The sequence below is a fragment of the Leptodactylus fuscus genome, chromosome 6 (genome assembly GCF_031893055.1).
Source record: "Leptodactylus fuscus isolate aLepFus1 chromosome 6, aLepFus1.hap2, whole genome shotgun sequence".
NCBI lineage: Eukaryota > Metazoa > Chordata > Amphibia > Anura > Leptodactylidae > Leptodactylus > Leptodactylus fuscus.
In genome coordinates, this window is record NC_134270.1 from 59,709,735 (window position 1) to 59,781,823 (window position 72,089).

The 72,089-nt window shown below is 42.6% G+C and overlaps 2 protein-coding genes across 2 annotated transcripts in view; one reads left to right on the forward strand and one right to left on the reverse strand.

Annotated features, from left to right (window-relative positions):
- Positions 1 to 1,000: 1,000 nt before the first annotated feature.
- Positions 1,001 to 30,209, reverse strand: CCDC15 (coiled-coil domain containing 15). The gene is made up of 10 exons (XM_075278057.1): positions 30,033 to 30,209; positions 21,207 to 21,356; positions 19,550 to 19,765; positions 13,637 to 13,747; positions 10,582 to 10,740; positions 10,252 to 10,371; positions 6,344 to 6,447; positions 4,216 to 4,374; positions 3,128 to 3,276; positions 1,001 to 1,125 (listed from the first exon to the last, which is right to left on the reverse strand). The coding sequence occupies exons 1-10, from the start codon at positions 30,207 to 30,209 to the stop codon at positions 1,010 to 1,012; spliced, it is 1,461 nt and encodes a 486-aa protein (XP_075134158.1). The 3' UTR covers positions 1,001 to 1,009.
- A 30,263-nt stretch (positions 30,210 to 60,472) lies between these two features.
- HEPACAM (hepatic and glial cell adhesion molecule) overlaps positions 60,473 to 72,089 on the forward strand; it is a 73,235-nt gene continuing 61,618 nt past the window's right edge. Inside the window, exons 1-3 of the mRNA XM_075280092.1 lie at positions 60,473 to 60,602; positions 69,568 to 69,909; positions 70,730 to 71,011. Coding sequence (XP_075136193.1) covers positions 60,518 to 60,602; positions 69,568 to 69,909; positions 70,730 to 71,011 — 709 coding nt within the window. The 5' untranslated portion in view covers positions 60,473 to 60,517. The remainder of the gene's footprint in view (positions 60,603 to 69,567; positions 69,910 to 70,729; positions 71,012 to 72,089) is intronic.

The window sequence follows — 72,089 nt, forward strand, 5'->3', positions numbered from 1 at the left end:
CACATAAATATATGCACAAATGCATATGCCACATGTGTAGAGCTGTTGATCATCTCTTCTAGAGATGAGTGAGTACTATTCGAAACTCCCGTTTTGAATAGCACACACCCATAGGAATGAATGGAAGCGGCCGGCATGAAGACTTGCGGCTGGCCGCTTAACCCCCTGCGTGCCGGCTGCGTCCATTCATTCCTATGGGTGCGTGCTATTTGAAATGGCCGTTTTGAATAGTACTCGCTCATCTCGAGTCTTTACCATCACTGCTGATATATAGTTTTTATTGTGAGGAAATACATGTAACTGGACCATAACTTCAGCAGCATTTATTGCACAAAAATCATTCAAAGTCAACATCGCAAACACGAAAATAACCATTACTATGTGATAACCCCTCCTGATCCAACCAGGGCTCTGGTTTTCATCATCAGTATATTGAGGGAAATCCCACTCAATATAACTGTCTGTATGCATTTTTGGTATACATTATTTTGTTCACTAACAGCTAGTAATAAAAAAAAAAAAACTAAAGCAAATCTTCAATCTGTTTAAACACACGTATGGTGGGATTAAGGCTAAGGCCCCATATTGCAGAAACGTAGAAGATATAAAAACAAAAAAAAAACAAAAAAACGAAGCTTATCAAATTTTACTTGTTGAAACACTTGAAAAACACAGAGAAAAACATCAAACAATTAAAAATACGTAAAAAAGAAACAAAAAACAAAAACACATGAGACATTTCCTCTGTGTTTTTAGCTGTGCACCGCAATGTGGGGACTTAACCTAAAAGGGGTTTTGCAGATTTACAAATACAAAGCTCAGTATTTGTGTAATGAAGTTCTATGCCTTTCTAAAAGACATTGAGGGAAATTTAGTGAAGTGTCTAAAAGACAGACTGTCTTTGATGCCCAGTATGTATGCCACTCAACATGAATGTTGAACAAGCTCTTGGTGCTGGAAGATGTGGATAGACTAGTAAACCTAAAACTTGCATCCAGTGATCAATGTGTTATCTTACAGCTCGTGGTTCTGCAAAGCTGATATTACAGGTGGAGAATCTGGAACCAGCAGATCCATCCCACATATCACGAGATAAAAGAACGGACTGCAGTGCTCGAGTGTAGGCTGCGAAAAACAAAAGAATATGGTTTAAACAAACAATAGAGGAGGACCAAGGTTATGACATAATATTTATTCAACCATTCATGTGTTTTAAGGGGGTTGGCCCAACATGGTACTCCGCTATCTCAAGGACTGCCACTCCATTTGGATAGTGAAATGACAGTTTTTGTCATCAGTGGGTTCCCAGAAGTCTGACCACCATTGATCCTGCACAGTGGGCGCAGTCAGCTATTTTCCTGAGGTGGAAGAGGTGGCAAACAAGAAGGCGGCAGGGCTGGAGAGTTTTCTGGGGACGTCCCTATTGCTGTTTGAGTGGTGGGGACCGCCCCCAGTGCTGCAAGAAAACTAATTAGCATATGGATGAAAACTGGGATATCTAAGGAAGGACAGCGCAGAGAAGACATCTAAAGGTAGGGGGAAGAATAGCCTTTCTTAAAGGGGTTGTCCCATCACAAGGATCCTATCTATACTGCTTGTTAATGTGGATGTAAGACTTTTCCTAAATACATTGCTTCAGCAAAACTGCTTTGTTTGTCCATTATCTTACTGTATTCAATTCATTGTTGACACAGCCCTTGACTTATCTGCTCAAAAGTCAAGTGATGTATCTGCCTGTTGCCAGAGGGGAAGGAGGAGGTGCTAAGTGCACAGGAGCGAGCCTGTGTCTGTAGCTATACCACGTGACCTAGCTCCCTGCTTTCAGATAGAGGAGCTGCTTTCATTTCTTCTTTTCTCCCAGTTATTGTGTTCATTATAGCAGAGACAGGCAGTCTCTGTATGTAACACAGAATGGAGTTGCTGCTCCTTGTACTTCATAGTCCAATATGGGTGGGCGGAGCTACATGCTAATTTGGGGGCGGAGCTAAACAGCAGGTTGCATGTGAAACCCCCCCCCCCCAAATGATGCAAGAAACCAGGAAGAAAGAAGATTTTACAGCAGTGAAGACTGGTGAGTATGCCACGTGGGAATACCCCTTTAAGGCTATTCCGACGTAGAATAACAAACAAAAAAAACTGCTAGAAACACCACAAAAAAGCTGGGTGTTATTCCAGCCTAAGGGAGCCTTCACACGGAGCTTACATTCCGCTGATTCTGAACGTAACCTCGTTCAGAATGAGCAGCGTTAAAACAGATCCCAATGATTTCTATGGGTGCCGGCATACGTGCGCTACCTATTGAAATCAATGGGAGGCTTTTTTACCTATTGCTTTCAATGTGACACGCGCCTCCCATTGATTTCAATGGGTAGCACGCGTATGCCGGAACCCATAGAAATCAATGGGATCTGTTTTAACGCCGCTCATTCTGAATGAGTTTATGTTCAGAATGAGCAGAGCGTAAGCTCCGTGTGAAGACTCCCTAATAGTGCATTGGAAAATAAGTCAAGGCCCATTTATTTTACAGGACTTCACACGTACATTCCGCTCAGATATAGTGCATTCCTTTGAGCAATGAGTTATGGATTTCCAGAAATCCTATTTCTGGAAATTTCCTATTCAATTTCAGAGCTAGCAAAAGAGAAGAAAGTTTACTCACTTCCCTACCCCCATAAAGTCCTATGTTTAATCAGCCTTTGTCCAAAATGTAGATCATAAGAAACCAATGCAGCAGAATGATACAGTCCCTGCTGACAAATGCACTGTACATTGACATTCTAGATTTGTTTCACCAGCTCCTCCTTCTCCCCATCTTCAGTGCCTGTTCTCCTAGCTTATGTAATGATAGGGCACTGCCTTGCTCCTTATCTGTTTCATGTGCATATCCACCAAGCTGCACAGAACTATTGGTGCCCACAGATAATGCATGACACGATACCGGTTGCATAGTCATAAACCATCCTTAAAAGCAAGGCCAAGACACGGGCTGAAAGAAAGGGTACTGGAGCTTTGCCAGATCCTCAAGCTGTAAAAATTAGTGAATAGTGCATATAACACAATCACATACATATACTAATTCTTGCCAATACTGTGGTCTTAAGTATCCACACCGTTGCCATTTACGTACCTTTAGGGTTCTTGTAAAAAATGCAGTTATTTGCACAAGTGTCAGGATGGGAGTCCCAGAAGTCTGAACCACAGCAGCACAGAGGGGGTAAGTCAATGTTATGTAGCAACATCTTGTCTTTCATCTGTGCCCGTAAAGCTTCTACATACCTGAAAAAAAATAAAAATAAATAAATTATACTGTAAGACCAAGGAGCCAATCCACATACTTTCAGAAACTGACACAGATGACAGAAGTTGGGAGGGCTGAACCTGCCACTTCAATTAAACCATTAATAGGTGCAATCCCGTCAGCACCTCTATAACGTGACCACACTGTGGCAAGATAACAGCTAGAAGGCGCTGAATGGTTACTATTTGGTCGAATAGTGGTACAGCACACCTCCTTATACAGTGGGTGCCAGTGAGAGGATTCTTCAGTCCGTGCACATTTATAAGTAAGGATCACAGTACTCCAAGTAGAAGTGTTTTGTATTTTTTTTTTTAATCATTACATCAGTCTTATCCAGCATCATGACTAAAGCATATTTTTCATTATCAGTACAGACATTTCGGCTACTGTATATGCCTTTGTCAGGTTATATCTGGTACAAGCACAGAGAGAAAAGTGAGATGCTCTGCAACATAGATAAAATTGGCTGATTGCTCTTGCAGCTGACATATTACTCCTAACACCCCTTTCTTCCCCATATCAGCTTAGGCTGACAGTTCAGATAGTGTCAGTTGCTAAAATCTTGTAATGGACAATAGCTACGGACACTGCTGACAGTCACCAATGGTAGTGTGAACGCAGCCTTAGCTATTGTCCGATACAAGATTTTTTTTTTATCAAATAGTTACATGTACACCAAAATGGGTACATTCAGGCAAGTTGGGTATTTGGAGAAAGGCATATCTTCGGTACTAAATGACTGGTTACTATTACTATACTTAGTTGTCTAAAAAAATCTTTTAACTACAAACCATATCTAAAATAGCAAACAGCACACAGTGACTAAAAGGTGTTTACCATTACCACAAACCAATTAACCATAGACCGACGTCTTGCCGGAATTGGAGCTTTAGATTAAGAATCCTCTCTGGATTTACCGGTTGGATTGTATGACCTTCTGAGCCCTCTGCTCTTCACTGGTCATCTCTTTCAGTGTCTCCACCACCTCACATGACTGTCTCTGGATACTGGGGCCCACAGGTGCACGCAGTCGTCGTTCTTCCAATAATCGTTCAGATTCTCGTTCCCTCTTAATTCTGTGAGCAGAAGATATAAAACTGACAATCTTGTACATCCATGTGTAATACCATTAAAAAAAAAATAAAAAAATCAGTTTAGTCCTGGGTTACAACATACTGGTAGTTATAAAGCAATATTTTCTTCGCTATGGCAGCAGCCACATCCCCCCTCACTATTGCTAGTGCAAGTGAGCAGGAAGTTTAGAAGGAAAGGTCAGAGACTGCACACTTTTCGGCTATACAGAGTGTATAAAGCTGTAAAGTAAGGCTGCTTTCGCTCGGCAGTGTTTGGTCAGTGATTTTCATCAGTAATTGTGAGCCAAAACTAGGAGTGGGTTAATAACACAGAACAGGTACAAATATTTCTATTATACCTGTTCTGTGTGTAGTCCAGTCGTAATTTTGGCTCACAATCACTGAACAAAATCACTGGCCAAACACTGCCGTGTGAAAGCAGCCTTACTGACAGTATGAAATAGACACAAACAGCAGTACTACCAGTAGCGTACACACAGTGACACCAGCCAGCTATACCTCACTGTAGCTCAGTCACAATACAGCCATGTACAAGTACTCAGAGAAAGTCACCCAGCTGTGTATCATACTAGGTAATAAGTTAAAGGGTTTGTCTTCTGGAGTTCCGCTGAGGTCAATCAGCAGCCTCAGGAAGAGGATCAGTCATGTCACAGGTAGTGACATTACATGCCATTTGCTGATGGGCCTCAGAGGAACTCCGGAAGAGACCCGGGAGAAGCTGAAGCAGAAGAACTGGGATGCGTTGGGAGGACATGGGAGTATCGGGCACAGGTGAGAATCAATTTTTTTTTTTTACAATTATTATTTTTCAATGCCCCGGCTGATTTAAATTTAAAAGGGTTGTCCATTTTTGCCTGGACCACCCCTTTAAGGACAACTGAATACTGAATATAGTAATATCATATAAGAGAGTGCTGGATAATTTATGAGGTACTGTACTAACAGGGACTGCTGAGTATTAAATATACCCAAGTAAACCCTCCTCTATGCTCCGTGATTGTTCCTTAACGTGAGAGAAGTATCTTTCAGTGTCATAAGAATGCTGGGTAACATACCAGTTAGGGCTATAAGACTGTGGCTGAAACAAAATCTACCTAAACACAGTTGGCTAGTTTTGCGTTTCAGGAATCTGGGAAAACCACACATGTAATCCTCCCCTCTCCCAGGTGTAATTCATGTTCTGGAGCTGCACTGCCTCTGTTAAGGTAAGCTCACACAGAGATTTTTGGTCTGGAACCTGAGGCGGAGGCCAACTGAGGTTCCAGACCAAATGCTGGTAGCCGCGACTGAAAGCCAGTGCACTGCACCTGCATCCAGCTGCACACTCCGCTCCAGATTAGGCCCAATGAATGGGCCTAGTCCGGAGGAGGGAATGTCTTCAGGCTGAATCGCTTCTTTTTTCCGGAAGCCTGAGCGGCATTGATTTCAATGGGAGCCGTCTTTTTGGTCAGGAATTTCAGAGCCAAAATCCTGACCAAAAATCTCTGTGTGAACTTACCCTTGCACTCAATTACAGCATTAGACAGCATAAGGTCCTGCCTGTGCCTATCGAACTTACTTTGACATCACTCTAGTGCTGGTAACCAGTCTCACCTATAGCTAGAGATAAAAAGCTTCATTATATAGCTTATTTATTTATTTTTTAGGAGTTAGTGGTCCCTAATGACAATTTTTTAATGTGACTGAAATGTGCTTAGAGCGTTTGCAACTTTCCTAATTATCAACTTAAACATATAACATTAAGCAGCAGAGACTGAGCAGTGGAGAAATCTACTGGCAGGGTAAAGCCCATATAAGTCTGTGCCCCATGCTTAATGCAAATGGGAGGGATACATGTTCAGAATGATTCAAATAAATAAATAAATAAATAAATAAATAAATCAAATAAGCAAAGCCTAGAAATCTGCAATGGTGTCATTTGGTAACAAGTTTCAATGATGTCCGTCCTTACAAAGATATTTTTCTCTCATGTTCCTTCTGCCTCCGAGTTTCTTTCACCTGTTCTCGCTCTATGTCCATAAAAAGTCTTCTGTACATGAGGTATTGGTTTTGTCTCTAGAAAATAAAATTTTGCACGGGTCAAAAATCACTTCACAGCAAACTCAGTTTTTCTTTTATGTACACACAGCTTTACTGTAATAAATATTTCTATAATTTTCATAAATATACATTGTACATTCCCTTAGCTTATTTACATTGGACCTTTCAATAGGAATCAATCATGTTTGATACATCAAGGGATAGAAATAGCTTTGGCTTTATTTATTGTACATGTATGGATTTTAGCTACGGTATAGAAGATTCTTTGAAAAAGGCAAGAACACACATGTGAACAGTTCATGGAAGTTCCCGTACTGGGGTAATACTTTCCAATCGCTGGCACATGCAGTCACTTCTGACAGTCTCCGAATGCCACAAACGTTATCACTCCAAGTAGTACAATCATAATAATTATATAGCACTCAGTATCTGAAGTGACACTGCCAGAGGCCATTATATAGCCGGCTGTACTTTCACACTAATCATTCCATCTAATTACAGGGGACACTTCTATTTACTGTATAAAGGTTATAAATACATGTGTGAAGCACACACATTACCAGGCCGGGAGAAGAACCAAACAAGTACTGTAATAATAATACTAAATGAAAATATCCACCATCTGCAAAACAAATTGCATTTTATACTTCACACTTGTGTCTACAAAGACTAGTAGATCTCGCCAAGCTGGGAAAAACTAACTTATATTATAAGTCTTTGCAGATCTGTAGTTTACTAGAGGATGCATTATTAAAAGTTTATTATTGTAGTGTTCTGGTAAGGTCAGGTTTCGGTCCAAAAACCGGGTAGCCGCGACTGAAAGCGGATGCACTGCAGCAGCATCCAGCCGCACACTCCACTCCGGATTAGGCCCAATGAATGAGCCTAGTCCGGAGGACGGAGTGTCTTCAGGCCAAATGGCGATGAGACTCGATCTGAAGATTGAGCATGTTGCTTCTTTTTTTCAGGAGCCGGAAGAAACGGCTCCCAGAAAAAACTTCTGAGCGGCTCCCATTGATTTCATTGGGAGCCATCTTTTTGGTCAGGATTTTGAGGCGGATATGGCCTCAAAAGCCTGACCAAAAAACTCTGTATGAACTTGCCCCCAGGGTCTGGACTACGACTTTTACATCTATGCCCTTGACATCCACTTAGCCCCTGGAGGAGGCAAGCATGTTTATCAGTTCAGTATCTTTGATTGTCTGCCATCTTGTTAGTCCTAAAGATGCTGGCTCATCATAATGTTATGGCATAGACAAGTAAATCTAGATTGGGTTCACACATTGTGTTAGAAGAGAGGAAGAAACCTCAGCACTATTGTGTCTAGAAAACACACAGTAGTGAACCCAATTTTGCAATTAACTTTACATTCAATTGGTGCAGATAAAACCACATCACATAAAAATCTAAATGGTCTTTTCCAGGTAACACACATCTATCTAACATGAACTTGCACTCTGTGTACCCTTAGAGACGCCGCTTGGAGATTAATGGGAGACTCAGCCCTATCAGCCTTACAACTGAAGGCTTGCTCTCTTGGCAGAGGAGCCTACAATCTACTAGCAGCTAAAGATAAAGGAGATGGGATTGTCTCTTCTCTGCTGAAGGACAATCTTCTGGCCACAATCACCGGATAACATCAGGAAGTCTCTTGTCAGATTTCTGATAAGGATATAACATTGTCAGGATAATTGCACACCTTTTTTTTTAACTTTATGGCCCTTATCACTGCAAGAACTCAGGGTGACTAACATTAGGGGCATAAATTACACTGCCAGCCATAGGGAATAATGAGAAAAGGGTCAAGCGAGCTGAAATCTTCTCATTCATCTGAATACATGAATCAATGCGTCATTTGGCAATGACATGTTCTGCTCCCGTTGGCCAAGGCTTGTGATATGCTAAAAACAAATAAAAAAAGGAATAACATTGCACCAAAAACAGAATAATCTCCTGTCCATCTATCCAGAAACTTCCATATATCTTGCTCAACAGAACATTTTATTATGTTAGCCGATCTGCCTACCAACATAACAAGAGACAGCTACATTGCTAAACTGTCAATTGGACCTAATGTAGCATTAGATATGGATAATGCTAACAAGTAAGCACATACATATGGATTCCACCTGTATGGGACCCTCCAAATGCAAGGGGAGAAGCAATGAGCCCAATTATACCACTGGGCCCCAAAACTCGAGATCTCCATCTATCTGTCCTTACTAAAATAAGAGGTGTACTGAGAGATTCCATATGCAACAGAAGGCAAACACGGACCTACAGAAACATATGTGAACAAACATCTCTATTGTCCAGTTTAATGTCCATTCACATGGAGGCTTTAGGAGGACTTTCAGTCCCCTGTTCTCCTGATAACCAGGGGACTCAGCAACTGAACACTTATTCCCTGCCCTATGGATGCTTGAAAATTTGATCATTTGGACATCTTAGACACGTCTCCTACATACTCAATTTGCATATCTTTACAGCTTGATCTTCTTGGTGAAAAGAAGCCACTAAAAAACCATACAATGTTTCAAGGATGCGAAAAAAAAAACAAACACGAACACCAGCCCTCCATGCTCCTGGTCACAGGGGAATCTGGTGATCAGGCCCCCAGCGATTGGACACTTATCCCTTTGTCCTGTGTACAAAAAACAACTTTAAGCTCTATTCACACAAACATTCCTCATGGCTATATGACAGCGTTTTTTTTTTGTTTGTTTGTTTTTTTTTTGTTTTTTTTTTTGTTTTTTTTTTTGGGGGGGGGTTCCACATAGGTCTAATGACTGCATTAAGAGGGAGTCTACCACCTCCCCCAAGCATTTTGAACTTCTGCCACCATTTTACAGAGCAGATTATAGTGATAAAGAACATACATTGGTCATGTATGTCACTTTTGTATATCTGGAGAAAAAAAAAAAAAAATTTTGATGTCTTATGCCAATTACGTAGTTGGTGCACGTGGGGGGGTGGGGGTGAGCAGACCTCTTGTTGCTCTAGTAGGAGGGTGATGTTTTCACAGATCTCTCAATAAACCCAAATCTATGAGGGATCCCTAAAATGCAGTGCCCCACGGTTGAAAAGCAGTTATTGGTTATCTGAACAGAACCTTAAAGGGATTGGCCACTTTTAGACCAATATTGAGAAACAAATGTTTTGGTTTGTATAATAAAAAGTTGTACAATTTTCCAATATACTTTCTGTATCAATTCCTCACAGTTTTCTAGATTTTGGCTTGCTGTCATTCATTCTGTTACTTGTAGAGGATAAAATTCTAACCATGGTCATGTGACATACAGTCCATGGTCATGTGATGAGTACACAGGTGCAGCTCGTTACAGTCACAGCCCAGTAATCAGACATCTGCCTGGTAACGAGCTGTACACCTGTGTGCTCATCACATGACCATGGACCGTAAATCACATGACCATGGTCAGAGTTTTATCTACCAGAAGTAACAAAATGAATGACAGCAAGCAGAGATCTAGAAAACCGTGAGGAATTGATACAGAAAGTATATTGGAAAATTGTATATCTTTCTATTGCACATTTGTTTCTCAATATTGGTCTGAAAGTGGCCAACCCCTTTAACAAAACAAGGCAAAAGAAGATGAAGAGTTAAATGGAACAGAACTTTTTGAACTACTTCTCTTATTCAAACAGCAGCACAAAATAAATGACAATGAGAAAATCCACAGACCTTAGATGACCGCTCTGACACCTGGCCAAAATTCAACCCTCGGTATAAAATCATGAGGTCATTGAAAATTATTGCAAAAAATAAATAATTAATTGCTCATTAGTTAATTCACCCACTCGTTTTCGATCCTCTTCTTCATCCACACCTGGGCGAAGTACAAGAGCCACGTGGTAATCTGTGTTATAGGCTGGCGCCGGCCCAGCGGGGTAAGTCTCTCTCATTATGCGATTACACACCTGAAACAATTAAATCATTAGTAAATGCAGATTACAGAACCGAGAAATGCAGGAAATGTATTGAAATATGGGGGAATGTGAAACAAAAACACCCCCACAGTATGACTAGGTTCACACATGGTGGTTTTTCAGGTGATTTTTCTTACCAAAATACATTGTAATATATAAAGATTCCCTAATCAGAAGGATGTGCCAAGACCCCGAACTCACATGTTTTCCAGATGGCATGGCTTTGTCCTTTTCCATAAGTTGTCCATGTGATTCATGAGCAAGCAGCTCCACAGGGAGGTCATGATGTCCACTCAGAGGTATATTATCCTCTTCAGCATCCATACCATGCAACACTGGTGATCTCCGAGACACTGGATTCTGATGAAACAGGAACAGTAGTTTAAGCTCCTAAAACTCACATTAAACTTGGGGAAAAAAAGAAAAACTTTTTTTTTTATTTTTTTTTTTTTTTACAGATTCTGAATTTATGGCTCGAACATCTATACCTGGAGCATAACTCTGCTGCTGCATGTTCATTTTAACCCTTAAGCAATCCAACACTTTTTAGTCAGTAATATTTTATCCCTCGCTGCATTCCTTTATTTCATAACTTTTTACACTTTATTTCCATGTAGCTTTATGGGACCTTGTATTACAGTCCTATGAAAAAGTTTGGGCACCCCTATTAATCTTAATCATTTTTAGTTCTAAATATTTTGGTATTAAAAGCTACAGGAAGCGACTAGAGGCTGTTATCTTTGCAAAAGGAGGATGTACTAAATATTAATGTCACTTTTCTGTTGAGGTGCCCATATTTTTGCACCGGTCAAATTTTGGTTTAATGCATATTGCGCATTTTCTGTTAGTACAATAAACCTCATTTCAATCCTGAAATATTACTGTGTCCATCAGTTATTAGATATATCAAACTGAAATGGCTGTTGCAAATACCAAAATATTTAGAACTAAAAATGATTAAGATTAATAGGGGTGCCCAAACTTTTTCATAGGACTGTATGTAAGTCTTCTTCCGGGGCTTGACTTCAAACTTCTAGGCCTCGGGCAAAGCCGACTGTGCATGCCCGCCGGCCACAAGAAAATGGCCGTTTACACAGTATTGTAAGCGGCCATTCTCATGTGGCCCGCAGGCATGCGCAGTCGGCTGCCCTAGGCCTAGAAGTTTGAAGCCAAGCCCCGGAAGAAGATGCGAAGAAGACCTGTTCCTGAAGAAGATGGAGGCGGTGATGGAGAGTTCTCTCGCAGCATTGGGGATGCCCACAGTGCTGTTTGAGCGCTGGGGACCGCCCCCAGTGCTGCAAGAGAACTCATTTGCATACCAACAAAAAACGGATTATATACCGAACGGCAGGGTGGAGAAGATATCTAAAGGTAGGAGAAGAATAGCCTTTCTTAAGGCTATTCCAACGTGGTAAGCAGAAAAAATGAGTTTTAATGATAGGATCCCTTTAACAGGCTCTGCTATCCTGATTTTGGCACATTTGGAATTTTTTCTTTAGACACAACTGTTCCCAAGCAATCATTTCTACAATTTTCAGAACTCAATATGCCAGTCTCTTTACTTAATGTCTACTGGTGGACAATCCTAGGCTGGAGTAGACCGTGACAATTCACCTGACAGTAGGAGCATATTTAACATATTGGGTGTTAAAACTAATTGCAATGATTACTCAAGAACAGGGGGCGCTACAGAAAAAAAAAAAATTCCATCCTCATCGGCATCAGGAGATCAACTACTTATAAGAACATGAAGAGTTGGAGATGGTGGAGGTGGTGAAAAGTCACCTATAGCATTGAATTCCCCCAGCATCTGAATACCCGACATGGAAGGAGTAAGATGGCTCCAATTTAATGTTATAAGTAAATTTTCAGAAAAATAAAAAATTCCAGCAACCAACAAAAAAATCCCCCCCAAAAAACCTAAAAATTAACTTTTACTCTTCATAGGTAAAAAGGTACAAACCAACTTAGGTCCACATACTAGCTGACGCGTTTCAGGGTGGAACAACCCTTAGTCATAGCCAACCCTATCACTAACGCGTCAGCTAGTATGTGGACCTAAGTTGGTTTGTACCTTTTTATCTATGAAGATTAAAAGTTAGTTTTTAGGTTTTTTTTATTGTTATTATTTTGTTGGTTGCTGGGACATTTTATTATTTTTCAGAAGATTCATGACATGCCCTATGGAGGTTATATTCCTCGTGCACCAGCATTAAGGAGTTAAAGTGGACAACATTTGGAACTTTGGTGAGCTGAAATTTTTCTTTTTCTGTTATAAGTAAATTGCCTAGATTGGATCTGCAGTTTTAGTGGAATTCTTATAGGGCACTCACATCTCACATTGTTTAGACATTTATGTGGCGTGGTGGGTTGAATAGGTGCCCTATATAGGATATCTAATAGGTTATCCCTGTATTGGGACTAATCCAATATATATTGAATCACATGTCTGTGTATGATAGTTATTTTTTTTATATAGTACCTATGGTGACAACCGTCGTCACATTTTTAGCGCATATTTGCTTATTACACATTTGTGGACCAATTATGATATCATTGATCTATACAATACAGATCATTTGCTGTATAGACAATGTCACCAATTTGCAACAAATGGTCACATGGAGAGAAGAAGGGGTGGGGAAATCCCTTCACACAGGCCAATTCATTAATCATTGATGTAAAGGCCACTTTTAGCGTCTGGTCACGGCAGGCACAATGTCATAAGTAAAACCCCTCAACCATTATATCTCTCTGCTTTCATGAAACAGCTAAAAAGTTCAATAGCCCTGCATTGTGCATACCTAAAAAAAGAGACATTGACTTCGATATCACACATAATAGCAGTGATGCATCTGACATTGCCAAACCAATATACATTATCACTATTTGTAAGGCCTACAAATCTTTTCCTGAATAAACCTTGCAGCTATGTGGCACTGAAATATCCAGAATAGTGACACTTGGCACACGTTGTGCAATGAAGCTTATCTTTTCATTTATCTTACCCATCAAACCTAAATCTCTCAATTCTTTTATTGTAGGCTGAATAGTGAATATTGGTTTTGCAACATATAATTACATGAATAAAGATTTACAATCCGGATGCCGAGGCATCAATCATAAATTTGGGGGATTAGGTTTGCCATCCTCATGGTAACACTGATATTTGGAGGTAGCAGTTCCTGGCTTGCAATTGTGCTGCCCTTTGGAATGGTATAAAATGAACGACCATAAATACATAATGTAGACTCACATCTCTGGTGGGAGAAACCTTCCAAATGCCACCAGGCAGATTTAACTCCTCAGCCTCCACCGTCTTCAGAGCTGCCAGCTTACCATGTACCTGCCGCATGGTATTCTTGAGCTGTCATAAAGCATAATGGAAGTTAATAGAACACTGGCCATAGGAGTTATTCCTTACATTGAGGAAACTGCATTCCAATTTGATTTTTAGAAAAATTAGATTAAAAGATTTTTCTAGTATATGGATAATTGGGATAGGCTGTCCATATCAGATTGCTGGAGGTCTGACTTGTTGCACCCCAACAATCAGCTATCTGAAGGGACCGCGACACTTACACGTGCTGCAGCCTCTACATTACCAGGCAGAGGTCCATACACTCTATAGGGGGTTATATCAGTACTAGGCACAGCCACTATGAGAGGACTGCCTGGCAAACAATCTTGAGGCAGAAGCCCTCGTCCAAGCTCTGAACACTTCAATCTGCTGATAGGAGAGGTTTCTGGAGTTCACACCACAAACAAACTGATATAGAGATCCTAACAATAAACGTCTGGGAAATACCCAATACCAAGATACTTGTTAAAGGAGTTGTTCAGGAACCTGGATTTTATAGTCTATCCTTAGAAAAGATCATAAATATCTGCACGGTGAAGTCAATGGGAGGCCCCCACCGATCAGATATTCACGGGCTATCCTAAGAATAGACCATCAAATACATATTCCTCGTTTCCTTTAAGTTTAAAGTGCATAACTGAATGACGTGTGACCGCTTATTCCAGATATACCAAAGATAAAAACTATCACTGAAAGTAGAAAAGAGCACTTAGAATGCCCTAAAGTGCCCACAAACCCCTCTGGCAGCAGCTTATCAACCGTGACAATAAAGTATCAGATATATTGCAATCAAACATGCTGCTCCTTTCCTCCTGGACATCTGCTATTGGGGAGGAAGAGTTGGGACACCCCCATACAAATTAGATAGCTGGTGATGCAGAGACTGTACACGCTGCATCACAGAAAGAACAAAGGACGATTTTACTTACTAATTTATAATTCAATGTCAGAGAATCTGCATCGCTAATATATTCATATAGGAAAATGGTGATTAAAAAGTTTTCAGAACATTTTTCATAAACACCATGTATAAGTTATCATAGGACCTCACCAGAAATTCAACTAGTCAGGTTGGAGTACATCATTCAGGACCTAGCCTGGGTATATCACCACACTGAGCAGTAATCCTATAACCATAGTAAACGGAGAAGTGCCCCGACCCTGGTGGAGATCCAAGGAACATGTATTCAGATAGTCAGGACTTATAAGTATCTGGGCGTGCTCCTCAACAATAAACTAGACTGGGCTGATCACCTGGAGGCGCTGCACAGAAAGGGCCACAGCAGACTCTACCTTCTCAGGAGGCTGAGGGCCTTCGGAGTCCAGGGGACACTTCTTAGGGCCTTCTTCAACTCTGTGGTTGCCTCAGCCATCCTTTTTAGTGTGGCCTGCTGGGGGAGCAGTATATCAACCAGGGACAGAAATAGACTTGACAGGCTGATCAGGAGGGCCAGCTCTGTCCTAGGGAGCCTTTTGGACCCAGTACAGGTGGTGGGTGACAGAAGGATACTGTCTGTGGTGACCTCCATGCGGGAGAACAAATCCCACCCCATGTATGGGACCCTGATGGGACTTGGCAGCACTGTAAGTGACCGTCTGCTTCACCCCAAGTGTGAGAAGGAGCGCTATCGCAGGTCCTTCCTTCCAACCGCGACCAGGCTGTATAATCTACATCAGACCAAGCGAAGATCACTCGGCACAGAAAACTAATGAATATGACTATGAAGTCTTCCTTCTTTCTCTTCCGTTCCTTAGCTGCTATGGACTCCTAATACATCTTCTCTTCTCAGCATATGTGTGTCTATGTCTGTAATATTTTACTGTGTATTATCTGTATTACCATGCTGCTGTAACATACTGAAATTTCCCCACTGTGAGACTATTAAAGGATTATCTTATCTTATATGGCACAATTGGCAAACCAAATGGTAGAGTCATCACTGTAGAACATTGGTGTCATGCATAACAACTGATCACTCATGTTAAGTTTACAGGACAAACACAATCCATTAAATAACCGTATACACAACAGATTAGTAATAACAGATCATATGGTCAGAAAGAGCATTTATCTCAAATACAGAGGTAAAATGATCAGGATAGTATTGTCCAGCCAGGCTTTTATAGACTTTGGATTCCCCTCTCAGTTGCTGCTAAGAATTAAAAATTTTGTTGATTTTAAATCTATAAATCTCTGTTTGCAGTCAGTGAGTGGAAACGCTATATCGCAGTTTCTAGAAAGAAACTATAATCACATGCAGGCTTTGTCCTGTATGCCCAGCTGAAGGAATGTGAAGATGTAAACTATTTCTAACAGGAAATCTATGCTGCTGCAACTCACTGACGGTTTCTTCTGAGGATCCACAACGTTAGGGGGCGTTCACACTACCATTGGTGACCATCAACAGTGTCTGAAGCTATTGTCAGTTACAAGATTTTAGACAAAAACGTCCTACATGCAGGACTTGTGTCCATTTTAAAAAAAACGAATGGAAATTGTCCGTTTTTTTTTTGTTTTTTTTTAAACATTGAAGTCTATGGAGAACGGACTTATAACGGACAGTAACTGACAGCCATCAGTTACTGCCCGTTATTTTGTGTCCATATTTTTCTATGCATGCTCACAAAGCAGAAACAAAAGCTGACACTAACAGTAACTGATGCTGACACTAGTGTGTCCGTTTTTTTTTTTAATTGATCCATTAAATCGATCAGTTAAAAAACAGTTACATTAAGATCAGTTAGGGTCCGTTAATGTCTGTTATGATAGGTGTGCGTTTATCTTATTTTTAATAGACACCTTCAAAACGGAATTCAATGGTAGTGTGAACCCTGCCTTAAACCTTTACAAAGACCTTAAACTGATTTGTCCATTCCCATACTATAGTTATTATCTGCTTCTTTTATTTGCAGAAAACAAGGGGGCAATGATCAGACTTGAATGCTCCTTGGAAATAAATTCCAGATTATTGCTCTCATAGTCAGCTGTGAAAAAGCACCTTTAGGCTAAGGCCTCATGCTGCAAAAATAGCTTTATTTTGTTGCAGATGTTGCTGCGTTTTTTTTAAGCCAAAGCCAAGAATGACAGAACGAATGGAAAATATCTAGGATTACTTCCACCTTCTGCTCAATCCACTTTTTGGCTTTTACCCATTGTCAGGGTCTGGGGTTGCTAGGTGGGGTGACAGACACAAAAGTCCAGTTTCTTTAGTCCAAAGCAAAGGTAGAGTTTATTTTCACTCAAAAAGGTAGTGCAGCAACAAAAGGAAACAATACAAAAATAAATCCCTGCCCGGCTAGGCTCTAACTAAACATAGAATAGGTTACCTCACCTAGAATGACAAATCAAAAGCCAGTAGAATCATTCAGGACACAGCTCCAAAAATATGACCTCTCTGTCAGCTCTCCAGCCAAGCTCTGCCAAAGGTCTGCTGCTGGAGCTGACTTCTTAAGCCTTTTTGACGAGGAGACTCTCAACAGCTGAGTCGCTGCCGGAATATCCCCAAAGTGTGGACTGGAGGGGGGTGTGACAGGTCCCACTACCAACCTACCTGCCATTCCTAAAAATCCAGCCCAGTAACCGGAACTTTGAAATAACTCTCAGCAGACAATAGTTATCTGTTGAGAAACATTCTTTCTGGAGTTTTCTCATCTCACCCACCTTAGTAGTCTGGGTGAGATGTACACCCCCCATCCTCTATTACCTGGCCAGCCATCGACTTACACTGAAAAAACAAACAAACAAACAAAAAAAAACCACGCAGCAAAATCTGCGTTTTCTGCAACGTGGGGCCTTAGCTTAAAGGGAGCCTGTCATCGAAACCCAGCCCTGCAGATTCTTTCTTCATGGTATATATCAGACCTGTAATGCATCCTTAATCTTAAAGGGAGTCTGTCATCAGAACAAAACTCCATAGACAGATGGGTTATGGTCACCTGAATCAAACAGTGTTTTCCCTTGTGTACTGCAGCCTCTGTTGCTGAGATATGGCCATTTCTATCAATCTGCAAATAAGCTCTTTGGAGTAACAAAAACTTAAGACGCAAAAAAGGTGTGTTTGCTATGCCACTGATGGCCACTGCAAGGGCATATTAATGGCTTAGTCAGTGGTGAGAAGCTTGGTATTGACCCCTTAAGGCTATATAACAAATACATTCATCATGAGCATGGGCCAGTCTGTTGAAGCTTCACAACAAATATATTAATCACGTGGGCACTGGCACGATTACTGACAGGAACCTGGCTAACACGTACACCCAGGTTCCTACCAGGAATCCATAGTTGGTAGTTTAACTCTTTACATGCTCTGGTCAAATAGTGGAATGTAAAGTGGCTAGACCAGGAGAAGAGGTTCCCTCTTTCAGACCCTCAGCCTCCCAAAATCACAGGGTTCCTGGTGGATTACCATGGCAACCCAGGCATATTCTAGACCATGACCTCTGCCATGTACGGAATCCTATTAGGTCCAGTCAGTGGCAAAGATTAGGTCCCAGGCTCGTTACTGGGCTATTAAAGGCTGCAGAGCCTGTACTTCAAGGAATATCCTGGGAGGAGAGGACGTGCTTGGGTCTGTCCTGACCCTGAGACTGCTGAGACATTATTGTGCCATTTTTGGTTGATTCGTATGGCTGGTAGTATGCCCCATGTACAGTTAGTATTTACTGTTAGTTAGTGCTCAGGCAAACAAGATTTTTGTCCATTTTTGTGCTTGACATGCTAAGGTGTTTTTTTTTTTTTTTTATAAACCTGTTTGGTACAGTTTTGTGTCTCTGACTGGTTAGGTCCGCACCACTGCTGCTACCGAACTACCTTCCCCACAATATTTACTAAATAATGCACAAAACATATATTACAATTTTGCCCTAACACATAGTTTTATTGTGTTAACACTAAAATAAATAAACCAGCACATAAACTGGTATTGCCACATCCAAATCAACTCGCCCTAAGAATCTAAAAAGGTGACAACCCACACAAAAGAACACCATAACAAAAAAAAAAAAAAAACTAATATTTTTGTTAACGTCCCAAAAATAGATTTATAAAAAAGTTAACAAAAAGCTCAAGGCAACCCAAAAAAAGTTAGAGATGAAAACGACAGCTCATCCAGCAGAAAGTATAATTCTCCTACACAGCTTGGTCAATTGAAAATTGTAAAAAGTTCTGACACTTAAAGGGATTCTATTAGAGATGAACGAGTACTATTTGAAATGGCAGTTTCGAATAGCACGCTCCCATAGGAATGAATGGGAGCGGCCGACGCGCAGAGGGTTAAGCGGCCGGACGCCAGCCCCCATGGCTGCATGCATTCATTCCTACAGGAGCAAGCTATTCGAAACTGCCGTTTTGAATAGTACTCGCTCATCTCTAGATTCTATCATTAAAAAAACGGTTTTAAACTAATAGCACACAGGAATAGCCTTTTTAAAGACTATTCATCTCCTACCCTTATTTTGAAGGTCTGCACCACCGCTTTAAAAAAAACAAACAAAAAAAACACTCACCTTGAAGGTCAAATTAGGCTGTGTCTTTAAGCAGTTTCCCAGCCAATGCAATGAAAAAAATAAATAAATTATAGATAAAAAAACGGCTTGGTATGTTAATAAGCCATATTCATGTGAGGGTTCACCATCACACCCTTCCTGGTTGAGGCTCAAGGCCACTAGTGGGTTACGGAAATCTGCAGGGGGGGGGGGGTGAACTTCACCTTGTATTCCTCCAGTAGTCCTACATGTTACGTCTGTAGTAACACTATCTGACCTCTTCACTCACCATGGACGTGCAAAGCATAGTCATAAAAGGCTTACCACTTTGGCATGTTGTGAGAATAATTTATTTCCATTTTCATCTCTTTTCTCCAAATCCTCCTCAGAGCTATCACTAATCTTCTGCGCTGATACCCAGTGCTTGCGAGGACTACAAATTGCAACTTGAGTATTGCGGTAACTGCAAGTGTTTCTTTTCGGCGTAAAGTGCATGGCGGCATCTGAAGACTGTTTGACTATGATACCCTCCCTTGTGAGCTAAAAGACAAAACATATTATACTAAGTTAATAAAACATCAAAAACTATGCATATTTCGTTCCGTTCAAAAATTGCTTTAATTTTCTGATCTGATAGAGTAACATGACGGGTGAACTTATTTATTAAGCAGGGCAAAACTAATACAGGTGTACCAATTGCTGTAAATATGTTCTACTGAGTCTCTAATTATGTAAAATCCCAACAGCATGTCATCTGGTCACTGTGCCTCAGCCCAGAAGGAGAGAACTGGAGGACGAGAGTAGTAATGGTGGTGGCTGTGCCACCTCCTAGGCAGAGTGCCCTCAATCAATTCCTCCAGCACACCTTCTAGGCCGAACACCAATGAGGGGGCCTGCTGTGCTACCTGATGATGGTGGTAGTTCCTTGGGACGCTTTCAGTTGGTGAAACAGATTAAACTTTACTTGGCAACTAAACTATAACCCGATGAGAGTAGCAGTGCCCACACTGTGCAGTATGCCCAAATTTGATCTTGATGGATGCCTAGATGTGAAACTTAGCCACAGCGAGCAGGTAGTACTGGAAGCTGTAATACATGATAGTCCTTTCTGGGCCCAATTGTCTTTTTTAGGTGGGTCCCGGATAATAGCTCCTGGCAGGCCAGACTCCCCCTTTCCTCCTGGCACTGTGTCAGAAAACGTGACAGCAATTATCCCCATCTCAGAGCTGTTTTGATGAAGTCTTGGCCTGAATCTTTTCCCTCAGGGGCTGTATGCAAGGCACTAGGTCTCACTGGAATAGAGCCAACTTACTCTGTCCACAAACTACACAACTACTAGACTGAGTCCCCATTGGATTCCTGAAGATTTTCATCTCTCATACCACACCCAGTGGCCTGTGATAGGCCAGGGCTGTATCAAATATGAAGGGGGGAAACTAGACAGTGGGAAAACCAATCAGGAAATACACAGGGGAACGCTGCAAGACAAGTACATGTAACATGAAACATATACACAAGATGTATAAGACAACATACTCAGAGGCAAATAAAGCAGGAGCCCTATGGGATGCTTTAATATTTTATCTTTAGCATAGCATTTGTTACTATTGATGTAATGTCACCGTGGGCCTTGTTAACCAACAAAATAAAATCCTATTGCACTCGCTACAGACAAAAAAACCCTAAAAAACCTGCAGAAAGTTCACAAGGTGGAAAAGGTTTCCGCCACCTTTTCCTCCATGTGAACATACCCTAAAAGTGCTGTGTAATATGTTGGCACAATATAAATAAAGTTATTGTTATGAATAATAAGTGTTTTCTTAATGGTTACTCATTACTTGGGTAACAATTATTCATTCAGCCGATTGCTCTTGCACTACCTGTATTCACATAAACGCACAAGAAATATTCAAACAATGAAAAGAAGTCTAGATAAAGATAACGCAAACTTCAGGATGCACAAGTAGCGCAGGATTATTACCGCATCGTAGGATTTCTGAAGCTGATGCCTCTTGCACTGTTCGGCATGCTGATTAACCCTTCGCTTCACCTCCCCTTGAAAGCGAATCAATCTCTGCGCCTTTTCCTTCTGATACTGAAATAGTTGTTCCTCAATTTGCTCAGCATGTACCTAAAGGGTGACAAACGTGACAATAGGTGGCCCGAAGAGACGCATAACGGTTCAGACTTCAAGTTGTTAGATTTTTTTTTTTTTTTTATAAAGCAGCACTAAAAAGATAGAACTAGGGTAGCATCACTATTTCTTCTTTATACCAGGTTCCAGACAATACCTAGAACAAAGGGATACATTATCTGTTCCATAACAGGATACCATAGTGGTTCAGCAATTCATCAGGGAGGCTTAAAAGAACAAATACTTACCTGCCCATTTGGTCAGGGATCCAGCAGAAAGTCTCCACTGGTCCCCGGTCTTCCTGACCTTTGACCCCGCATAGCATTTGCTGCTTAGAGCATCTCCACTCAACCACTGATTTGGTGAAACAATTGTGCACAGTCAGAATATGTCAGAATATCAAGGCAACTGGAGACCCAAATGGTGACTCCCCACTAGATCTTTGGCTGAGGGGACAGGCAAGTATTTAGCATTTGCTATTTTAAGGCTCGGTTCACTCCTGAGCCCGAGCTCTGCTTGAGGATTCTGTGCTCTATCCCACTGTAAAGGTCCATTCACACGGAAGAAAATGGCGCTTTATTTGCCGCTGAATGAAAAAGCCTCCCATTGATTTAACGGCTAGTTCACACGGGGCCAATGGAGCGGATTTTGACAGCGGATTTCACCTCTAAATCCGCCTCCATACAATGGAGCCCTATGTGAACGGCTAGCGTTCGATTTTCTGCTAGCAGTTTTTTGCTGCTAGCAGAAAAAAGAAGAGACAGCCTAAGGAAAGCAATAGAAGTGAACGGGAGGCGAAAACCGCATCATTTTTATTTTTTTTGCAAAAAAGGTGACCAAAACCACAATGCGTTATTTTTTACAGTCCATTCACTTTAGGGGTGGGGAAAACCGCTCCAGAAAACACTCCAAAAAACGCCTCAAGGTCAAGAAAATTAGGAAGCATTTTTTTTCGGGACCAAAATAAGCCAGGCGGTTTTAACGTGAGAACTAGCCCTAAATGGGTTCCGCTAGTTTTTTTCTTTTTTTTCCACTAGCCGGAAAATCCTGCTAGTGGGAAAAAAAAGCTAGCAGAACCCATTGCAATCAATGGGAGGCTTTTTTCAGTGCTGAAAATTCTGCGCCATTTTCCTTTGTGTGAATGGACCCTAAAGACACAGAAGTAAGAGTCCTGAAAGCATTTTTCAGGCGGAGACACGGCAGACCCCATTATGATTTACAGAAACTTTTGATCTTCACAGGTCAGCATAATAAATTAAATAGAATAAGATAAATCAGTAAAATATCTCCTGCCATCTAGTGGCTGCATTTAATAATACAGTCATAGACATTTGGACACCCCTTATTAAATAGCACTATTAAATAGGTCATACTTGTGAACTCTCCAAAAATGTATGGGAAGCTTTTGCAAATAGGGCTGACCTTTTGGCATCCCAAAAGAGTTGGCAAATCTTCCTTGCCAAGTGGAATACTCCTGGATGCACTGGGGTCTTGGTCATAATATATGTGACTTGGGCTCTCCATAGGATAGTCATGGCTTAAAAAAACAAAACCGCTCACTGTCACGTGTCATATTCCTTTCTGCTCCTGAACTGTGAGGCCATCCCCCTCTGAAAGTGCAGTCATATCTGGAACAAAACTAATGACATTGATATCTTTGCAACAGGAGCACATACCAGCAAAACTGACAGCACACTGAATTCAGCACACTGTCAGCTTTCCAGCTGCATATAAAACCGCCAATGTTAATGGATGTGAATGGGGTTTTTTTTTTAACCGCCTTCCCAACATCTGCCATAATAGTACAGCAGATGCTGGTTGTTTAACTATGGCAGCTGCCTAGGAGCCGGGCGGCCACCATAGCCACCTGGTGTCTGCTGTATCATACAGCAGACACCATGCGCTGATGCCCACACCGAACGTGGGCACTAACCCTTCTGGCGCTTTGGTAAAGCTGACCAAGGTGCCATTTTGCTGGCATGGGCGCCACCATTTTGCCAGTGATCGACAGCGCCTGGAGCAAGCTCCGGGGCAGACATCATGTTGGCACGACAGCCGGGAGCCTTGTAAAGGTTCCCCGGCCAGTCTGCAGTGACTTTCTTTTGTAGGCTGATTATTTCTTTTGCAAAATAAGCCTTGTATCTAGCCCTCTGTGGCGTGATACCATGTGCTGAGCTGTGTATCTAATCCTCTGGCATGTGTGATACTGTGCGCTGAGACTTGTACCTAATCCTCTGGTATGTGTGATACTGCGCACTGAGATTTGTACCTAATCCTCTGGTGTGTGATACTGTGTGCTGAGCTGTGTATCTAATCCCCTGATCTGGGATGGTGTATGCTGAGCTGTGTATCTAATCCTCTGCTGTGTGTGAAACTGTGTGAATTTGAAGCTTCCCAACATGTTTAGCCTGTTAAGCACTCATTCAATTAGTTTTTCAGTCCATTGTCCTGATCTTGTGACAGAATGGAACAATGGACTAAACAATAACCAATGAGAATGTTCCTCACACTTACGTATCCTTCGTGAATTTTGCAAACACTAGTCAGAGACAGTGGGCATATGGGAACTGTACTGTTCGTGAAGGCCCACCCATTGGATCATATACTCATTTTGGTACAACCCTGTGGAGTACGGGAGCCTTCACACAGAGTAAACGCTCCACTCATTCTGAACATACACTCGTTCAGAGTGAGCGGCATTAAAACAGAGCCCATTGATTTCTATGGGTGCCAGCCTACGCGCGTATCATATTGAAAGCAATAGGTAAAAAAAAAAGCCTCCCATTGATTTCAATGGATGTTTTGTGTAAGCCGGCGCCCCTAGAAATCAATGGTATCGGTTTTAACACTGCTCACTCTGAACGAGTTTACGTTCAGAATGAGCGGAGCGTTTATTCCGTGTGAAGGCTCCCTTACAATTAAGAAAGTGGCAGATAACAACTAATGAAATAGAGGAATACTAGCAGAATATTTAATATGTTCATATACAAGACTGGAGGCTCTTGCTAACAGTTCGGTCATTAATTTATTTTTTAATGCATTAGTAGGAAAGCTCATATACACTCAATTATTAGTGCCCTTCCAATTACAATAGTCCTGAGCTGACATAACGAGTGAAGAAATGCTTCTATATACTGGGTAGTATAGTTACCATGGTGACCATACAACACAGATTGTATTGTACACAAGTACTATTAGGGTGCATTCACACTACATTTACGGCAGCTTATTCTGAACGTAAAACACGTCCAGAATAGGCAGCGTATAAAGCAGCTCCATTCATCTCTATGGGAGCCGGCATACGAGCGCTCCCCATAGAAATGAATGGGCTGCTTCTTTCACTGCGAGCAGTCCCATTGAAGTGAATGGGAAGTGCCGGCGTGTACGGCAAGCTCTGCTCATGCCGAGCCGTACACGCAGCGCTTCCCATTCACTTCAAAGGGACTGCTCGTACTGAAAGAAGCAGCCCATTCATTTCTATGGGGAGCGCTCGTATGCCGGCTCCCATAGAAATGAATGGAGCTGCTTTATACGCCGCTTATTCTGAACGTGTTTTACGTTCAGAATAAGCTTCAGGAAACGTAGTGTGAATGCACCCTTAGAATAATACCTGTGCATGCAGTTCAAAATGGGTGATATAATACACGGTCTACCAATAAGTATTTGGACACCCATACAAATGTAGATATCTGCTGTGTCACGCCTTCCGCTGTTAAATATCGTGTAGGAAACAGCATTGGCATTAGTCATGAAGTCATTGCAAGATGCCATGAAATGCAGAGTTGTTTGATACCACAGAAATGGTTGATCCTTAAGGGACATAGCAAGCGAACTGAATTACCCAAAATCGACAGTGGCCTATGTGATTACGAAGTGGAAGGTGAAAGGGGATTGTCGGAATGTGCCCGAGTCGGCAAACCCCTGAAACTGGGAGATACTAGAGACTGACGGGTGCTGGCCAGATAAATTCGGAAGAACCGCACCCAACTGATGGCTCACATACACCAGGAGTTTCAACAGGCATCCGGGAGCATATTGTCGATAAATATCATCCGTAAGGAAACATCTGCTGGAATCTACCAACTATTGAATATAAATAAATGTTGTTTTTCTATTCTAACATAGGGGTCCAAATACTTATTGGTAGACAGTGTAGGTTAGGAAGTTGTGGCTGCTTGGGTGACACACTAATTGGAAAGACACATTTAGACACAACCACCGAACAAAAGCCACCAAGTAGTGTGCCACACAGGGTTATGGTAGGACATGGGACCCATGCACCCACTCATGAACAGACAGGACTGCTATCACAGGAGGAATCAGCCACCAAGTAGTGTGCCACACAGGGTTATCCTCTCCATCACTGGTAGGACATGGGACCCAGGCACCCACTCATGAAATGACAGGACTGCTGTCAGAGGAGGAATCAGCCACCAAGTATGATGGTTAGTACCAGGAGTTTTACATTTCAGGTCCCAGCACCATTTAAAAGGTCCGAACCACTACAGAGAGCCTGTGCTGTAACCTCATTCCCATAACCACTGACACTAAATAATAAAGGTCCCAGAAGGACTTGCTATACTGCAGAACTCCCTCCCTCCCTATACTTCAGCACTCACTCCCTATACTGCAGCACTCCCTCCCTATACTGCAACACTCACTCCCTCCCTATACTGCAACACTCACTCACTCCCTATACTGCAGCACTCCCTATACTGCAGCACTCCCTCCCTCCCTATACTGCAGCACTCCCTCCCTCCCTATACTGCAACATTCACTCCCTCCCTATACTGCAGCATTCACTCCCTCCCTATACTGCAGCACACAATCACTCCCTCCCTCCCTATACTGCAGCACTCACTCACTCCCTCCCTCCCTATACTGCAGCACTCACTCACTCCCTCCCTCCCTATACTGCAGCACTCACTCCCTCCCTCCCTCCCTATACTGCAGCACTCCCTCCCTCCCTCCCTATACTGCAGCACTCCCTCCCTCCCTATACTGCAGCACTCCCTCCCTCCCTCCCTATACTGCAGCACTCCCTCCCTCCCTCCCTATACTGCAGCACTCCCTCCCTCCCTCCCTATACTGCAGCACTCACTCCCTCCCTCCCTATACTGCAGCACTCACTCCCTCCCTCCCTATACTGCAGCACTCACTCCCTCCCTCCCTATACTGCAGCACTCACTCCCTCCCTCCCTATACTGCAGCACTCACTCCCTCCCTCCCTATACTGCAGCACTCACTCACTCCCTCCCTATACTGCAGCACTCCCTCACTCCCTATACTGCAGCACGCTCTCACTCCCTATACTGCAGCACGCACTCACTATACTGCAGCACGCACTCACTATACTGCAGCACGCACTCACTCATTATACTGCAGCACGCACTCACTATACTGCAGCACGCACTCACTCATTATACTGCAGCACGCACTCACTATACTGCAGCACGCACTCACTCATTATACTGCAGCACGCACTCACTCATTATACTGCAGCACGCACTCACTCATTATACTGCAGCACGCACTCACTCATTATACTGCAGCACGCACTCACTATACTGCAGCACTCACTCCCTCCCTCCCTATACTGCAGCACTCCCCCCCTCCCTCCCTATACTGCAGCACTCACTCACTCCCTCCCTATACTGCAGCACGCTCTCCCTATACTGCAGCACGCTCTCCCTATACTGCAGCACGCACTCCCTATACTGCAGCACGCACTCCCTATACTGCAGCACGCACTCCCTATACTGCAGCACGCACTCCCTATACTGCAGCACGCACTCCCTATACTGCAGCACGCACTCCCTATACTGCAGCACGCACTCCCTATACTGCAGCACGCTCTCACTCATTATACTGCAGCACGCACTCACTCATTATACTGCAGCACGCACTCACTCATTATACTGCAGCACGCACTCACTCATTATACTGCAGCACGCACTCACTCATTACACTGCAGCACGCTCTCACTCCCTATACTGCAGCACGCTCTCACTCCCTATACTGCAGCACGCTCTCACTCCCTATACTGCAGCACGCTCTCACTCATTATACTGCAGCACGCACTCCCTATACTGCAGCACGCACTCCCTATACTGCAGCACGCACTCACTCATTATACTGCAGCACGCACTCACTATACTGCAGCACGCTCTCACTATACTGCAGCACGCTCTCACTCATTATACTGCAGCACGCTCTCACTCCCTATACTGCAGCACGCTCTCACTCCCTATACTGCAGCACGCTCTCACTCCCTATACTGCAGCACGCTCTCACTCCCTATACTGCAGCACGCTCTCACTCCCTATACTGCAGCACGCTCTCACTCCCTATACTGCAGCACGCACTCACTATACTGCAGCACGCACTCACTATACTGCAGCACGCTCTCACTCACTATACTGCAGCACGCTCTCACTCCCTATACTGCAGCACGCTCTCACTCCCTATACTGCAGCACGCTCTCACTCCCTATACTGCAGCACGCTCTCACTCATTATACTGCAGCACGCACTCCCTATACTGCAGCACGCACTCACTCATTATACTGCAGCACGCACTCACTATACTGCAGCACGCTCTCACTCATTATACTGCAGCACGCTCTCACTCATTATACTGCAGCACGCTCTCACTCCCTATACTGCAGCACGCTCTCACTCCCTATACTGCAGCACGCTCTCACTCCCTATACTGCAGCACGCTCTCACTCCCTATACTGCAGCACGCTCTCACTCCCTATACTGCAGCACGCTCTCACTCCCTATACTGCAGCACGCTCTCACTCCCTATACTGCAGCACGCTCTCACTCCCTATACTGCAGCACGCTCTCACTCATTATACTGCAGCACGCTCTCACTCCCTATACTGCAGCACGCTCTCACTCCCTATACTGCAGCACGCTCTCACTCCCTATACTGCAGCACGCTCTCACTCCCTATACTGCAGCACGCTCTCACTCACTATACTGCAGCACGCTCTCACTCCCTATACTGCAGCACGCTCTCACTCCCTATACTGCAGCACGCTCTCACTCCCTATACTGCAGCACGCTCTCACTCCCTATACTGCAGCACGCTCTCACTCCCTATACTGCAGCACGCTCTCACTCCCTATACTGCAGCACGCTCTCACTCCCTATACTGCAGCACGCTCTCACTCCCTATACTGCAGCACGCTCTCACTCCCTATACTGCAGCACGCTCTCACTCCCTATACTGCAGCACGCTCTCACTCCCTATACTGCAGCACGCTCTCACTCCCTATACTGCAGCACGCTCTCACTCCCTATACTGCAGCACGCTCTCACTCCCTATACTGCAGCACGCTCTCACTCCCTATACTGCAGCACGCTCTCACTCCCTATACTGCAGCACGCTCTCACTCCCTATACTGCAGCACGCTCTCACTCCCTATACTGCAGCACGCTCTCACTCCCTATACTGCAGCACGCTCTCACTCCCTATACTGCAGCACGCTCTCACTCCCTATACTGCAGCACGCTCTCACTCCCTATACTGCAGCACGCTCTCACTCCCTATACTGCAGCACGCTCTCACTCCCTATACTGCAGCACGCTCTCACTCCCTATACTGCAGCACGCTCTCACTCCCTATACTGCAGCACGCTCTCACTCCCTATACTGCAGCACGCTCTCACTCCCTATACTGCAGCACGCTCTCACTCCCTATACTGCAGCACGCTCTCACTCCCTATACTGCAGCACGCTCTCACTCCCTATACTGCAGCACGCTCTCACTCCCTATACTGCAGCACGCTCTCACTCCCTATACTGCAGCACGCTCTCACTCCCTATACTGCAGCACGCTCTCACTCCCTATACTGCAGCACGCTCTCACTCCCTATACTGCAGCACGCTCTCACTCCCTATACTGCAGCACGCTCTCACTCCCTATACTGCAGCACGCTCTCACTCCCTATACTGCAGCACGCTCTCACTCCCTATACTGCAGCACGCTCTCACTCCCTATACTGCAGCACGCACTCACTCATTATACTGCAGCACGCACTCACTCATTATACTGCAGCACGCTCTCACTCCCTATACTGCAGCACGCTCTCACTCACTATACTGCAGCACGCACTCACTATACTGCAGCACGCTCTCACTCACTATACTGCAGCACGCTCTCACTCACTATACTGCAGCACGCTCTCACTCACTATACTGCAGCACGCTCTCACTCACTATACTGCAGCACGCTCTCACTCACTATACTGCAGCACGCTCTCACTCACTATACTGCAGCACGCACTCCCTATACTGCAGCACGCTCTCACTCCCTATACTGCAGCACGCTCTCACTCCCTATACTGCAGCACGCTCTCACTCCCTATACTGCAGCACGCTCTCACTCCCTATACTGCAGCACGCTCTCACTCCCTATACTGCAGCACGCTCTCACTCCCTATACTGCAGCACTCACTCCCTATACTGCAGCACTCACTCCCTATACTGCAGCACGCACTCCCTATACTGCAGCACGCACTCCCTATACTGCAGCACGCTCTCACTCCCTATACTGCAGCACTCACTCCCTATACTGCAGCACTCACTCCCTATACTGCATCACGCACTCACTATACTACAGCACGCACTCCCTATACTGCAGCACTCGGGTACTATCACTTACCCATGAAGGGCCTTCAGCTCCCCGTTCCCCCGACTCTATCCAGGCCCCAACAGCTGCGACCCTTCCGGGGTTCCTCTCCGCAAGCACCGCCTGGTTCACCACCAGTCTGCTGGATTTGAGCTTGACGGGCTGAGGGTCTTCCTTCCTCCTCACAGGACGCTGACCGGGCAGCGCCATCTTCCCTCTGTTACAGAAAAGCTTTTCAAACTGCCGCGTCTAGAATCGCCATGACAACACCATCTGGCTTCCGTTTGCAGAGGAAACGGTGATTGGCTATTAGTAAAAACCAAATCAGATTATCCCTCTCGTAGTTTATGTGGAGTGGGAATTGTTCCGCGCATGCTGATTGGTCAGCATAGCCCCATAGAGTAACTAGTCTCTGTAATATCGTTCGTCTTCTTTATCATTCGTAGCTAAGCCTATGATAAGTGATACATGTGATACCGATTTATGCAAGTAGATCGTGTGTGATACTTCCTGCTCGGCTACCTAATCCTATTCTGTACATACGGGTCTGCAAGACTGGTGTATTTAAACCTACAGACTTGTGTGGTGCTGGCTGCACAGCAGCTGTATATCAGGCATACTTCCCAACTTTTGAAGAACCGAAAGGCTGGGTTCACACGATGTATTTTGGCACGTAGACGCCGCGGGAGCTTTTGCGGGCCGTATACACTCCCATTGTTTTCAATGGGAGCCGGGACCGTATACGCGGCGCTATTTTGCGGCCGCCGCAGAATAGCGCCACGTATATGGCACCGGCTCCCATTGAAAACAATGGGAGCGTATACAGCCCGCAAAAGCTCCCACGGCGTCTACGTGCCACATTACGTTTGTGTTGACTCCGCCCATTCTCATTAATTTTTCATGTGCCCGCACACAGTATAATCCTCCTACAGTCACCCGTAAATTATATGTCCCCCCTCTATCTCTCCCCCAGTTTCATGTTCCCCCTCCATCTCTGCCCCAGTTTCATGTCCCCTCCATCTCTGCCCCCGGATTCATGTCCCCCCTCCATCTCTGTCCCCAGATTCATGTCCCCCATCTCTGCCCCCAGATTCATGTCCCCTCCATCTCTGCCCCAGATTCATATCCCCTCCATTTCTGCCCCCAGATTCATGTCCCCTCCATCTCTGCCCCCAGATTCATGTCCCCTCCATCTCTGCCCCCAGATTCATATCCCCTCCATTTCTGCCCCCAGATTCATGTCCCCACATCTCTGCCCCCAGATTCATGTCCTCTCCATCTCTGCCCCCAGATTCATGTCTACACATCTCTGCCCCCAGATTCATGTCTCCACATCTCTTCCCCCAGATTCATGTCCCCCCATCTTTGCCCCCAGATTCATGTCCCTCCATCTCTGCCCCCAAATTCATGTCCCCTCCATCTCTGCCCCCAGATTCATGTCCCCCTCCATCTCTGCCCCCAGATTCATGTCTTCACATCTCTGCCCCCAGATTCATGTCCACACATCTCTGCTCCCAGTGTCATGCCCTCCTCTCCTTCATCTGCCCCCAGTTTCACGTTCCACCTCAGTGTACACATTACACTTACCTTCTCCTCGTTCCCCCGCCGCTCTCTTCGCGCCTCTCTCTCTCACTCGCACACAATTGTAGACGCGATGTGACGTCATCACATCGCGTCTACACAGCCAGTAGGCGGTGTGCAGCGGCGAAGCAAGGAGCTGAACTGTGACAGCTCCTTGCTTTAGCCGCGTATGTGTTCAACTCAGATCTGCGTCCTCTGGATGCAGATCTGAGTTGAAATCGGGACATACCTCCCTCCAACTGGGACCGCAGGACACGTCACTGAAATCGTGAATGTCCCGCGGAAATCGGGACAGTTGGGAGGTATGTATCAGGCCATGTACACATTGTGAATTCTTTCAGGATTTATGCTCTATTCTGGTGCAGATTTTGGGGACATTGTCGTATGTCCGTCTCACAGCGGGGCGAGGTAGGACATAGTGTATATGAGTTCTTGGATATTAGAGAGTTCAGACGAAGGGACAATCCCAGACAGCAGTTGTTGTTAAGGTTTTACTTCTCTTCTCTTCACACAGTCTCCACAGCTATCACATACAGTACATGAGTCTCTCATAACAGATATCACTGTATACTGGCAGTTGTACTTATCACTGGGAAAGATGGATGTCTCAATCAGTTCTGGCCTTCAGCTGCTCAGCTAAACTCCCTTCTGTTATCACTGTTCTGTTCTACAGTCCAGAGTTTCTAGCTTTGCTTCAGGACCAACATGGTGTCTCTTCCCTTTTCCTATTTACTCCCCTGGATCACTGTCTCCCTCCCAGCACACCCTGCTGTGTCAGTGACCACTTCCTGTGTCTCTTGTTAGAGCTTTAACTCCACAGGTGCTGGATGATTTTACATCATGGCTGCAGTCTGTCTCTACCTGTCACACTCTCCCCCGCTAATTTCATGTCGTCCCTGACATTGGCCCAAAAATATGGCCTACGTATGGTTAATTTGGACCCAATTGGAACTGTCCTTACTCAAAGGTCAACACCCCTTTTTCCTGATTGTAGGACGTCTCCCACATCCAGGATCCCAGTATCTAACTGGTGGATGTCTCCATTGTCCCTTCTACTGTCCTTAGTGAAGAGATGTGAGACAGTGTCCATAGTACTTCCCTCAACATTAACACATCAATGATAACCATAACCTGACTAAACATAACATTAACAATAACCTTTTTTTCATTCTTCAGCTGGAGCTCTTCCTCCGTCTTCAACCAGCTCTGAATAACTATCCTCAAAGTAGGTTGATTCTAATCACAATAACCAAACCAGTCTATTCATCACAGTTAAAGTCCTCAGTAAAGTAGATTGTTGGTAGATACCACTCTGGTTGGTTTACCTGATCCTTAGGTGTCCACACCTGTCTGAACTGGACAGTTCTTGGTACTTCTCTTGGTTCTCCTAGAGTGTCATACGTCAGGATCACCGGTTTTCTTACTTCTCTACTTGATACTTTCCTGCTGGGTAGTTCTCTTGATGGTTCAGTTCCAGCAGCTCCAATGGTCTCTGCTTCCATGTCGCTTGTTAGTTCATTCTCTGATGTGTTTGGAACTGCATCTGTAGGTCCTCGCTCTTCCATTGGACAACCTATTTCTGCATCCTCTAGGGGTTCCTCTGCTCTTACCTCTTCAACCATTTCTTCAGTAACTGGTGACGGATCATCTGAGACCATACAGTTATTGGGTGCATTTTGAGGTACAAACTCAGGAGCCTCAGGACATAACTCACTTTGTTGAGGAATGTTGGTTCCGCGTCTGTTCGGTATACGGAATACAAGGGTTTGATTTTCCTCATCTGAACTCTCACTGTCATCACTTCCATCAATAACTTCCTTCCTAGGTCGTTGTCTGAGAGGTTTTGATCGACGTTTATCAACTTCCTGAATAGCTTGCTGTGGTGGTAGGTAATCACATGGTAGGAGTAGATTTCGGTGCAATATTCTTGTTTTATTATCTCCTATTTCTGTTCTTACTTCATAAACAGGGCTGTCATCAGATTTTCTCCTCACAACCACATAAACCTTCTCTTCCCAATATGATCGAAGTTTTCCTGGACCCCCTTTCTCTCGTAGGTTTCTGACTAACACACGACTTCCCGGTGTCAATTCCGCTCCATGACATCTTCTGTCATAGTATTCTTTGCTCTTTTTCTGTTCTTCCGCATTCACTTTTGATGCTATGTTGTATGCTTCATTCATACGTTCCTTCCATACCCGGACATACTCAGGATATGTCTTGTATGTTTCTGAAACTGGGGTATCGAACATAATATCAATGGGTAGCCTTGGGGATCGACCAAACAAAAGGAAGAATGGCGAGTAACCTGTTGCTTCACTCTTGGTGCAGTTATAGGCATGTACCATTTTTGTTAAGGAATTCTTCCAATCTCTTTTCTCAGCAGTTGTCAGAGTCCTCAACATTGACAGTAATGTCCTATTGAAGCGTTCTACTTGTCCGTTTCCTTCTGGGTGATAGGGCGTAGTGTGCGATCTTTGGATTCTACAGTATTTCCCTAACTTGGCAAAGAGTTGGTTCTCAAACTCTCTTCCTTGGTCATGATGTAACTTGGTAGGAAATCCAAACTTCAGAGCAAAATCATTGAAGATCTTTTCTGCTGCTGTCCTGCCTGATTTATTAGTAGTGGCATACGCTTGAGCAAATCGAGTAAAATGGTCCATTACCACTAGGATGTATTCATATCCACCCTTGCACTGCTCCAGGTGTAGGAAGTCTATTGAAACCATTTCAAACGGGTAAGTAGTTTGGATGTGGCCCATGGGCGCTCTGGTCGCCTTGTTAGGATGTTTGTCTTTCAAACACCCACATTCTCTGGTCACATATCTTTCGATATCTCTTTGCATATAGGGCCAGAAGAACCGTTCACGAATTAGGTTCACTGTTCTTTCTACCCCCAGGTGTCCCATCTCTTCATGGAGTTCTTTGAAAACCAATCTGTGGTATACCCTGGGTAACACTAACTGTTGGTTCGGTCCTCTCTGACGGTATAAGATATCGTCTGAGCTGAAGTATAACTTTGACCATTCTCTCAGTAAAGTAGTTACTTCTGGTGATTCCGACTCCCTCTCTCGTCTTCCTGGAACCCTGTTCTGGTCCATATACTGGAGGACCCTTCCAATTGTTTCATCTTCTTGTTGCGCTTTCCTGATAGATTCTTTTGACAGTTGTTGGAGGGACATGGAGGTATAATCTTGTTCCCTCACTTCCGTAGCACTTGCTACTGTCAATGGACACCACAGTGGTGTATATTCCTGCTTCTGAATTTCTATCGCCTGAATGGTGCTCATAATGGTTCCCAGGCAGATTTCCTCTGAGCAAGCTTGCATAAACTCTTCAGGCTCTAACGGCATCCTAGACAATCCATCTGCATCAGTATTGCATCTTCCTGGCCTGTACTTAATACTGAAGTTGAAGTCAGCCAGTTCTGCTACCCACCTCTGACCAGTCGCATTCAGTTTTGCTGTCGTGAGGACATAGGTCAAAGGATTATTATCAGTGTAGACCTCAAACTCTTGACTGTAATACAGATAATCCCTAAATCGTTCGCAGATAGCCCACTTCATTGCAAGAAACTCGAGTTTCCCAGAATGTAGATGATAGTTTTTCTCAGCGGCTGTCAATGTTCTGGAACCATAGCCGATGACTCTTAGCTTGCCATTCTGTCGTTGATACAGGGCAGCTCCCAGCCCCACCTGAGAAGCATCACAGTGAAGGACGAAAGGGAGGTTAAAATCTGGATATCCCATGATGGGCGGTTTCACAAGATAATTCACTAGTTCTTCTAGTACTTCCTGGTGTCCTGCAGTCCAATTGATTGGTTGCTGCGCAGAAACAGTGTTTCTTTCCTTTGACTGTGATCCGCCTCTGGTCTTTTTCCTATTTACTGATGTGGGTGAGCTGATTGGCGCGCCCAAGAGGGTATATAGCGGAGCTGCAATCCGGGAAAAGTTCTTGATATATGTTCTGTAGTAGGAGAGGAATCCCAAGATCTTCCTCAACTCCCCCACTGTAGATGGAGGCTTGTCTTTCAATGACATTACTGGAGCGATCTCTGCTGGGTCCATGGTATAACCATCTCCAGACACGATTTTTCCCAGAAATCGAACCTGTCTCTTGAAGAGTTCACACTTCTTTGGTGTCAACTTTACTCCATGTTGCTGGTAACGTTGGAGTACTGATCTCACATGTTCGACATGTTCAGCAAAGGTCTTGCTGTGTACCACCGTATCGTCTAAGTAAGGCTGGCAAATGTCATCTCTTAATCCTTCTAAACATGTTTCCATACTTCTCTGGAATTCTGCAGGAGCAGAACTAAGTCCAAATGGTATACGGATCCACTCATACAGTCCCCATGGTGTGATGAAGGCTGTTAAATGTCGGCTGGACTCTTCCACAAAACCTTGGTGATAGGCCTTCCCTTGGTCAAGAACAGAGAACCAGGTACTTCCTGACAAGTTATCCAGCATGTCTTGAATTTTAGGGATTGGGTGCCGATCAGGGATTGACTTTCTATTCAGTTCCCTGTAGTCACAACAGAGTCTCAATGTACCATCTTTCTTCCTGACACATACGATCGGGGAGGAATAGGATGATTTAGACTTTTGGATCCATCCCCTGTTGATTAGATCCTGCAGATATTCTTTCACTTCTTGGTGTAATGGTTTAGGTATAGACATATAACTTTTAGTTACTGGGGTAGTGTCTCTCAAATTGATCTTCAGGTTCAATGAGGGTATACAGCCTATGTCAGAGTCATCTTTAGAGAATGCATGGCATTCTTCCCTCAGCATCTGTTTCACTACCGGCAGTTCTTCAGCACTCAGCTGTTCCAGAGGTACTGGGGGATCCCACAGTTCTGGTGTAGTTTGTACAGGTCTTTCGACTAGACAACCATTGTTACTGGGTTGTACCACCGAATTCATGGAAGAGAACTGCACTGGTCTCACATTGGCAGGATACACAGTCTTAATGGTTTCTAGATGGCCTAACACAGTCTTAGGGTTCAGCCTCACTTCATGCTTTGTCGTATTTCTCACTAACACAGCCACCCGAGCAAAACCACCAGTAGGTATAGTCAATACGGTCTCACCTTGGATAATGCCCTCAGGAAGATCTGAAGAGTCTTTCGGTACGAACAGTCTCTCTTGTGGTTTTCTTCCTGGTTCCATTCGTACACCACACTTCACTCTCACCGTTCTATTCGCAGGAATGATGGTTGGACGCGAGCCGAGCTTGACTTCCTTCAACCTCACTGTGTTCTGTGCTTCCTTTATCCTGCTGACCACCTTCTCCGCTTCCCTGCTAGATATGGTAAACGAGGTGGCTATAGCATCTATTAACGGTGTCAAGGAATTAGTTCGCTGAATGACCTCATTGATCACATTGTACCCAAGGATCGGTTCTTCAGCCACCTTTGGATCACTTGTGACTAGAAAGGGTACGAGTAACTCAATAGCATTGTTCCTCTTAGCTTTCAGCTGAAACATCACTTCCACCCAACCTAGAAAAGGAATTTCAGTTTGGTTCACCGCTCGACCACAGAGTTCTACCGGACCCATGAGTTCTGCAACTGGATGAAGACAAGTTTGCGGCAAATGACTTCTTCTCCAATCTTCATTTATAATGCTGGCTTGAGCTCCTGTGTCCCACAAAGCTTTCACTAGGAGTCCATTTAGCTTACATTGAATCAAGCACCTCTCACCAATTAGGCTAATGAGTCTGTCTTCACTACCTGAGAACTGTCCTTGGTCCTGGGGATGCCTGATCAGACCATCACACTGATCGCAGAGTGGTTGATTCCCCTGTCCGCCTTGCTGTAACTGTTGAAGACGATCACACACCTGGGGATAAGACTGATACAACTTCTGTATATCTGAAGCTGTTCTGGGGAGGGGTGGTGTTTGTGTTTGGGACTGTGAAGCATGGGATTTTTCAAAAAAACAATCAGGTCTTGAATGATGAAAAGAATCCAAGGAGTTTATTTCAGGAAGTCCAGTTTTAACAAAAAATAATAATTCTTCAGAAAATCTCCATAATGTATACAACAAACACCTTGTACCTCAGGCTGCTGTAGTCTCACAAACTATCCATCATGTGAACTTCACCAACACATACCCAGCTTTCTGGGAATTGGAATCATTTTATACCTTAGACATTTCCCATAATACTCTGCAGTTTTCCCTATAAAACCCTGGAGTTGCTGCAGACTTGCCTCTTATAAGATCAGGGGAGACACACCCAGTGCAACTCCACTCATGCAGGTAAATATGCAAAAACACTTTATAAATCCATGTTAATGTGAACAGTTCCTTAGTGTTAGTATATGGTTCCCAGATGGTAAGACAAGAAATAGTAGGAAAATAGAGCATTAGGTGGCCAGCCTAATGAGGAAAGAAAGAAATAAGAAGCAGTAATAGAACATTCACACAGAGATATTACCAGATCTGGGGACTTATGTACCACCACTAAGGTTATAAAGAAGAAATTACATGTAAACATAACACAAAACAGTTTACCTCTTCACATTCCTCCCCCCTTAAGAAGAAGCTTGTCCTTCTTCAGACCGCTTTCACTTCAGCACCATACCTAGACAAATGATCGGCATTTTGGTGCTTGGACCCTGACCGATGTTGTATCTCAAATTTAAATGGCTGTAATGCTAAATACCATCTAGTTATTCTGGCATTTTTGTCCTTCATGGTATGAATCCAAGTGAGGGGATGATGATCCGTCACTAAAGTAAACTCTCTTCCTAATAAATAATAGCGTAATGCCTCCAATGCCCACTTAATCGCCAGCCCTTCCTTCTCGATTGTAGAATACTTTTGTTCACGGGGAAAAAGTTTCCTACTTAAATAAAGAATAGGGTGTTCCTCACCATTAATCTCTTGACTCAGGACTGCCCCAAGTCCCACCTCAGATGCATCCGTCTGTACAATAAATGGTTTGTCAAAGTTTGGGCTTTGTAAGACTGGTTCTTTACACAAAATTTCTTTTATTTGTTCAAAAGCTAAATCACATTCTGTTGTCCATATCACGTCCTCTCTACTGTTCTTTTTAGTTAGGTCGGTTAAGGGAGCAACGATAGTAGCAAAGTTTGGAATAAAACGTCTATAATAGCCAACAAGACCTAAAAAGGATCTGACCTCTTTCTTTGTGGCTGGAATAGTCGCGGATTGAATGGCTTGTACTTTGGATATCTCTGGCCTTACTTTACCACTACCCACAATAAACCCAAGGTACTTCGTTTCTTGGAATCCCAAAGCACATTTACGTGGATTAATTGTAAATCCTGCTTTCCCAATTTCAGTTATCACCTTTTCCAAGTGATACAAGTGCTCTTCCCATGATTTGCTAAAGATTACCACATCATCTAAATAAGCAGCACTGTACTCCGTATGATCCTTCAAGAGTAAGTCCATGGCTCTTTGAAACGTGGCGGGAGCACCATGAAGACCAAATGGCATGTTTCTGAACTGATACAAACCATTAGGCATCACAAAGGCAGTTTTTTCTTTTGATTTCTCATCAAGTGGAATTTGCCAGTACCCCTTACATAAATCTAGGGTAGAAATATATTCTGCACACCCCAATCTATCTATGAGCTCATCAATACGCGGCATTGGGTAATTGTCAAAACTAGATATAGCATTAATTTTACGAAAATCTATGCAAAATCTTATTGTCCCATCTTTTTTCCCAACCATCACTACAGGTGATGACCAAGGACTTTTAGAGGGTTCAATAACGCCCAATTTAAGCATTTCCTGAACCTCATTTTCAGCCTTACCCTTTAATTTTTCAGGTATACGATAAGGTCTATGTCTGATAGGCGGATGATCTCCAGTATTTATTGTATGAGAAACTAAAGACACACGGCCAGGCTTACTTCCAAAAATATGTGAACTGGACCCTATAATCTTCCTCAGGTCACAATGTTGCTCTTTAGATAACTTTGGATTCAATGTTACCTCTGACCAGTGAGCACAATTTTTCAACAAATCATAGATTTCTTCAGACATATCCTGTGAAGACTCTGCGACAATAGTACAGGTAGTGTTATCTTTAGGACTAACCTCTGGTTCAATCCAACGTTTTAATAAATTTACATGGTAAACCTTATTTTTTTGTTTTTTATCTGGGGTTTCAATTTCAAAGTCAACAGGACCTGTTTGTCTAACCACTTTATATGGCCCTTGCCATCTGGCCAACAACTTATTCTCACTGCTGGGAAGCAAGAGAAGAACCTTATCCCCAACTTTAATTGATTTATTTTTGGAATGTTGATCATACCATTTCTTTTGGTAAACTTTTGCCTTGTGGACATTATCATGAGCTACCTTAATCAATTTCATTAATCTCTCTCTCATTTTCAATACATGTTCTACCACATTTTTCTGATGACCATCTTTACCTTCCCATACCTCTTTAATAACATCCAAGAGTCCCCTGGGTCGTCTCCCATATAACAATTCAAAAGGACTAAACCCTGTAGACTCTTGTGGAACCTCACGATAGGCAAATAATAGAAAGGGCAACCATTTGTCCCATAGTTTTGGATCATTATGTGCAAATTTCCTAAGCATGTTTTTCAAGGTTTGGTTATACTGTTCAGTCAACCCATCAGTTTGTGGATGATAAGGGGTAGTCCTGAGAGGCTGTATACCAAGAAGCTTATAAACTTCTAACAGAAAGGAAGATGTAAAGTTACTCCCCTGATCAGTAAGGATATGCTTAGGTAATCCAACCCTGCTAAACACATTCAAAATTTCCTCTGCAACTCTTTTAGCAGTAACTGTGCGCATAGGTATGGCTTCAGGATACTTGGTACAGTAATCAACAATTGTAAGAATAAAACGGTTACCTTTGGAACTTCTTTCTAGTGGACCGATAATATCCATACCCACAGTATTAAATGGTTCATCAATTATTGGTAAGGGTATAAGCTCTGCTTTGGGAGGAGCTGAAGCAGTGTACTGACATATTGGGCAACTACGACAGTAAGTAGTGATCTCATCATAAACTCCAGGCCAATAGAACCGATAGAGTACTCTGGCCAAAGTCCTTTTATAACCCAAATGTCCAGCAACAGGAACATCATGCGCTAATTTCAAAATTTCTGGTCTAAACTTTTTTGGCACAACTAACTGTTGCACTTGCTCTCCTGTTTTTGGGTGACTACACACTCTATATAAAATATTGTTTTCCACCAGATAATAGGGTGTAACAAGCTGCTTACCACTTTCTGCAACCACTTTACTGTTAGTTAAACCGTGTTCATACAATGCATATAAGTCAATGTCCTGTTTTTGTTCAAATGCAATATCAGTGTCCCACAAGTCAGCATTTTTATACTTGCCATCCAGGGAAACTCTTCTCCTAGAGACATCCTGCTGTCCTGGAACTCTCAGAGACTTTGATGATGGCGGCTCCATGATGTCCTCATGGAATGGGAAAATGTCCTCCAAAGTCTCACCTCTCTTGTGTGCCTTTGCTTTAGCTCTGGTAGTCACAGCAGACAGCTGGCTTTTCCCCACTAGCAAATCTTTGAATCCGGGTGTGGTTCTTCCAAGGATCACTGGTACTTGTAGTTCTGGAACAACAACTACTGGCATGGTAAAACATTTTTCATCCAACTGCAGGTCAATATTTGATGTGGAGTATTTTTTTGTATCTCCATGAACACAAGTAATTGGCACTTTGGGAGAGTCCATCTTCTGAGTTATTAGGTCCTCCTTTACCAAGCTTAATTTACTGCCAGAATCAAGCAAAGCATCCACGTTCTGTCCATTAACTTGGATTGGCAGCATGAAGTCACTGCTAGCAAAAAACGATCCAGACTTTGTGCCTTTAGTGCTTTTCCTGGGGCAAAATTTAGCTATGTGTCCCTTTTCTTGGCAAATATAGCACATTTTTTCACTGGTGACAGTTTTTAATGGACTTCTGGCTTCTTGACCTCTCCCTCCAGAGAAAGTTCTGAATGGTTTGGCTGGGCCAGTTGCAGACCTGCTTAGGTCTCTTTTTGCTAGGATAAAGTCCTCTGCCAAAGAAATAGCTTTGTCAGCATTTTTGGGCCGATGTTTTTTAACCCAAGCAAGAACATCAGCTGGAAGAATTTGTAGAAACTGTTCAAGTATGATCGCTTCACTGATCTGCTCAGTCATCTTGTTGTCTGGTTTCATCCATTTCATATATAAGTCTTGCAGGCGAGTAAAGACTTCTCTTGGACCATCAGTGTAGCTGTACTTGAGTTCTCTGAACCTCTGTCTGTAGGTTTCCTCACTGATGTCATATCGCCTTAGAATAGTCTCTTTAACCAAGTCATAGTTATTTGCATCATTCATGTTCATGTGGCTATATGCCAGTTGGGCTTGTCCAGTAAGATATGGCGCCAGTCTTACCACCCACTGTTCCTTAGGCCACTGACAGGTATGTGCAATTCTTTCAAATGTGGTTAAATATGCCTCAATATCATCTTCTGGAGAAAGTTTTGTCATGCGAGGGTCTTTCCAAGCAACAGGGGGTCTCAGGGTTTGAAACAGCTCCCTCCAGCGTTCATCCTGACGTCGCAATTCCTCGCAATTTCTCCTGGCTTCCTCCATTTGCCTTTTTTCTGCATTGATCTGCTGCACAGTTAACCATTTCATAAGGTCAGCAATGCTCTCTGGTAAAGTCTTTTCAGAAGGCTCAGCAACACTTGGAGTTAATGGAGCAGCTGTGGCTCCTTGCACTTCTGCATCCTCCTCTAGCAGTGCTCTCTGTCTGACACCTTGACTTTCCATATTCACTAGTTTCCTTGCAACAGTTCGCTTTGCAGACTTAGTTGGCGGCTTTGCATTAATACGCCAGGAACGTGTCTTGTACATAACTCCCTTGTTTCTTTAGGCTTGAGTACTTACAGCAATACTCCAAAAATCATCCCACTTCTGACACCATATGTGAAGCATGGGATTTTTCAAAAAAACAATCAGGTCTTGAATGATGAAAAGAATCCAAGGAGTTTATTTCAGGAAGTCCAGTTTTAACAAAAAATAATAATTCTTCAGAAAATCTCCATAATGTATACAACAAACACCTTGTACCTCAGGCTGCTGTAGTCTCACAAACTATCCATCATGTGAACTTCACCAACACATACCCAGCTTTCTGGGAATTGGAATCATTTTATACCTTAGACATTTCCCATAATACTCTGCAGTTTTCCCTATAAAACCCTGGAGTTGCTGCAGACTTGCCTCTTATAAGATCAGGGGAGACACACCCAGTGCAACTCCACTCATGCAGGTAAATATGCAAAAACACTTTATAAATCCATGTTAATGTGAACAGTTCCTTAGTGTTAGTATATGGTTCCCAGATGGTAAGACAAGAAATAGTAGGAAAATAGAGCATTAGGTGGCCAGCCTAATGAGGAAAGAAAGAAATAAGAAGCAGTAATAGAACATTCACACAGAGATATTACCAGATCTGGGGACTTATGTACCACCACTAAGGTTATAAAGAAGAAATTACATGTAAACATAACACAAAACAGTTTACCTCTTCACAGGGACTTCATCTGCTTAGAGGTTACCAGCCGCCCCGCACCAGCAACCTTTTGTCTTTTAAACTCTGGGATCGTGACTTTGGACATCCACTGGCATAATGCCCTTCTTCACCACACCCCCAACAATGGACACAGGCGGCACTTCTATTTGACACTCGACATGCTTCACAAGTAGGTCGTCTTCTGTTCTGAAAACCCCCTCCAGGTCTAACTGGTCTTGGCTCTGGTTTAGCGCGAATCAACTTTTTCACTTCCGCTAATTCAGCTCGGAGTTCCCCAAATGCTTTCTCCCAATTAGTGTCGGCTGTTCTCTCTGTCAAAGATGATTTGGTGTGCACCGCATGTGTAGGAGAATCTTCTCGCCTACCTTCCGGCTGATCACTAGACATATTCATTTTCAGCTGGCCCAGCTTGGTCATTTTAGTTATAGAGCCCTTCTTTAATTTTTGTTCACTCTCAGACTCCAAGCTAGCTGCCTCGTTCATCTTCTCAATTAGGGTTTCATCTGGAATGTTAGGATCTTCCAGGTACTGCTTCATTTGCAACTTTATGTCTTTACTTATTAACCCGGTTCCTAAAGATCTCAAAAACTTCTTCTGTACTAGTCCTGCAACAAACCTTTCCTCTGCATCTACTTCGCTGGATGCAAACAACAGCTTGTCTTTGAGTTCTATGGCTCTGAACAAGAAGCTTTGAGGAGATTCCTTGGTATCTTGAGAGATGTTGATGAGTCTATGGAACAGCTCTGAGGTGTTTTCTTCTTTGTAGTGCCCTTTTAAGATAATTTTCAGTTGTGGTAAGGTCAAGTGACTTTTCATTTCTAGCATGTTCCGCAAATTCAGTCCTGGGCTGATAGCTTTTACCACTGCCTCGATAATTTCTTCTGGCTGATAGCCTTTATGCAACCCTGCCTCTATCTGGTGCATCAGGTTTGTGTAAGACAGTTTCTCTTTTTGTTCACGTTCTCCAATCTGTCCCAGGATCTTGAAATCTTTCCTGATGGTGATTTGTGATGCTAGAGAGGTCTGTTGTCTTGACTTCCCTAACCTGGGTGGGCTACAAGTTCTACTGGGTTCTGCTGCTCGTTCAGGGGTTTTGGTTGATTCTTGCACAGCTCTCTTCAATGCTACCAATTGCTCTTTTAATTCCTGCAGCTCAGTCTGTGGGAGGGATTTCTCCCTCTCAGTGTCTTGTACAGCCTCTTTACTCCCCGGTCTCAAGCTGGTGATGAACTTCATTAAATCATTAAGGAATGTGCACAAGACATCCTCCTCCTCACTATCCCCTAGCTCATCCATCTGCTTGTTGATGGCTGTTAAGAGCTGTCTGTGGTTGCATGTCTTAGAGACCTGTTCTTCTGACACTTTCACATGTGCAGCTACAGCACCCAGTTCCTCATAAGTCAATTGAAGGAGCAACTTACTGATGCTGTTAAGCCGTGTCTCAACATCCATAGCTGTCTGTTTGATACTGAGTCTTTAATTGTTGTGGCAGTCTTTACCCAGAATCCCACTGCTGGCAGTCTGATCTTGTCTCTAAATATCCCCGTACGGGCCACCAATGTCGTATGTCCGTCTCACAGCGGGGCGAGGTAGGACATAGTGTATATGAGTTCTTGGATATTAGAGAGCTCAGACGAAGGGACAATCCCAGACAGCAGTTGTTGTTAAGGTTTTACTTCTCTTCTCTTCACACAGTCTCCACAGCTATCACATACAGTACATGAGTCTCTCATAACAGATATCACTGTATACATGAGTCCCCCTGCGAACTTCCGGTTGGCACATGCGCAATGGAAGGGCGGCAAGAAGACTTCCTGTTCCTTAGTGAATTAACCAGGGCTGGGTATGTACTTCAGGGTATGGTCCTCGGGTTACGACGAGCCTGCTGCAGAACCTCATTTTCTGAATGCTATACAGTGTATAGCATTCGGCAAATGAAGGCTGATTGTGTAGCAGGCTCGTCCTTGCTACGAGCAGGTAAGTATGCTGTTACCAGTTGACTTTTTCTCATTGAAATGAATAGACCAGCGTTGATTGGCCAGTTGCCAGTGATTTGGCCAATCAACGCTGGTTCTGCCAGAGGCTCGTCTGAGGAGGCGGAGTCTAACATCGGACTATTCATTCCAATGAGAAAAACTCTTGCCTGCCCGTGGCAAGGACGTGCCTGCTGCAGAATCAGTGTTCATTTGCCGAATGCTATACATATATATAGCATTCGGCAAATAAATATATATACTGTATAGCATTTAGCAAATGAGGTTCTGCAGCAGGCTCGTCGTAACCACGAAACAGTATGCCTATACCCCTGCTAGACATGGCAAACTCTCAAAACCGGAAAGAGATCTTCGACCGGAAATAGGAAGGGCGGGACTTAATCCTTTGTTATTGTTGTCAAAGGGGGACTCATGTATACTGGCAGTTGTACTTATCACTGGGAAAGATGGATGTCTCAATCAGTTCTGGCCTTCAGCTGCTCAGCTAAACTCCCTTCTGTTATCACTGTTCTGTTCTACAGTCCAGAGTTTCTAGCTTTGCTTCAGGACCAACATGGTGTCTCTTCCCTTTTCCTATTTACTCCCCTGGATCACTGTCTCCCTCCCAGCACACCCTGCTGTGTCAGTGACCACTTCCTGTGTCTCTTGTTAGAGCTTTAACTCCACAGGTGCTGGATGATTTTACATCATGGCTGCAGTCTGTCTCTACCTGTCACAACATACTAAAAAGAATGAACAGTGGGACGGTAAACTAAATGATATGTAAGGCTATCCAGTGGAGGTCCAGGGCGACAGGCATTGGGATAGTCAGGACCTATAAGTACCTGGGTGTGCTCCTCAATAATAAGCTGGACTGGGCTGATCACCTGGGTGCACTGCACAAAAAGGCCGGGTTCACACAGAGTATTGTGGCTCGTCATTTGGTACGTACACGCCGCGGGATCTTTTGCGGGCCGTATACTCTTCCATTGTTTTCAATGGGAGCCGGTACCGTACACGTGGCACTATTTTGCGGCCGTGATTTTGCGGCAGCCGCAAAATAGCACCGCATATACGGTACCGGCTCCCATTGAAAACAATGGGAACGTATACGGCCCGCAAAAGATCCCGCGGCGTGTACGTACCAAATGACGAGCCACAATACTCTGTGTGAACCCGGCCAAAGGGTCACAGCAGGCTCTACCTGCTCAGGAGGCTGAGGGCCTTTGGAGTCTGTGGGCCACCCCCCTCTACCTCATAGATTGTAAGCTCTTGTGAGCAGGGCCCTCAGTCCCTTTGTGTGAAATGACTTTCTTTGTAATGTATCTTTCTGTCTGTATTTGAACCCTACAAATTGTACAGAGCCTCGGAATATGTTGGCACTATATAAATAAAATGTATTATTATTATTACTTCTTAGGGCCTTTTTCAACTCTGTGGTTGCTTCAGCCATCTTCTTTGGAGAGGCCTGCTGGGGGAGTAGCATACCAGCCAGGGACAGAAATAGCCTGACAGGCTGGTTAAAAGGGTCAGCTCTGTCCTGGGGAGACCCCTGGACCCAGTAAAGGTGGTGGGTGACAGAAGGATACTGTCCGTGGTGAGCTCCATGCTGGAGAATAACTCCCATCTCATGTATGATATACTAGCCTCTGCCCACGACTTCATCTGCAGGTTGTTGGCATCGATGATCCGCCTATATTCAGCAAATTGCTGCCTTCAATGGTTTTCCTGCTCCGGCATTTCGGCAGCTCTCAAACTGTCCTGCTGCTGAATTTGTTCCTCGCACCGTGCCTTATGTTAGATGCCTGATTGTTCCGGCATTTCAGCAGCTTGCTGGGACGCCATATAATGAGCATGTTTTTGGCGTTGATGATCCGCCTGCTCCGGCGTTTTGGCAGCTCACAAGTTGGCCTGTCACTGAAGTTGTTCTTCGCATCGTGCCTGTAATTGTTCCGGCATCTCAGCAGCTTGCTGTGACGCCATATAATGCATGTGTTGTTGACGTCGATGATCCTCCTCAGCTCCGCTTAAGGACAATTCTGTTGAGTTCTGGCTCTCTTCATAGCTCTCGTTGTTTGCGAAAAATCAGATTTTGTTTTTCCAGGCATGCTTAAAATTGACAAATTGCCAATTTGGATTAAAGGTGTTTGCCTATGTCAGTTTGTCTGCAGTGCCTGGAGCAGATCAGATAATATGCAAATGTATGTACACAAACCACTAAGGGTTAGAGAGTGTTTACACAGAGGGATAACAGCCCTGGCTTTCTCAGAAGCTGAGATAAGAGCAGTGTAATGTAGTATGTGAACAAAACTTCATAAGTTGCGAAGCCATGTGTTTTACCGGGATAAAAAGTAGCATATATTTTAATTGAATTTACAAACTATCTGTGTGCCGAATTTCATTCAAATCCATTCAGCCGTTTTTGCGTGACTCGTTTTTGCGAGTAACAAACATCCAAACACACAAACTTTCACATTTATAATATTAATAGGATGTCAGTCAGGGCCGGTTTTAGACAAAATGGGGCCATGGGCAAAATTAAAAGTGGGGCCCCACTTGTACATACAACATAGTCACGTTCTGTTAACTCAATGTGCTGCAGGCCTATCACTGGTACTTACAGGGGTGTTCTTAATGTCTTTTAAGTGGTTGTTTGTAAATTTATTAGATTTTTTTTGCCTAGGCAAACTAATTGCTTCTGTGCCTTATCTTTAAAGATCAGGTGCAAAAGCAACAAGGCACATGCCCTTCCCCACACTAAAAATTATTTATATACATACAGAGTTATCAAATAGGACCGCTATACCAGGACTAAATACTGTCACATCAGCCACTGACCACTATACCAGGACTAAATACTGTCACGTCACCTGCTGACCACTATACCAGGACTAAATACTGTCACATCACACAATGATGGCTATACCAGGACTAAATATTGTCATGTCACATACTGACCACTATACCAGGACTAAATACTGTCACGTCACCCGCTGACCACTATACCAGGACTAAATACTGTCACATCACACAGTGATGGCTATACCAGGACTAAATACTGTCACATCACATACTGACCACTATACCAGGACTAAATACTGTCACGTCACCCGCTGACCACTATACCAGGACTAAATACTGTCACATCACACAGTGATGGCTATACCAGGACTAAATACTGTCATGTCACATACTGACCACTATACCAGGACTAAATACTGTCATGTCACCCGCTGACCACTATACCAGGACTAAATACTGTCACATCATACACTGACCGCTATACCAGGAGTAAATACAGTCACATCACCCGCTGACCACTATACCAGGACCAAATACTGTCATGTCACCCGCTGACTGCTATACCAGGACTAAATACTGTCACATAACCCGCTGACCACTATACCAGGACTACATACTGTCACATCACACACTGACTGCTATACCAGGAGTAAATACAGTCACATCACCCGCTGACCGTTATACCAGGACTAAATACTGTCACATTAGCCACTGATCACTATACCAGGACTAAATACTGTCACATCACCCGCTGACCACTATACCAGGACTAAATACTGTCACATCAGCCACTGACCACTATACCAGGACTACATACTATCACATCACACGCTGACTGCTATACCAGGAGTAAATACAGTCACATCACCCGCTGACCACTATACCAGGACTAAATACTGTCACATCAGCCACTGACCGCTATACCAGGACTAAATACTGTCATGTCACCCGCTGACCACTATACCAGGACTAAATACTGTCATGTCAGCGCTGATTCTGCTGCGAGTTATCATGGCAGAATCAGCGCCACTTTACTCCGTGTGAATGCCCCCTTTGGGGGTTCTTGGATAGGACCTGGGGTGACTCTTGGTAGGCGGCAAGCAACAGCTGGTGGGAAGGGATATGGCATGGATTAGACTGTCCCAGTTCCCCTATAGGGTGAGAATTTGTATGAAGAATAACAAAGGTAGTTTGTGCCACTACATTTCTGCAATGTTAGCTAAGCATGTATGGCCTATAAAGCTCTGTACACCAGGTCGAATGTGGTGCCGGGACAAAGGTCCTGCAGACTTTACTTCATGGGATAACCCCTTTAAAGAGAATCTGTCTCCAGAGTAAAGTATATTAAACTGGCAACACAGTTGGATAGCTCAAGCTCATAGCTTTTTACCTCATGAAAATTCATGCCTCTGTTGTCAAGATATTCACTTATTTCACAGTATGCAAATGAACAGTCTGGCGCAACTAATGTGGCTCTATTGCTCCAGAGTGCCACGTCTAACCCTGCTTTCTCTCTACACCCTCCTTCCCCTCTCCCTCCTATGAATGTCAGGGTATGAAAGCTAAACTGAAATCTTACCTGGCCCTGTCACTGGGGCCAGTTTGGAGAAACGGAGCTGCCCTTGGTGTTCCAGACTGCTCATTTCCATATTTTGAAATAAAGTAATGGAAGAGTTTAAGAGGACCTTTCAACACCTCTACTAGCTCCAGTTCTTAACATTTGTTAATAGGCATGGTATTACTTATTCCAGCACAGTTGGATTTTTTCTCTACTGAACACCGCTCCCAAGCAATCAGTGCAGTTGGTTTTGGTGCCTGGTATGCTATCTAGACTCTGTACTGTCAGTAGGCTGGTATCAGGCAGAAGCAGAGGGTGTGATTTTGTGCTCTGACACTGACTCTAATTGGAGCTCTGAGTCACACCCTGCCTGATACTGCCCTTCTGACATTACAGAACCTAAGTAACACATGAGGCACCAAAACGAACTGCGCTTGTTGCTCGAGACTTTTGGGGGGGCTAAAGAAAAAATTCCAGCTGTGCTGGAATCGGTAGAGCAGCAAATATTAACAGATGCTAAGCACTTGAATTGGTGGAGGGAATGAAAGGTCATCTTGCAATGTGGGAGTGATGAATACTAAGATTTGGTACAATAAGCCATAACTGGTGAGTATTGTGTGCCCATTGTGCATCATATCATGGGGTAGTAATTAGTTCTACAATCAATCACTCCTGGACATGTCTTCTGTACTTCTCATACTCTTGTTTTTCCCAGGCACAAATCACTTGTTGCATGGCTCAGTGCCAGGTGAGCTCTGAGCATGCACACTGGAATTGACAGTGAACATTAGTGAGATCATCTGAGTGAATCAATTGTGGAGAAGGACAATTCCACAGAAACCCCCTCTGTACAGTCCCCCCCCCCCCCCACACACACACTAACTGTTAAATATTATATATTTACAATATTCTCTAGCAGACATGGGGTTAACACTCTACTGACATCATAGTCTTATATTTTGGGTGCATGGGTGCGGTTAGAGTAGACCATTTTAGAAATCTCCTTACATAGCTACAAGATGGAAGGTAACACCCACTCTCATGAATATAAATGAGTAAGAAATACACATGTCGGGGTCTGTCTTTGGGAAGACCAGGGGAAGACCAGGAGGTCTGTCTTTGGGAACACCAGGGTGGGTGGTCCAGGCAGATGGACATCCATGGACGTCGTAACCAGCCCAAGTCCACCAACCAGATGACAAGCATGAACCAAGCTGTAACTACAAGATATCCAGATGATTTAACTTCTCTGAAGATGTAAGCTATTGACAATTGACTGATATTTGTGTTATTTGGACATTTTCCCTGTTCCTGTGTTTTCCTTCAAGATATTAATAAACCTCTACACTGATTTATAACAAGCTGACTTCTTCCTATCGTGGACAAGGCCAGGTCCGGATATTTAACAGTGGACACAAGTCTCACCGGCAAATACAAGATATTTAACAGTGGCGAGCCAGCCTTCCTCCGTTACTTCATGGCTATTTAACAGTGGCGAGCCAGCACGGTCGTTTTTTTTCCTGTTTTTCTCGTTCCGTTCACTTGCAATTAAGGGGGAAGAGAGGAGTATTTTGCAAGTTGTATGAATTGCAAGATTCAGGAAGACTTTGAAAAAGAACTTATATTGGTGAGATACAGATGACTGTTGCACGTGTTATATGATACGGAAGCCTGTGTGAGGAAAGCCAGTGAGGAAACACAGAAGGACCACAAGTGCCAGACGTACTGAGACGTTCTGATGACAGGGACCAACTGTTCCAAGGACAAGCTAAAGGTGAAGCTTTCTACAGTGGTGAGTAAAGATTTTACTTTTAAAGTATGGAAAAATTAGAGTCATTGTCTAAGAAATGTAACGTTGAGTTTAAAGTTGTGCCTAGTGACAGTTTAGAGAGTATATGGCAAGATTTATATACACAATGTGAGCAGGCAAATTCTAAGATTGAAAATAGAATTTGTTCTACAAAAGAGAAGCAGGTATTTAGGAATATAGCTTCTATGGTAAAGATTTTTAATGACGTGGTAACAGAGAAGAAATTAAGTAATAGTATGCATAAATCTGTTCAGACAGATAATGAGAAATCTCAATATGTTGACAAAGAGCACCACGTGGCAGTAATGGCCATAGATGGTGAGGAACAAATGATACAAGAAACTAAATTGAAATTAAAATCTCAGGAATATTTGATCAATCTGAGTAAAGCCATTCCCACATATGATGTAAAGATCCATGTGTGTAGAAACTCAGAAATTTTTGAAAGCCATGCAGAGAAATTTGATCTAAATATTGAACAGAGAAATAAACTGTTTAAATTATGGCTTCCTATTGATTTTACAGAACGTTTGTCTGCAAAAATGTCTTATGATAACGAGTCAAATGATTGGTTAAAAGACAGTGATGTGGAGAGATTAAAGAAACTAATCTGGTGCACTAGAGGTGACAGCATGCCAACATCTGACATACTGAATGAGATAAAGATTGGCAGAAAAGAATGTACATTTGCATTCATGTCTAAATTTGAGAGAACATACAAAACTGTCATTCAAAAGGTGAACTCTTCATCTATGGTGAAAAGTTTTGTTAAAAAGTTCAAATTCTTGGATGCAGTCACCCTTGCCAGTGCGTCAGATAAGAAGACTTTATTTGAAGCTGCTAGTTTGTTGGACATGGCCAGAAGACATCAGAAACATATGTCAAATGTAAATCGAGTATGTCCAAAGCAAAAAGCAAAGCCTATTAAGAGATATCTGTCAAATCATGTTAAAGTGTCCCCTATTTATAGGAGGGAAAGTGACAAAATCTATGAGAAACGTAGGAAATTACATGTTGCATATAAACCATATGCCATGCAAGAAAATCCACAAATTGAAATTCCATTATTAACTGAAATTAAAGAATTGCAGCCAGCCAAATCTATTGAGTATCTGCAAAAGAATGTATCTGGGAATGTACCAGTTGTCTCCAAAATGTCAGATCTTCCCAGTAACCAAGAGGAATTTGAGCTACCTAATATTTTTAGGAAAAGGGCAAGCTTGGCATTCTCTAATGACCTGGTGGAGTTATTGTGGGATGTGATTGACAGGAAGGTCAGGGGTCAAGTTTAAAAGTATCTCTGAAGGAATGACTGTCTATTGAGTATTTACTTATGTACTATCTGGCTATGTAAAGAGAAATCCCTTTTATATGAGGAGAAGTCCAATGATCAGGTATAATCCACATGATTATGTGATGATGTTTATAAATAATCCTAATTATGCTATTGTGAATAATACTATGGATCATATTATTATATACAGTATATATATATACACACAGGAGGAGAGTCTCATGTGTGGTGACAGATTTTCGTCATAGTCCACTCTCTAGATGCAGAGAGAGAAGGAGCATGTTATATACAATATATGAATATATGACATGTATATGAATATATGTACAATATATGAATATGATCAAATAGTATTAGGAATCCATAAAGTTATTAAACTTTTCCATTGGTTAAAATCATTATTGTATTAATTAGTTTTTTTGCTAAAGTTTATCTATTTTTTTCTCTTCAGATATAGATATATGGAAAAATGGATCAGTTCAATCAGTGATGTCCATTCATTCATCATTCTTTCCTTATAGCCAAAAGAATACATGGAGTGTCTAACTATTAATGAGTAAACTAATTTCACATGGTGTGACTAATAACAATGCATGATAAAGTGATATAAGTTATAACTTACCTTAAGCATGTTTTTCAATAGTTTCATGTAAAGTCCATGTTTTTAGGATTTTCAAGTTATAATCCATTTTGTTTAAAGGCATGTAACTAGGCATGGAGCTCTTACTTACTGTGAGAATAAGTGTTCGTTCATGTGGTCAGTTGATTGACAGCAACACATTGTGACCTGTGACCCTGATGGGCTGGTCAGTATAAGTGTTATGTGTGTTATGTGTCCACTGGTGTATACAACAGATCTGTGACATCACAAATAGGCCTAAGAAAATCAGGATGCATCCAACAAGGAAAAAAGGAAAATATATCCAACAAAGAGACGTCTATTTTCTTTCTATTTTCTATTTCTTTCTATTTTCTATTTCTATTTTCTTTTTCTATTTCTTTCTATTTTTTATCTTATATGATCCTCTATATTAAATTGGGAAATTAGCAAATATATGTGAAATCCATTGAAAGGAACCTCATATGTTTATACCTACAGGAAAACCAAGTGTTTAAGTCACATGAGCTGAGAGAAAAGGTGACAGCTGCACTACAAAGCAAGGTTATTTTAGGTGAACATTCTGTAGGAAAAAGTAGCTTTTGAGAAGATACAGATAATCTTCAATATATTTGTTCAAACCTGACAAATAATAAAGGTTTATTGTGGTAATTGGATCATGGGATAATAAATATATTAGTTATGGTGGGAAAATCTAGTTAGCTATAGCCAGTATTGCAGTATTGATTTATTGTATTATTATTCATTATGTATTCTTACATGTACACACACACTTGCATACACTTACACACATCAACATCTACAAACATTGGGAAAACAAACATTGGGAAAACAAACATTGGGAAAACATAAGTGTCTTATATGCAAATAAGATAAGCTAATCATCTTCATGAAAGGAGAAGCATAATATCATCAAAGGATATGGGATATCAAGAGAGATAGTCTCTGGTTTATTCTTCAAACTTCTGATTATAGGATGTGACATATTTTGAAAAGTTTATGTTTATATACTTATTTCATATATATGGTATTCACATACAGCCAGTACACAAGAATATATACAGTTAAGTTAAAGACAGTCAAGTATGTTAAGTCTTGTCTCTATTCTTGGTATTGGAGGTATCTGAAAGGTTAAAAAAGGACACAGGAGTCTGTGAAGAGACGAGGTGTTAAGAGGAAACTTTAGTCACATAAGTTTTTATGAATAAAGGGTTAATATTGTGTCTCAGATAAGGAACACAATGATAATTAATAAAGTAATGTTCAAAATAAAATTATTTCTTATTAAAAAGGATAATAAAGTGATTAAACTTTAGAAAATGTATGATAAGTATGATAACACATTCATATAGGAATATATGTTTAGTATAATTGGTGAAAAGTTCTAACTAAAGAATAAATATAGTGATTGTCTATAGAATGGTAATTAATAATCACATTATATTTCAGAGTTATGTTGCAATTTGTCATCACAAGTAAAGTACACATATATATTCATACATATAGATATAAAGATATATATGTTGATATATGATGTTTATATAGATTATTGTATCCAAAGTACTATTATCTGATAGTTTGATAAATGTATTGAATATCAATATTTTATAAGTCAAATATAAATATTGATACAATATAAAGAGAAGTATGATATATAAATGAATGGTATGGTACACTGTGATATTATAGTTTAGTAAATTGCCTAATTTGGCTTGGTTATTAGGGAAGGAAAACTTATCTTCAATCAAGTCCAAGATTATGATAAAGTTTGATATCAAATGTTAATAAAAAGACTTTAACAGTTACAAGAAGAAGATGTGCGGGAAAAGACAAAATCTGAAGGTATGATGCTATATGCTTAAGCTTATGCCAAGGACTGTGTTTAAAAACTATTACTGGAGTTTGGAACCTTTGATCAGCGGATGATTGGACAGATATAAAGACGTCCTCATCAATGTTTGGTGGAATCCTCTCTATTTCAAGACTTCAAGTTGTTTGGTGAGCAAAAGGGTTGTGAATGATAAAACCCGAACACAGATATTGTGTATCCAAGAGACTGAGATTCCAGGACTGAACCTTACTGACAAGCAGCAGGGATGATGTCAGAATTCACACTTGCCTTGCTTTTGCAGTATTGCTCCAGAAGTGTCACATGATTGTACAGTGACAGGTGGTCAAGGGAATTACCAAAGGAAACTCCTCTACAGTCTATGTCTTGGTGAAGTGAAACATATGGACTTTGTTGTTATATCAATATCTTCTCAATATGAACTTTAATGGACAATGTTATAATATCTGCACAACACGGAGGAAATCTAAAGGACTTTAAGTCAAGAACTACATTTGTGGTAATAAGCCTTCTATTATGACGGAAGAAGAGATGACCAGAAGACCAGACGATGAAAGAAGAGCCTTCATCAGGTGTAGGTTAGATAGTGGATCAAATTGTTTCCATCTTTGATCACAGTTTACCATAACATACCATAACGTTTACTAATGTCAAAATGTATCGCAAATTGATGAAATTATTATATGGACAATTAATGAAAATTAAGTTCCAGTATTCAGCAAAGAAGAAAGAAGATATAATCTAATTGAATGAATATTGTTGTATGGTATATCTTGAGAGTTCAAACAGATATTTCACTCTCAAAAGGGGGAAATGTTAAATATTATATATTTACAATATTCTCTAGCAGACATGGGGTTAACACTCTACTGACATCATAGTCTTATATTTTGGGTGCATGGGTGCGGTTAGAGTAGACCATTTTAGAAATCTCCTTACATAGCTACAAGATGGAAGGTAACACCCACTCTCATGAATATAAATGAGTAAGAAATACACATGTCGGGGTCTGTCTTTGGGAAGACCAGGGGAAGACCAGGAGGTCTGTCTTTGGGAACACCAGGGTGGGTGGTCCAGGCAGATGGACATCCATGGACGTCGTAACCAGCCCAAGTCCACCAACCAGATGACAAGCATGAACCAAGCTGTAACTACAAGATATCCAGATGATTTAACTTCTCTGAAGATGTAAGCTATTGACAATTGACTGATATTTGTGTTATTTGGACATTTTCCCTGTTCCTGTGTTTTCCTTCAAGATATTAATAAACCTCTACACTGATTTATAACAAGCTGACTTCTTCCTATCGTGGACAAGGCCAGGTCCGGATATTTAACAGTGGACACAAGTCTCACCGGCAAATACAAGATATTTAACACTAACACACACCTTCATTTCCGCTGATAACATCTTTGATACAGCCCGCCATGCATAACCTTCTTTGGATAAACTGTTATGCTCTGTTGAATTACTTTGTTTGCATTAGAATAGGGCCACAATGTCACATAAGTTTCAAATTATATTTTTTATGGTTTTGGATAAAGCTTGCACAGTGAAAAATATTATACAGTGATATATCCTTTGCTGTTGTATTAATGTGTAACTGGGCACATTTGAAGTTAACCACATGAGGAAAGCTGAGTAAACCTCTCAAATTTCAGCATTAAGGGGGGTTTTCCAGGTAAATTTTTTATTTTTTTTAAAAGGTCTATTAGTGCTATTAATGGGTTAATAAGTGTTCCCTTATAACATTAGTAGTGTTTTGAGTGATTTCTGGGTTTCTCTGGGAGTATGAGAACCATCCACCACGTAATAGCAGGTCCGCACTCCTTAGGCTTGGTAAAAATTAACTTTTAATCTGCCATTTTAAAACTTACATAACACAAACAAAACGTGAAAAAAGTTCAGAAAAAAGACATAGTGTTTTAAAAACGCCAACGCGTTTCGAGGCTTTACAGTCTCTTAGTCATGGCCATGACTAAGAGACTGTAAAGCCTCGAAACGCGTTGCCGTTTTTAAAACACTATGTCTTTTTTCTGAACTTTTTTCACGTTTTGTTTGTGTTATGTAAGTTTTAAAATGGCAGATTAAAAGTTAATTTTTACCAAGCCTAAGGAGTGCGGACCTGCTATTACGTGGAGGATGGTTCTCATATGAAAGTTGCCTCATTCAGTCCAGGGGTTAAAGGCCATGCACCCAAGGGAACATTGGACAAATACTTACATGGTGAGGTCGAACCTTTTTTTTTTCTTCTTTTTTGCATTTCTCTGGGAGTGCCTAGCATATTCTGCATTTGTTTACTTGATTGTAGCTTCCTGCTGCAATGAATTCTGGTAGTTGTAGGCTCTTACACTATCTCATTCCTCCCCCCTCCCTCTCTAACACCCCTATCCTGTCTCCCTAGCGATTCTTCCCACTGCTAGCCCTTCCCAGCTCACTTAGTCCACCCCATTACCCTATTATACTTTACCTGGCTTCTTTCTGTCTTCCTTCAGCGGGGAATGTGCAGCACTGTGCCATAGCCTTCAATACATCTCATTTGTGCAGGCTCCCAGCTTACACAATAGAGATGTACTGGCAACTTCAGCACTAAGTCAGGTCACTGGCTCTATTGTGCATGCACGTGCCAACATGAAGGAAGGAGGAGGAACTGTTCCCTGGAGAAGGAAGCTTAAATAGGAAGAAGATAGGTAAGTATGATGGAGTGGATATGGGGGGAGAGTAGTAGTGACAAGTTGTTTCCAAAAATGGGGAAATAGATTGTCAACGGATAATCAGAAAATGTCCCTGGGGTGGCCTTTGACCATCACAGGGATATAGGTAAATATACATTTTTGATTAATAATGTAATTTAGAAAGTAGGAGAGGGGGAGGGTGTTTAGATGTGTGTAGGGTTTTATAGTTATCCAGACAAACCCTTTAAGGCTTTAGCAGAAATGCAACATATAACTCCCTTTTCTTTTCAGGCCACTCTTGACTTTGGCTCTAAAAATCATACCAAAATCTGCAACAACAAAAAGAAGCTTTTCTGCATTATGTTACCAAAACCCAGCATTTCAACCCAGCCCTGCTAATAGGTTAGAATCATTTACATTTTAGATTAGTGTGAAGGAGCTGTTTGACATACCTGTGATCACCTTTCTTCTTTTCCACTCACGCCTTGTGAGTGTCAGAGTTTATAAGATAATATGAAACAAGCTATATAAATTGTATATATTTATTAACCCAAGGGGGTCGGTACTAGCCACTAACATATACAGAAATATACATAAATGGATAATCAAGCGAATACAGGTAAAAGCACAATACAATGCAGAAAATAAAATGGCAATAAAAGATAGAAAACGATAATACCAAACAAAGTTATGGTCTGGTTCGCAGAGTCCTCACTCCTAGGCGCCAGGGCGTATGCTTAAGTCAGTCAAAGAGCATTTGTCCGTTACATGCTGTCCAGGTACCAAGAGACCTTTTCCCCCCAGGTGAGACCATATACTATCCTGGTCTCCTCCCTTGAGTGATGTGACAAGGAGGGGAAGTCCCACCCTCGATCTTGAATCCAAATAATTGTGAACAGTCATATTTCCTCATCAGATGACCGTAGTGTCCGGCAAGGGGTCTGATGGGGTTGAAGGTGAGACCCCCATCATGTAGACACCAAGAATGACACCCCAATTCCCTTTGGTTAATGAGTTCAGTGTATGGACCTTTTCCCGGCTCCCAACAGCACTGAGTTTGGACTGGAATTGTGCGCCTTGGTCTTGCACACATGAGGAATTTATTGGTGTGACTGTAGAATGTCCTCTTAGGGAAATATTATCATAAAACTATATTTCCTTTGTAGTTTTGGCTACAGCCACAAAGTTTGGTGTTTGTGTACTCAGAGGTTTTTCCCAATACAAAACTTTAGGAGGTCCCCCTGCTGTGGTAACAAATTTAGCACTAGTGTGCCAACAAAGGCCTATGGAAGTGACCTTCTGGGGATCAAAGAGTTCGATTACAAACTAGAAATACCACATTCATGAAGGCAAAAGGGTTAATATAAATCACCAAAGAAAAATGCATGCCTGGAAATACATGACTGGGCTCTCTTCATCAAAGTTAGGATCATCTAAAACAGAATTTTCCCATTGCATATTATTGCCTATATCGCCAAGATATTGCCACTTTTGTCAATACGCTATTTGGAGCAATGATGGTATTGCCACTTACTTCAGAAAAAGCCTCATTGTTGCAAAGCATTCATATGCATATTGACAAAAACAGTAATGGAGGCAGCAAATCACAAGACAAAAATATTGTTTGATTTAGGTGACCCTAACCTGTCTATATATGGGATTAGATTGATATGCTGGATTATGGTGACAGACTCCCTTTAATGATGCCATATTCAGTTCCTGGGCTCCAGTGCAAAATCTGTATACAAGAATTATAGTACTAATTTTGTGATATCATCTTGAGGCCCTCTGAGGTTCAAGGTGCAACCTTTGCCTCTGTATGGTTCATATCTACACCCCTTCCTAACTTGTTACTCTTTGGCCCAAGACTTCTGAACATAAAGTATTTTCACTCCAGGGCTGTGGGAAAGCTGAGTGATGCTCTAATTTCTAGCTATATTGTAAGCAGCATTACGCTAGGTTCACACCTGTGTTGGGGTTTCCGTTAACCAAGTCTACTTTAGGACCCGAAAAACAGAAACCCAATATGCTTAAAAAGCGGTTACTCTCGGAAACCTGTGAACCCCATGATCTATAATATGGTTCGCGGGGATTCTGCCCAAAAAAATGCAGAATGGGGGACAGAATCCGCAAATGGTCACAGTGCAGATGTGAACCAAACCTTAGTAATTACCCAGCTTTCCTAGACTCCTGAATCTAATCAGTTATGTTTAGGTACATCCCTTGCTGTTATAGTTTGTATTATTGAGTAACTTGGCAGTTTTGCAGTACGGGGTAATAGGAAAGCTGAGTGACCATCCCAGCTTTTTGAGAAGTTGCTGCATAAATTTTTACTACTTTTAGGGGAAAGGTCTTTTTGATTTTCTTTCTTCTTGCATTTAATCCCACCCCAGCGAGACAAATCTACCATGAAACAATCTGAGTAACACATCTCTTGCCTGACAGCTCCATTCATTCTTGTGCCCACGAGTTCCGTTCCACAACATCTGGATCCCCTTTGCCATCCTCCGTCCATCTTCTAGAGAATCTCATTTATAAAGGGATGCTTATAGTTCACTGACATCTATCTTTTTTGAGGGTGTGGTCCCTTTTACCTTATCGGGGGCTCTTGTTATTAAGGGTATTTATAGAATTCTGTTATGTTTAAAAGGACTTGGCATAAAAGTAGTTGTTGAAAAGTGAGAACAAAGGACAGAGCCGCCTCTATTCAGGAGACGCTGGCACAAGACACTGAGCAGCACTACAAGACGTGCCCAGCGTGGATAAAACATGCAAATCACTGCTGGGGCACCAAGCTAAAACCAAGATGAAGACAGAGCGAGCAGGCGACCTACGGGCTCTTAGCTGCCCAACTCTCCTTCATCTACTGTGGATGTTGGCTGTTTATATAGGTGAGATGCTTATGCACTGTCTGCTGTTAGATGGTAAGCTCTTGAGACAAGGCTTATTTTAACTTAGTGGAAGTTTTAGTTTATATTTATAATGTTTGGAGTTTTTTTTGTGTCTCTTATAGGATGTGCTCTTTTGCTTTGTGACTTTCTCTGCACATTTCCTGAAAATTGTCATTGTGACAGTTACTTGTCTGTAAGTTAGCCATTGCTAGTAATTAAAGAGGGATTCCATCTTTGACATTTGCTATTTCTATCACTTCTCTGTGTCTGTCACTGCACTGGGAAGCAATGTAGCTCTTACTGTTATGGGGTATTGTGGCTGGTACTGTTATGGGGTCTATGTGGTCGTCACTGTTATAGGAGCACTGTAGCTCTTTTGGCGGTTCTGTGAAAGGGTTTTTTCTCATCTCACTGTTTCAGCAGTTTGCCTGTTGTCTCTTCTTCTCACTTCCTGTATTTCTCCCCCCTTCCTTCTTACTGAACGGGCACTGAAGTAACACAAAACTTATGCAGATCAGATAATATGCACATGCCTGTAGAGAAGACTCAATGTTATCTGTGTGTTTACATAGAGAAATAACAGACTCGGCTTTATCAGCAAACTACAATTAGCTGTACTGATTGAGTGACATCACTTGTCCTATCTCACAGGTCTGCGGTTATGGTAATGCTGTGCAAACAATGAGTGGAGTAAGGTCACATAGCAGGCAAACAAAGCAGCATTTCGAAAGCAATATATTTAGGAAAAGTCTTCATTTTACATAAGCTACCAGTATAGATCAAATCCTTGAGATTGGACCTCATTGTGACCCATGGTGACTGGTAAGTGCAAGTGTATGCTTAAAGCATATCTCCAATTATAAAAATAATACAGAAATGAATAGTACACATAGAAATAAAAAAAAGCTTTGTAATTTAACAAATAAAGTCTAAGGAGAAGGGAGGGGTAGATGAATGCTACTGGAAAACACACATGACAGCTGCTGCTGTTACACTCTACTACTCTGTGATTGAGGGGGAGCTCTCTTAATACTGCTATGCTATAGATAAGAGGTTACCATTGCACAGAATGAAGCAATAAATCAGTTCACATCCTCCTCATCCCCCTCCCATCTCCATTGAGCTCTGTGTGTGAGCAGGATACGGATTCTATGTAAACAAACAGGCTTATTAGGAGGAGGAAAGCAACCTAATAAGTGGAAAAGGAAACAGATCTTACTAAGATATATTACAAGGTCTCTTATATTCACATGCACTATTCGTTTATGAAAAGTTGTTGAAGTTACACATTTTGTACATAAACACAGAGCTGCCTAATTTCTGAAGTTTCGTGAACAATATTGTCCTCGACATTTGATGATTTGTGCCCACTGCCCCTGAGCTCCTAGGCTGACATGCTTCATGCTCGCGGGTTACTCCTCTGTCCAGTATTGAGCAGAGTCTCTGATGCAGGGACAGACATAAACAGGATTTAGCAGATTTTTATGTTACACAACAAGTTGTATTCAGCCTCGAAGCAGCAGGTAGTGGGGAGGGGTGGCACTGGCGCTGATCCTACTGTCCTAACAGAGCAAGGCTACCTCACTAAATGTTCCAGCCACTTGATATATGGCCCTGTTCTCTGTATTTTTCCCCAATGTGTCTTTATTGGACATGGTCTTGATTTCCTGCCAAGCAAGCTTCCTGAACTAAGGGAGTCCAGCACCAGTGACAACCAGGAGAACGTAAATTGCTAGCACTGAGTGAGGGGTTTAATCGAATGCATGGGCTCTCCGAACTCTGTCCCCCAGTCTCCCCTTGTGGCACTTTCCTAATGATCTTCTCTTGACTCTAAACTGATGGTCTAGTTACATCTTAGTATATAATTATTTTGCCCTTCTTGTAATAGAAATCATCTCTCCTTGTACTTAGTAAGGTTACCTTCACAGTACTGTTTTAATGTCCATTATAATTTCTGACCAGGGACAGGATCAGGACAACAAATGTTAAAACGGCTAGAATTACAACAGATATAAATGGGAAACTTTCTATTCATATATTTGTCAGCATCTGTTATTGTTGCAATAAAAACATAAGGTCTCTTGCATCAACTGTCCATTTTCTTTGATGCAGAAAAAATGTCAGCAAGTTGCCGAGTTTATATTTATACATGGCAGACAATCTGAAAAAGCAGAACTGCAATATAAAGCATAAAAAATGCAGCCAGAGTTACGTAAGTCTCTAATAAAAAAGGAGATGAATTTCACACTACATCAAACTTCAATAGACAAAATGTCGGTTTAAGACTGGTGTGTAGTACATCATTCTTAAACATCAGCTACGCCAGAGTGAGATGCACATATTGGCACATCTAGCATGGTGTGTGCACCTGAAGCTAAGGAATGGCATAGATACCAGTGGATGTTTGATTCAAGTTTCTGGGAAAATCATGTTAAAGAGGACCTTTCACCATATCCGGGCACAGGCAGTTCTATATACTGCCAGAAAGCTGACAGTGCGCTGAATTCAGCGCACTGTCGGCTTTCCCGATCTGTGCCCGGTGTGAAGAGCTTACGGCCCGGTACCGTAGCTCTTCTATGGTCAGAAGGGCGTTTCTGACCATTAGCCAGAGACGTCCTTCTGCCTCGCGGCGCCAATCGCGCTGTGCTGTGGAGCGGGGAGGAACGCCCCCTCCCTCTGCTCACACAGCTTGTCCGTAGACTAGCATTATAAGGAGAGGGAGGGGGTGTTCCTCCCGGCTCCACAGCACAGCGCGATTGGCGCCGCGAGGCAGAAGGACGTCTCTGGCTAATGGTCAGAAACGCCCTTCTGACTGTAAAGCGCTACGGTACCGGGACCGATAGCGCTTTACACCGGGCACGGATCGGGAAAGCCGACAGTGCGCTGAATTCAGCGCACTGTCAGCTTTCTGGCAGTATATAACACTGCCTGTGCCCAGATATGGTGAAAGGTCCTCTTTAAATATATATTATTATGGATAGATTCTCTGGAGCAAATATCATAAATTGCAGGCACTGGCTGTAAGCTAGCTGTTTAAATCCTACAGCACTGAGGGATAGTGTTATGGAATTGCTAGGACCGCAATTCCCCAGTAACTGTTTGAACCCTGGGACGAGACACAACAGACAGTGAGCCCTAAGCTGAAGCCCCCAACTTTCCCTTCCTATTGCCAGGCCCTATCCTACGTAATAGGCGGCAACCACGAAGACAGTCCCTTCCTGTATAGGTGAGACACAAAACACAGACAAGATGGACAACAAAAAAGGGAGGTCAGCTAGCCAAGGGTCAGTAACAGTCGAGCGATGCAGTGCCAAAACGGAATCCAAAGAATAGTCAGTGAGGAAAGCCAAAGGTCAAGGATGAGAAAGCAAGCAAAATAGTGACAGTATGGAGCGAGTATGCACAAGGCAATAGCAAGCATAGGTGTGAATGAGAGCCAAGGTTAAATAGGGAGGAAGAACCCGCCCATGGAGCTGACAGGAAAGCTGCTGTCAATCACAGGGCAAGACCAGATTAACCATTAGAGGAGCAGAGACGAACAAAGGCAGAAGACGGGTGTGGTGCAAATACAATCACAGCAGTAGAGCCGTGTTCACACAGTGCGACCAAAAACTTTAAGCCATGAACCAAACTGCACACACCTCCTGCGCCGCAGCACGCGAGCAGAGGGCGGTGCAGAGACCCGAACAGGCAGAGATGTTACAGATAGATCTCAGAATTTGGTGTCCAAGTTATCGCCACAGAAATTAATGCTCCACAATCAGAAGCCAAGCCTGAACCCAGAATAAATTTATAAGGAAGATCATAATCAGGAGAGTGAACATCCAATTTCAATCAGGGAGGTAATGTCAGAGCCAAAATCAGGAGATGAACAGATTTCCAGTATCAAACCAGATGTCAGTATTTAGCAGTGAAGCACAACCCATCATGATAATTGGGGCGTAACTACCGGGGTAGCAGCGGTAGCGGACATTAGGGGGCCTGGAAGGCCACTGATGTGTTTTTGTTTTGTTTTTTTTTAATAGTGTGTACAGGGGCCACTATGGGGCATAATAGTGTGTGCAGGAATGCAGTTTGTGCAGGGGGACATGTGTTGGTGGGGGGGCCCATGTCAAATGTTCGTCTTGGAACCCTGCCATTCCTAGTTACGCCACTGATGATAAGGAAGCCAAACTAGGTACAACCAATAAAAGTCACATAGCTAAGGATGAAGAGAGTTTACTTGGAGTCTGTCAGCACAAAATTGATATATAAATTAATCAGAGTACCTTGTGGAGCTGTCAGTACATGTTACAGTACTGTACTTCTTATGCTCCTTTCTTGTAAAAATCATCCTTCAATCCCTATGCAAATGAGCAGGAAAGTACTTTAGGGGCGTGGTTTCAATCAGTGGACTTCACTATTTGCTGCTGCTCAGCCCCGCCCATTAACTATACATCATCAGACATGCACTGTATAGTTAGTGGGCAGAGATGAGCAGCAGATAGTGAAGTCCATTGATGGAAAGCTATGCACTTAAAGCCCATTTCTGCCCTTTAAATATGTGTCCTCAGCTGCTAATGGGATAAGCATAGGAGAGACCTGACAGATGCAGAAGCTTCAAGAATTGGCACGGTAACCTTAAAGTAACAGCAGCTAATCAGAGATGTCTGACAATTTAGCTGTAAAGCTCCGTTTTCTCCAACCACTTTTTTTTAGAATAGTGAAGAGCACAGCGCAACTAGAGAAAATTTCAGTATTTGGCACAAATAAATATTACACCATAAAGTCCCACAAATGTAGCTTAGCTCTACTTTACCGAAACTCAGCTAAGAGCCCTGAACTTTTCTCTCAGCATTTTTCGAGCATTTTCAGGGGCAGAATCGCCGAACGGAAAACCAAACACAGTGCACTCACACACATATACCAATATCAATGGCAGCCCCTGCACTCTGGGATAGTTATGTTGGGGACCATGAAACCCATTCTAGTGTCAGAACTCTGTCCATATTTTCCTAGGAACGTTGTAAATAAGGTTAAGAGTCACCATGTTCTCTAAGGTCACAGGTTCATAAATGTACTTTATCTGTTAACAATGGCCTGAACCAATACAAGATAGAAAAGTGTTTTCACAACACAGAAATTGTCCATTAATGAGACTATGGGTAAATATTTATTGAGCGGGGTGTTTAACGGTGCAAAAGGTCAGTGGGCAAAGCTGTGGTCTGCGGCTGTATTCTTGTTCTACTTGTGAGTGTCAGTAACTTACATAATAGTGAATGTAGTGTTGTATTATTCCATGGGACTTTATCATACATACAGACATTGCAAACCTTGTTTATTGGTGTTAATTTGGTGTTACACCTTGTTGAGTGATGTGCTGTCCAATAATGCGATGTGCTGCATTGCTGTATTCCTGGCAGATGCACAGTGTAAGGAGCAACTGCAGTTGCCCCTAGAGGTTGTACTGGGGGAGCAAGGGGGAGTTTTGGCATGTCCTATGGTACAACCCTGTGCTGTGGCATGACACGTGAGTTATTCCAGATTGAGAACACGCTATATATAAGCAAGCCTTTGCTTATATATATATTCAGTTTTCCTGTCTTACGTCGTCTTGATAAGCACCCACTTTCTATGTCATGAAAAGCCAGAGGCCTTTACCATGAGTGTGGGTGGGAGTATCTGAGAGAACAGGAGTGACTCTTGTTGCTTCATAGAAGCCCTGATTGATGTAGGGCTTGTGATGTTTTCTGAAAGCCCTGGTTCACATCTTTGTTCGGTAATCCGTTCGGGGAATCTGAATGGGGACTCCCCTGAACAGACTACTGAACGCATTGGCAAGTGGTGTACAGTGAAAGCACATAGACCCCATAGACTCCACACAAGTCATGCGGACAGGAAAGTAGATTGTGAACTACTTTTCTGTCCGCGTATTCTATGCGGAGACCTGTGGAAAGCACACGGACCCCATTATAGTCTATGAGGTCCGTGTGCTTTCACTGTACACCGCTTGCCAATGCGTTCGGTAGTCCGTTCAGGGGAGTCCCCATTACCGACGCAGATGTGAACCAGACCTAACATACTCTTTATTTCTACAATCAAGATCAGTGACATTTTGGTTCTGGTTTACAAGCATTTGGTGGTTCTTTCTGACAACTGCACTATACCATTGCTGAGCACAGCGGCATCACAGCTTGGCATTGGAACACGACATCAGTATTCCACAATATTCTGTGAGCGATACCACAGCAACTCATCCACAAAGTAGAGGGCAAGTAAAGTTATAGGACGGGGTCAACAAAGGGCTGCATTGCATGCTGCATAATGCTCATCAATGCCCTGCTGACTCAATAACCTCCTCTGGTATTAACATCAGCACACAAACTGCACAGGAAGCTTCATGGCATGGGTTTCCACGGCCAAGAAACTGCATGCAAGGCTTACGTCACCAAGCACGATGCCAAGCATTAGATGGATTGGTGCAAAGCTCCGTACCACAGGACTCTGGAGCAATGGGAACATGTTCTGTGATGTGATAAATCACGCTTATCTATCTGGCAGTCTGATGGACGACTCTGGGTTTGGTCAAATGCCAGGAGAACATTACGTGCCTGAATGCATTTCCCAACTGTAAAATTTAGTGTAGGAAGAATCGGTGACAGATTGGGAACTTATATGTGATCAAAAGGAGCAGCCTCCAAGTTCAGTAAATGACCAGTTAGCCTCCAGGAGTAATAATACTATGGGGTTGTTTTTCTGGGCTGGCTTAGGCCTGGGGCAGACGGGCAATATACTTTACTAGGAAGATACCATCTGTCCTGCCTTTCAACCCCATATATAATTCATAATCATGATTTATACTTTATCCATTGTCTTCTATGAAGAGACCAGCCAGGATTTCAGACTTTTATTGGTAGAGCTCAGTGAGCCTGAACTCTGGGCCAATAAGGAGTTGACTCACTGACTGTCCAGTAATTCCTATCCCTCTTAACTCAGAAGACAGGTGTATTACCCCCCCCCCCCCCTTTTTCCTTTAACACATATAAAAGGAAAAAAAATAAAGTGAAACAAATACACATTATGGATTCCTTTGTCCAAAAACGCCCAGTCTACAAACCTATAAACATACTTTTCTCATACAGTGAACGCTGTAACGGGAAAAAAATCCAAAGAGCTGAACTGCCATTTCTTCACTGTTTCGCCTCATAAAAATTTGGGCAAAAAGCAATCAAAGCAATAGACATTCCCCAAATTGGAAAGTACATTTGGCCCCCACATAAAAAGATGCTTTATGCACCCAGGTACATGGAAATATAGAAAAGTTAGAGGTGTCAGAATATAGTGACTCCAAAAAATTTTTTAGATTTTTTTTTTTAATAGTTAAAAAAAAAACGAAATTTGTTATCCTATACTGACCCGTAGAATACAGGTGATATGTCATTGGTTAAAAGCCACATATAAGCAGTTTTTCTCCAATTCCATTCTGAATATTTTCCAGCTTCCAGTACATTATACAGGATCTTAAATGGTAACATTAGGAAGTATTAGCATTTGGAAGGTGGGGAGTCAAAAACGAAAATCAAATAACGAAAAATGGCGGAGGGGGTCAAAATCACTTTCCTTATTGACTGACTAAACTGTATGTTGCACGGGCTTGGCATGAGTGGGGCCATATATGGATTTGATCACCGCTGCAATACATATATACAGTGTGTGGGATGATAGTGATATTTCCCACAATAGGATTATGTGTAATAATATTACTGGAAATATTAGTCATTACTTTGTCATAGATTTTACTCATGTAGTTAACATTATTTTCTACATGAAAAAAAAAATAAAAGTAACAATCTTGCATTTAAGAACCTACATTATGGTCATCACCCCAAGACCACACAAGGTTTTATTAACCTGGACTTTCAACCCCATAGGCAATAATAATAATAATAATAATTAATTATTATTATTATTATTATTATTATTTTAAAACTCAATGCCAAAATCACATGTAGTGATACACAGCTGTCATGTTAAATTTCAACTTTACTCCAGGCTGAAGGAGACTACAGTCTTGGCAGAAGTGAATGGATGGAATGCAAGGGCACTGGCAATATATTCACATCGAGTCCTTGGGGGGCCCGGTGATCAGGCTCTCCAGTGAACACACCCTATACTATGAATAGGGGATAAGTGTTAATAACTGGACAACCTCTTAAATAGGGACAGATTTAGATCTGCCCTGGTATGTATTATACCTTACAGTATTGAATTTAAAAAATTTATTTTGGTCTTGTTTCTGGACCTAGCATTATTGAAGTTGTAGGAACCAGGGGTTAAATGTGTGTCAAGGAGAGCTCCAACAATTTGGCGGATACTATAACTTTATGGGAGGGATACCCCTTCTTTAGTATTTCAAGAAATAGAACGAGTTAAGTGACCGGTAAGGGGCAGTGACCATTATAGGAAACTTTGAACAGAAAAACGTATTGGTTATTCGCACCATTTGGTTTGAATAGACGGCAGGATTTAATTTTATATTAGGTTTAGTCTCCGTCTTAGTTATTATATATTGCTTTTGATATGTGTCAACATATTTGTTTAAATCTATTTTATTTTAAGTAGATCATGTCAACAAATGTGAGGCTTGTGATTGGCCAAATGTATGCTTTTAAGATCACTTGTCTATAACCAGCTGTATGCTGTGACTAAGGCTTGAAAAGCGTAAGCGATAGTACTACACCTGTTCCTGTGATTTTATGGGAAAAAATAATGTTGCTGATTTTAATGGTTGCTGGTTTTTCTATTATGTGTAACCCCTTAATAATGCCTATGAATTTCTAATGGGATGCCATAAAAGCTCCTGTAGGCATAATGTGTGGGTGTCCTAAGAATTATCTACACATAGTGATGGATTACTCACACTAGCTCATGTTATTGTATAATGAAATTCTGTAACATTTCAATGTTTTCTGGTGTTTTTCTGCAGATCTAGTTGAAGTTGTCAATATCACCAGTCACGTCCAGCACATCCATGGAACCTATGGAAAGTCAGCCCTGCTCTCAGTGCAGTACAGCAGCTCCAGCAGTGACAAACCAGTGGTCAAATGGCAAGTGAGGAGAGAGAAACCCATCACTGTAGTGCAGTCTGTGGGTACCGATATAATTGGGAATTTGCGCCCGGATTACAAAGATCGGATACAGATTTTTGAGAACGGATCGCTCCAGATCAGCAACCTCCTTCTGTCTGATGAGGGGATGTATGAGGTGGAGGTTTCTATAACAGATGACACATTCACTGGAGAAAAATCCATCAATCTCACTGTGGATGGTAGGTTTATCAGTGATGATAGAATTAGACGCAGCCCAGGGCGTTCTCCATCTGCATACCTATGGGAATGAGGGATATATGTGATATCATGTGTAGAATGGAAGAAAGTGTAGATTGTGTAGAAAGAACTTACCTTTCCATTGGTTCCCCTCTGTAATCTTTCTGTTGCAGCGAGGTGAAGTTATAGATCTTTGAAAGCATAAAAAGTCAGTAAGTTAACCTAAGTAGTCACCAGCCACATTCATTGCCTCCATAACATTACTAGTCAGCCACATACATTACCACTATGCCATTACAAGCCACAGTGCCTCCATAACATTACCTGCCACAGTCAGCTTTCCATTCACATTTTGTTCAGGCATCGATGCACTTTACCATACTGATTCACCTATCAGGCCCGGTTCACATCTGTGCATGGGTTTCCATTCGGGGAAACCGCTTGGGGACCCCCCGAATGGAAACCTAATCCACATAATTGGTTACCTAAGGAAACCTGCGGACCCCATAGACTATAATGGGTCCCATGTGCCTCCCATGTGGTTTCCGCGCGAAAAATGCAGAGAGAAAAGTGTTGCTTGTAGGACTTTTCTCTTGTGCATTTTTCATGCAGAGAGGGGAATGGAATGGCCTGGACACAGATGTGAACCGGACCTTACAGTGATAACAAGGGTTATAGAGTGAAGGTTGTCACAACCACACCCCTCTTACTAGCAGCAATGAATTATGATATGCTGAAGTTTATGGCTTGGGTATTTATCAGTCCAAATTTCCAGTGGTCATCTCATTCTGTTGTATTATCTATTCTATAATTTGTGACTAGTTCCTGTATCTAAGCCTCGGGTGTCCATTTCTTCATCCACTGTCCTGGAGCTGACAGAAAATTTCACCATGAGCTGTGTTCATGATAATGGGACTAAGCCAGTCTACACCTGGCTGAAAGCTGGGAAGATGCTGACCAATGACTCCAGGATCCATCTGTCCCCTGACCATCGGGTGGTGACCATCACCAGAGTCTTAATGTCTGATGATGACATCTATACTTGCCTGGTGGAGAACCCCATTAGCAGCGGACGTAGTTCACCTATAAAAGTAACTGTCTACAGTAAGTAACTTTAAGTCATTTTAAACACATATAAATCATTATATTATGAATGGAAAAAAGCATGTATTAGAAAGTTTGTCATCAGAAACCCCTTTAGTACCTCTATGGGAGATTGATGCAGTATCCAGTTCCAGAAACTCATTTTTAAGAGAAAATGCAACGTTATATGTTTTCCCACTTTAGGGATATACCATAACTTACTAAGGCTGAATTCACACAAGGTTTTTTGGACCAGATTTTGACTCAGAATCCGCATCAAAATCTGGCTAAAAAAACCCCCTCCCATTGAGTTCAATGGGAGCCGTTCACTTCCTTTTTCCGCGAGCGTTTCTTTCCTACTCGCAGAAGTAATAAGCGACCTGCTCTATCTTGCCGCGGATTCCGCAGCTGAATCATCCGCGGGTGTCCACGGCGCGACACTCCCTCCCGACTAGGCCCATTCATTTGGGCCTAATCCGGAGCAGAATTCTGCGACAGTCATGGCTAGCCGCGGGAGGCATTTTTTGGATCGGATTCTCAGGGGTCTTTCCGCGTCAAAATCCAGTCCAAAAAAACCTGTGTAAATTCAGCCTAATTGACTGGGCTTCAACTCCTGGAATCAGAGGCATACCTTGAAACTCGATGGCACCAATGCAAAATCTATAACATAGTCCCTACCGACCTCAGGAATTTGAAGCTAAATTTTTCCACTGCATCAAATTCCACACCAACAAGACAGATATCATCTGCCTCCCATTCTCTTCAGTGACATTTATCAAGCAGAATCCGTCTGAAGATTGAGCATGACGCATGTGTTTCCTGCTTTATGTTTCAACTAGAAGAAAAAAATAAGCACCTGTCTCCTATTGAAATGAATGGAGGCTGGTTTCAGGTGGCACTTGGAGCTGATTTTGAGGTGGAATCCGCCTCAGAATCGAATTTAGCTGTGTGAACATGCACTTAGTCTGAGGCCCCAGATTAAGGAGACACAGCTTCTTTGTTGCAGGTTATTTGAGCCAAAGTCAAGAATGGCTACAAAAAGAATGGGAAATATCTATGAAACTCTTATACTTCTACCTTTTACTCAACCCATTCCTGG

What these genes read in the sequence shown, in the direction of transcription:
- CCDC15 (XM_075278057.1), bottom strand. Translation starts at nt 30,209, where the DNA reads ATGGCGCTGCCCGGTCAGCGTCCTGTGAGGAGGAAGGAAGACCCTCAG. An exon ending in GAGCTGAAGGCCCTTCATGG is followed by an intron (nt 21,357 to 30,032) that starts GTAAGTGATAGT and finishes GTCACCCTTTAG; the next exon opens with GTACATGCTGAGCAAATTGA. An exon ending in AAGGTCATACAATCCAACCG is followed by an intron (nt 3,277 to 4,215) that starts GTAAATCCAGAG and finishes ATTTTTTTTCAG; the next exon opens with GTATGTAGAAGCTTTACGGG.